Consider the following 72,089-nt stretch of genomic DNA (forward strand, 5'->3'; position numbering starts at 1 on the left):
ATGAGGGGCTCCTCCTGTCGTTCATTAAGGCTTGCTGTCTTCCATGTTTTTCTCAGTGGGACATTCACAGTTCTCAATTTCTTCTTTCCCCCATGCATGCTCTCTAAAACTGTGCAAAGAGGGCAACTGGCTCCACCATCTGTAAAATCGCCATTATCATCAGAGCATTTGACTTGCTGATGCTTTGCCATCCACCTGCACTTTAGCCTATGCCACCATGATAATTTGGGTAATGTAAAGCCACTGCCTTTTACATTCGGGTACAAGAAATGTCATTCTCATTCATTTACTTAAATCAATTTAAATCTGCTCACTGAGTCCCCCACCGTGACCGATGTTTGGTAAGGAAGGCAAATTTCAGCCATCACTGAGGCTCTCTCCTACACTACGAAACCATGGAAGGGCCTGGACTCCACAATGGTGACACTGTTGCCTCTGTTCTTCCTACTGCTCAATGTGGCTATCTGAGGTACTCACAAAGTCACACAGAGAGGTCCTCACCTCTGCTTTCAAAGCCAGAAAGCTGGTTTCCAGACCTGAAGGTCAATGCTCCCCAACTTTTCTCATTGTTTCAACGTCAGATAAATCGAAGGGTGTTCAGGGACATCTATATAAGCTTTGTGGGAAATTGCATTACTTGTTTCTATTACACAATATTATAAAATTAAAATACAATCTTTTATGGGAAACACTAATACTGAATTTCTATAAATCTTCCAAATACAATGTTTCTAAATTCATAGTGAGAAACTGGAGCTTGCTTCTGTAGGCATCTTTATTTCAAAACAAGTTTTATGCTCAAAATAGATACAAGCAATTTCTGACCAAGACTTTCTAACATGATCTACCTCTTCAAATTCTTGGCTGCCACCATCAATGAGAAACTTTGTTTACACAAGTAAGTGGTAGCAAATGACAGAGTGTTCATTACATTTCTCCTCATTAACAGAATCTTTCTTGCAACTACTCTGAATAGTTTGGTACTATCATCCAAGGGTGTGATCATCCTTTAAATCTACACTTCTCTTTCCTTTTATTGACAAATATAATGTTATACTTTTCTGTCATTGCAGCCACACCATCAGTTCACAGGACCCCACAGAGCTTCAATATTTTATTAGTTTCAAAACATTGAGTTGCCACTTTCAATATTTTATGCCCAAGAGTTTTATTTAGTACTTCTTTGCATAATACATAACGTGCTTCCAAGCATCTCTTTTCAGTAATTCTATTTTTTTTTTTTTTTTTTTTTTTTTTTTTTTTTTGTCTTTTTGTCTTTTTCGTGACCGGCACTCAGCCAGTGAGTGCACCGGCCAGTCCTACATAGGATCCGAACCCGCGGCGGGAGCGTCACCGCACTCTCCTGAGTGCGCCACAGGCTCGGCCCTCTTTTCAGTAATTCTAATCAGTGTAGAAATTCCTCAAAAACTAAAAATAGAAATACTGTATGATCCATCAATTTCGCTGCTGGGTGTTTACATCCAAAGGAAAGGAAATTTGCATGCTGAACAGATATCTGCACCCCCATGTGTATTGCAGCACTATTCACACTAACCAAGGTATGGAATCAGCCTAAGTGTTTATCAACAGATGAGCAAAGAAAGAAAATGTGGGGCCTATATACAATGGAATATTATTCAGCCATAAAAAAAGAATTAAATCCTGTAATGTGCAGCAACATGATGAGCCTGGAGGACATTATGTGAAGTGAAATAAGCCAGGCACAAAAAGATGAATACTGCATGTTCTCACTCATGTGTGGAAGCTGAAAAAGGTAAGCTCATAGAAGTAGAGAGAATTGTGGTACTAGAGGCTGGGAAGCAGGGGGGACGTAGAAAGGTTGGTTAGTGGGTACAAAAATAAAATTAGACAGAAGTAATAAGTTCTAGTGATTGAGAGCACAGTAGGGTGACTATAAATGTATGAGGTGATAGATATCCCAGTTTCTCTGACTTGATCATTATACATTGTATACAGGTATCAAATCATCACATATACCCATAAATATGTACCATTATTATATATCAATAAAAAATAATTCTAATCAGTGTTATCAACTAAGTGCAATACTAATATCTGCTGATTCATAAATTCATAATGGACACTTTTTTTACTCAGTCTTTGGGATTCTGTTGTTTCTATAAAATCTCTCATGATGGCTTCAGGTCTACCAATAGCACTGTTGCAAAATGGAACTTTTTCTTGTTCTTTTACTTCATCGATCCCAAACATGGTCCTGGAAACCTCCATACAGGCTGGTAAAGGAGCAATTCTGCCATCGTGCCTTTAGCTATTAATGGTGGCACTCTGCAACCAATATCTTGAGCTCAGTCTCATAAAAGAATTACATTTCTGATTTTGTACCTGCAAGAATTTTTTATAATTACAATCTTTTATTCATACTTTAAAAATTAAAATGGAGTATTATAGCCCATAGAATGAAATAAATAACCTATGAGTTCATACTGATATAAATAAATAATCCAATAAATAAATAGGGGGAGAAATAACAGCTCTTCCTTACAGAAGAACTGCAATTAATAAATGAAGAAGGAATGAGGGAAATACAAATTTACCATTAAGCAAACACATGCCTGTAATAATCATTGCAGGCAAGAATCATCAACAAATGCTAAACTCAGCAGACAAAAGTCTGGGGAGACACAGGATACTAACAGAGTCCCAAAGTATCTCTCTCACGGTATTCGTAAATTACAAAGGGAAATAAAATAACTTTATAGTGAAGAAACCCAGTAGACACCACCTTAACCAAGTGATCAGGTACATTAGTCTATTTCTGTTGCCTATAACAATACTGAAACTGGGTAATTTATAAAGAAATAAAATTTTATTTCTTACCATTTTGGAGGTTGGGAAGTCCAAGGTCCAGGGAATACACCTGTTGAGGGTCTTCTCTAGCAATGCAGGGTGTCACATGGTGAGAATGGGCTAATCAAAGGTGAGCTAAACTCCTCACTTGCTCTCCTTATAAAGCCAGCAGAACCATGCCCATTACTCCATGAATGGATCCATCTGTTCAGAGGCCACAGTCCTCACTATCTAATCACATTTTAAAGGCCCCACCTTTCAATCAGATTTCTTGCCTTCTCAACACAGTGGGGATTACGTTTCCAACACATGAACTTTTGGGGGACATACTTGACCCATAGCATCAAGGATAACATCACCAGTGACAGGACTTAATGACATCCTGTCAGCCTGATATGATGCACTACTGTGCCGTTCTTGCCAAAAATGTAATTAGAGAAAACATTAGGCAAACCCATTTTGAGAGACATTCTGTACAATAACTAACCAGTACTTTCAAAAGTGCCAATGCTTTCAAAAGTATCATAAAAGATAAAGACAAACCGAGCAACTATCACAGATGAGAGGAGACTAAGGAAATACAACAACTGAATGCACAGGTGGGACAGTGGGATCCTGGATTGGATTTTGGAACAGACAAAGGGCATTAGAAGAAAAAACTGGTGAAATTCTAATAAAGTCTGTAGTTTAATTAATAGCATCTTACCAATATTAATTTCCTGGATTTGATCATTACACTGTGGTTAAGTATTTAACATTAGAGGAAGCTGGGTAAATGCCATATGTGAACTCTACTATTTATTTATAATTGAAACATGATTGATTATATATATGTATGGAGTACAGCATTGAATATCAATACCTATGTGCAATACATGATCCTCAGACCAGGGCAATTACTATATTCATCATTGCACAATGTAATCATTTTTTGTGGCCCTTTACTAATTTCTTTCTCCCCACGTTCCATCTCTGGTGGCCTCAGTGAACTCTACTATTTTTTAAACTTTTTCAGTAACTATTTCTTCAAAATAAAAAGTTTTTTAAAAAAGAAAATATAATTAAAGTATTATGGTAAACTGATAGTTTGGCACTATTGATTCTTTGGATAATGTTTCCATGCCAATAAAATATTTATGCTATCAAAGAGAAAAATTATTGGGGTCGGCAAATCCAAATTTAGATGTTTTTTAATATATTGTCTAAATGGTGATTTAAATTTTCAGCTTTTCCTTGTTTTTCTCCAAGCAAAACAAACAATGGTAGTCTTATGAATCTGAGATATCAAATTTAATCAAAAGTTATCGATTTTAATGTCCAGAAAATAAATATACATAAAACAGCAATTTCTTTTTCACATATAAGGTATATTAAGGCCTTTATGGCTTCAGAGATTTAGTTCTTAAAGATTTAGGTTATCTTCATCCTTAAGGATGTTTAAAAACAAATCACATAAAATACTTGTATTTGATAAATTAAACATTGGGTCAAAAATGTATTTGAAAATAGAATTTCCAAAATATTCACAAGATATCAATATAACATTTTGGACAACATTTTGGAAAAATAAATAATATTCTGAAGCACTAACGCTAATAGTCTCCCATCAATAAATTGATTTAATTAAATTATGTCTGTCTACTTACTCTTCCTTTTCAAAGTTGACTTAGCTATTTGCAGATCTTAAGAATAAGTTTATTGAGGTTTTTTTTTTTTTTAAGAATCCAACCGGAATTTTTCTTGGGATTACATTGAATTTATAAGTTAATTTGGGAGAAATTTGACTGCTTGATAATATTGTCATCTCATTCAAGAAATGATAACATCTCTCCTTTGCTCACATTCTCCTCTATATACTTTATTAGATTTTTTAATTTCTTCATACAGGTCTTGTGTATTATTGGTTGTTAATTTCTAGATATTTTCAATATTTATTGCTATTATGAATGATATTTTTGGATCATATATTCTAGTTGGTTGTTGCTGACAAAGAGAAATGTTGGTTTTTCTAAGTTATCTTTTATCTAGCAACCTTGCTGAACGCTCTTCTTAGTTCTGGTAGTTTTTTATGGATCTTTCTTTGTTATGAGGTCACCAGAAAACAATGACTTTATATATTTCTTTCCAATGTTTATGTCTCTCAATTCTTCTTATCCCAAAGTATTGTGCAGAAACTCCACTATAACATTCAGTAGTAATGAGCACTTTTGTTACTCATTTTTAAGAGAATAAATTTTATTAGGTTTTGTGATGTAGATTTATGATAAATTTCACAGTTTAAAGAAATACTCTCCTGCTATCCCTAATTTTTTAAGAATTTTTTAAAGTTATAAATACACGTTCACTGAATGACTTTAACATGGAGAAATCTAAGTAAGCAAAGTATAGCATGTTCACAATCATTTCCATGCTTCAGAATGTTGCTATTGCTACTGAGTTAACCTCCCCAAATCATGTCACTTCTTCTCCACGACTGACAGCTCTCAGGCTTCCAGTGAACTCATCCTACTAGTTAGTCATATATGATGTTTACAAAGGCGTGAACCTCGAGCTAGATTCAAATTAGGAGCCCCAACAATACCCATAGTTTAGAGTTGGATAAATAAGAGTACAAGTTTCAGTGCCTTGCTCAAGAGCTCAGAGATGGTGTCTCCAGGTAAAATCTTAACTATTGTCCCACTAGGCCACATAGAATGAAGGAGGGGAGAGAGAGTGTAACAGATCAAGAAAACAATGAAATAACAAAGTAAGGTAGACTACAGATAACATGCACTGATCACAATGTAACGAGATCAGAGATTAATAAGCAAATCAGAAAATGGAAAGGTCTTTTCAATAGGAAATTAAAACATTTTCTCTTAGACAACTTTTAGGTCAACGAGGTTATATACAAACAAAATTACAGAATTTCTAGGAAACAAACATAATGAAAGGTTACATGCTAGAAGGTACAGGTTATAGCTAAAGCCATGTCTCAGCAAAATTCAGAGTCTGAAATACTTGATGAAAAAGAAGAAAAGAAAACAAATATCAAGTCTCTGATTAGAAACATTAGAAAAGGGCAGAATAAACCAAAGAAGAAAAGCACAAAATGGGAAGAAGGAAATAAGAAATTGAAAGAATCATAAAACATTGCTTTGTTCATCTCTGCAAAACCTGAATGAAATGAATGACTTTCTATGAAAATGTGTTTATGAAAATAGCCCAGAAGATATGTCGTTTAAAATCCATGTGCCCAATTTCCCAAGAAGCGATAGATAAAGCAAGCAATGAGCTTCCCCCAGAAAATACAGGCCCAAGAAGAACACAGGAATACTACCAAAATGCAAGAATGTAATTTCAGTGCTATTTAATTGTTCTACAGCGTAAGAAAAGAAGGAAAATTCCCAAATTCTTATTATGAAGTGAGTATAAAAATACACTAAAAACTGACAAAGACTGCACATAGAAAGAAAACAAAAACACATCTCACTTTAAAAAAAATACATTATGTCCCAAGTGAGATTTATTTCATAAATGCATAAATTGTCCAGTATTAAGATATCTAGAACTATAATTTATCACATCAATATAAGGGCTTCTCACTGTCACGCCAGTCTTTCCACTTTTTCTAGTCCCTGACTCTCTCCCCCAACCCAAGAAATGTCCTGAGCACAGGATATTGGAGCAGATGGCCCACCGAGAGCCTGAATGACAAGCTTCTAACAGGCCTCTGCATGTTTGAAGAATTGGAAGGAGCAGAAAGCTGGACCAGGGATTTTATTCACACAACCACCCTCAGATCTACCCCTGGCTGATTTGATTGACTTCCAAACTACTCAAAAGGGAATAGCCTTGTGACAGACAGTAAAAGTTAATGTGAAACCATGATCACAGATGTGAATTTCACTTCAACTTAATATTCATGTAACAGTACCTCACTTAAAATCATGTCAGTTTTTTCCATCGTTCACACATAATTCCACCGGAATGATCTAATACATCACTATTCAAGGCATGGTCTATGAGTCAGAAATGCAGAATCTGGGGCCCCACCCCAGGCCTACTGAATCAGAACCTGCATGCAAGGCCCTAGGTGATTTGCATATGGAGGTTTGAGAAGCACCGCTCTAGAGTACATCTCAGTCCATTAGTCATTGTGAAAGGACGCGTACTCCAGTGGCCAGATACGCTGTGTGCAGAGGGCAAGGCTGCCCTTGCCAGGTGAGTCAGCTGGAGATATCTTAGTGGAGGAAGACACGCTCAAGGATGGGAACCGAGGTTTACCTTCAGCCCAACACCTCGTTCCATATCCCTGCTGCTAATCACTGCAATACCTCCCCACATCCTAACTTCAAGAAACAAGAATAGAAAGGCTAGAGATGAGAGGCTCATTGGTTCTGGTACTAAATGTCCATGAAGCCCTCTGGAAGCCACTTTACTTTTCTGTATCTTGGTGTATTTACCTGTCACTGAGGAAACTGGAGTTTCTCATCGCTGTAATAACTTAGAGCCCCAGCTGTCAATGATTTTAGACAGCCAGGATTCAACTCTCGATGACTTTCAACTCTCCATGGCTGCTGCTTTGGTTTTAGTCTTTATCCACAGAGATGAAGGGTTGCAAAATAAGTGCCCATCACCACATTTGGCCATTCTATGCTGTCACTGGTCCACTGTATTTAGCCCCTGGTATCACTTAAGTTCCTACTGCAATCATGCTACATAGCAATTGAACCCACATCTTAGGGACTTACAAATGTTTATTTCATTCTCAGGTCAGTAGGTCTGCTGCAGTTCAGCTGATCTCATCTGGTCTCAGCTGCCCTCCAGGCTCTGAGTCAAGTTCATTATTCTCATATTTGCATTGCAGAACTTGGGTTGAAGGTACAATCTGGAGCATGTTCTTCTCATGGCCAAAGACAGGAGTTCCAAGGAGGCTGGCATAAACTTGCTATGCTTCCTAATGCCTTAGCTCAGAACAGGTTCATTGTCACTTTTACCCACATTCCATTGGCCACATGACCAAGCCCAAAGTTAAAGGGACCAGGAACTACATCCCATCCATAGAGAAGGGAAGCCATGGCAAGAGCGAGGAGAAAAGAAGCCTCATAAGCAAATAATACAATCTACCCTACACTTCTTCACACACACACACACACACACACACACACACACACACGGGACATAGAAATGAATTACATTAGCATTCACTAGGACCCACCTAATATCCTGTGGGCTTGAGTGATTTATGCAGATACAAAATGGGGATGTAGCTGGGGATCCTGGCTAAGTCAATCCTGAGAGTCATATATTTCTGGACATCCAGTTGTCTTCGGATTCACTAGAAGCCTACTCCAGGAGGAAATGAGGAGCCTCACAAGAGGGAAGTCACTCTTAGGGGAGACAAAACAAGGTAAGCTTAACCCACTGACAGCATCTTAGCTGTTAAGTGGAAGGAGGAATTTTGAGTTTAATACAATGTCTGTGACTGGGATCTGTCCCCTGGAGCAGCTCCCACTGGACTCCCATCTGAGCACACTTCTGTGCTCACGTTACTGAGAATTCACATTACTGTGAATGTGAGTACAATGTATATCTGCCTGCATACTGACCACTATCCCTGGGGTTAGACCCAGATGACATGTGTGGGACAATGGCATTGACATTCTTGGAAGACATGGGCAAAGGATGAATGTAGACTACTGGCTTGGAAGCCACCAATGGATTGTGGTCAGCCAGAAGAACCCTACGGGCTGCTTCAGAGCCCTTGGAAGAATGTGCTCGAGGTACAGCAACTCACTCTTACACTCAACAAACATTTTCTGAGTGATCCACAAGCTGGATTTAATGTCGGGAACTGAGCCTTAGTCGAGCTTTCTGGGGATGTTGATTTCCCTATGTGTCTAGGGAATTTGGAAATAAGAATACCTGGAACATGCCCTTTAATCCTCTACCTCAGATGCCACATTTCTAAAGGGATTAAAAAGACAGTCAGTCAGCATCAGAATGGCCCTGGGCATGCTACCTACGAGGTAGCTGAGAGAGTGGAATAGGCAGTGGGAGACCCTAATAAACCCAGTATGAAAAGCATTCAGATCCATGCAGGATTTGTCAGTTCAACTAGGATTGCAGGCAAGAGAGTGAGCAAGAACATCACTAGGCAAAGCAAGGAACAGGAAGAGGTAACTACCCAGAGGTAACCTCTCTTGTTTCAGCTTGCCTTGGGATGATGGTAAAACCAGAGGGGGTAGAGTCAACAAGGTTCAGCCACACAGTAGCCATGAGAAATTGGGGACGTTGCTTAGCCTCACTGAGGCTTTGTCTTAACTTAGACCCTGGACATAGTCCACAAGCTTCGTGGGAGTCAGCCAGATCCACGTTTGTTGGGCATCAGATTCTCCCACCCAATATTCATCCCAGTCTGCATGTCTCAAATATCATGCAAGTCTTTGTTTCCCCTAAAACCAGAGACAGTAGTGGCAGCCCCACCTCCTTCACTGCAATGATGTGCAAACAACATGCAGATGTTACACACGTGGAAGCATTGTGACAGTAGAGTGTTCAACACCAGGGCTGAGCTCTCCATCCCACCCACCATGCTCCATCTCCAGAAGGTCTCCAGACTCCATCATATCCAAACCAAATTCAGTATTGTGAGTGGTCCCCAGGTTTGACATCATGTAGACAGGTTGGCCTCCACTGGAAGGGACCGCAATGAGCCAGCAGGGGAAGGCCACAGACTCAAAGGAAGGGGTCCTGCCCACCTCCGCAGTTTTCCGTGCTCAGCAAACTCTACCCCTCCTTCAGGAAGGCACTTCCCACACTCAAAATTCAGGCCCAGGCTCTGTCAGCCTCCATCTCCACACCCCTGGAGCGGTGCTGAAGCACCTCATAAGGGACTGGAGCACCTGCAGAGCTCTGCAGGGAACGGACACCCAGCATTGCCTCAACACACCCACTGACCCACCAGACCAAGGGGTCAAGGGAAGCATTAGGGCCTTGGAATCAGGCCTCTGGATTTCAGCTCTGGTTCTGATTCTTACTAGCCCTGTGACCTTGGGAAGGTAACTAAAGCTCCCTGAGTTCCAATTTTCTCATCTGTAAAAGGGATGGGGGGTATGCCTATCTCAATGAATTACTGCAGAGGCAACTTTGTAGCACACGGAAAATGGCAGCTAGGTCCTGAGCCCATGGTAGGGGCTCAGGGTGTTTCTTCCCCCAACAAAGGGTGCTGGTGAGGGGCCTTCCTTCCAACTGCCTTCTAGGGAGGAGTCAAGCCCCTGCTCACCTGACAGCTTGTATTTCTTAGGCTTCTTGGCAACTATGTAGACAGGAGGGAAACAGTTATAAGACTGAGGCCACAGACAAGGTCTCCTGCCTCTGGGACTCAAGTGGAAGGAGATCAGGACAGGGATGTTCCAAGGCCAACCCCCCAGAATGCCTTTCTCCTCCCTGGAAACCATTCCAACTTCCCCCACAGAACCCAGCACCTGGTGACTGTCCCCAAACTTCAGGGATCCCAGGTCAGGTTGAAAAATGTCCCCTCTACTGGGAATTCTGCCATCAGCATCATCCATGCTCTCTGGATGGCTATGCTTAGAACCATGTTCTCAAACCTCTGGGCCCAATGCACTCTGACAACCTTTGCACACCTATCACATGCCAAGTACTGTTCTAGATGCTAGAAATACTGCACAAAAAGAAACATCCCTTTCAGAGATTACATGGGTGTGGATGGAAAGTAGACAAAAAATTAAATTAAATTAAAACCAGAAAGCAACTAATGTACTTTTTTTTAAGGTAACAAGTGCTTTGAGGAGAAAGAAGTGGAGAGAGAAAAGAATGATGGGGATCAAATACATACTTTCAGATTTCAAAAAGGTGGTATGGGGAGGCTTCTCTAGAAGGTGATACTTAAGCAAAGACTACAAAGAGAAGAAGGAGAGAAATCATGTGAACACTTGCAGAGGAGCGTTTTTCGGCAGAGGAAACCACAACTGTGCAAAGGCCCCAAGGTGGGGACTGGCAGAAGCACCCACTGCCCAGAGCCCTTTCAGGGCTGGGCAGTGGGTGCTTCTGCCAGTCCCCACCTTGGGGTCTTTGCACATTGCTGTTTCCTCTTGGCACCACTGACATTGTGAGCTGAATAATTCATTGTTATGGGGATTGTCCTGGGCATTAGCAGCATCTCTGTTCTCTACCCACTACATGCCAGTAGCAGCACCCTTCCTCCCCCCACCAGTTGAAACAACCAAAATATCTGCAGACATTGCCAAATGTCCTTGAGGAGCAATATCAATCTTGGTTGAGAAGCAACCCCTTAGAGGATAGACAGTGAGGCAAAATCAGAAAGGAGACCAAAAAGAGTATTTAGAAGAGGAGGAAAACCAGGACAGGGTGGATTGTAGAGCCAAGTAGGAAAGGTTCCAAGGAAGGGACAGTGGCCAATTGTGTCTCAGGGTGAATGTCTGCAGAGAGAGTGGCTGTCCTCCTGCCTGTCCCAAGACAGTCCCAGTTTACACTTCGTGTCCCGGTATAAATGATAATACACTTCCTTTCATTTCTTACAAGTGTTCCAGTTGGGATTGTTGGTCACATGACTCACAAGCCACATAAGCTAAGGGCAGGAAACTGGGCCTTGGATGCGGTAATGTGGAGGTTAGTGACGGCCTCAGTGAGAGCAGTGCAGGCACAGTAGTGGAGAACAAAGCCTCTCTGGAGGGGATTTGGGGAGTGAGTTCAAAAGAGACTAGGAGAAATTACAGAGAATGGGCACCCACAGCACTGAGAGTCCTGCTATCATTAGGTACAGAGCACGTGGAAGACAGGTGGAGTCAGAGAGGGTGTTAGAGGAGGGAGGAACGCCTGCATACCTCGTGCTGTGGGACTGGCCACTGCAGAGGAAGCTGCGAGGATGCAGGAACCAAGGGCACTTGCTGGAGACATGTCCTGAGGAGGTGAGAAGGGACAGGATGGGTGCATGCACGAGAGGGAGGGACATGAGAAGGAGGGACATAGATGGGAGCAGTCATCTCACCCCGAGCAACAGCAGGAAGGGCTGTGTTGGGTACCATGATGGCAGGTGGCCAGACATGGCAGCAGTGTGTGGGATCCATGTGCTGGCTGTTTCTGTGTTCTAAGTGACATAGGAAAGAAGGTCGTAAGCTGAAAGTGAGGCAGAGGCATTGGAGGTCAGAGGAGAGAAGGGATGAAATGGAACACTGAAGGAATTAAGGAAAACACATAATGAGTTGCCAGGCAACATGGAGGGGCACTCGAAGCTAGAGGTCACACATCATGCCCTGTGTGTGTGTGCACGTGTGTGCATGTGTGTACACGTGTGAGGGGGCACATGTGTGTGTGTGTAGTATGTGTTTACAACCTCTCTCACCCATGCAGTTGCTGGCACAGAGCGGGCAGAGGGCTGGACTTCACCAGAGCTGTGCTTTTGCCACCTAAGGACAATGATGTAGAAGAGGGAGCAGTGTTGAGAACAGATGCAAGGGAGTGATTCCAGTGTTGGGCCTTTAAGCTGAGTAGGAAAGAGACTGAGAACGTGAGTGGGGTAAGGAATGGTCAGAAGGTAGAAGATTTAACAGATTTCGGGTCTCGTAGGTCAAAGGACCTCTCGGTTCAGGGATAAGAGTGAAGAGCTGGAATGTGAGGTCACGGAGTGGGATATCAGAAACTGAGACGAGGGAGGGGCTGCAGTTACCGGTGCTGATTTGGCAGTAAGTGGCTGCGGTGAGGGCTGGGCTTCTTTAGTAGATGGAATGTCTATGTGTATATTGAAATCATCAGGATTAGGACAGGGTTTTGTTGGAGCGAGTAAGTGACAGGAAATGTCCAGAAAATAAAAGGGAGAAACTGGAAGGTGGTAGATGACCGCAACAAGAGGGAATGTGATAGGGTGGCAGGAGCTGGAGCAGCGAATAGGGAGAAGGGAGGGAGAATGATCTGGAAGAGGCAAGGGGGACGTTCCTCCAGGAAAGACAGATGGCCACTACTAGAGAGGGCTGCAGGCAAAGTACAACCTCAGGAGGAGCCAGGTTTCAGTAGAGCAGGAGAGTGAAGGGAAGATGCAGAAAAGAGGTGCAGGAATATGAGGAGGATGAATTGAGCTTTCCAGAGGCACCTGGAAGGGCCCCCGGAAGTGGAGAGGGGTGTGCTGGGATTGGAACACAAGATGCAAACAGCCATATCAAGATTACATTGTGAGAGATGAAGATGGCTTGGGGGATTGGTGCAGAGATAAAGAAAACAATAAACTTCGCCCATTTGTTCCATGGAAGATACCGGTGGCAAGGTTATAAGTCTGAGGAAGACTATGCCCCCTCCTCCTACAACACGGTGCACACTTACAAAAACAATACACAAACTCTTGGCCAATAGGCTTCAAAACTGTGAATATTTGGTGGTGTCATATTTTCTTGATTTTATTCATATTTCTAGTATCTTTTTGTTGATGTCTAGTCATCTTGTACAGCAGTTGCTTTTTCTTTTACTCTGGAGTGGCTTTTGAGGAGACAGACTCCCTCCTGTAGATTTGCTATATATTGCCCACTGGGTGGGGTGTTTTAGTTTTGGTTGTGGGTAGACTCAGTAGTTCTGGGGGGTGCCATGTGTGGCCGGGTTCATGCAGGCAGCTGGACAGCTGGGCCCACACATGTGGGTGGGGCCACATGGGTAGCTGTGGTGGCTGGGACTGCATGGGTTGATGGATGTCTGGAGCTGCCCAGGCAGCCAGATGGCTGGTCCTATGTGGGTAGGTACAGTTGCATGGGTGGCCAGGTGGGTGAAGCGGTGTGGACAGCTACACAGCTGGGCCCACATGGACACATGAAACTATGCATGTGTCTGGACAGCTGGATCCAGGTGTCCTGATGGGGCTACATGGGTGGCCAGGCAGTTGAAGTCATATGGGTAGCCCAGGCAACATGGGTGACTGGAAGGTTGGAGCCATGCAGCAACTGGCGCTGTACAGGTGGCTGGGCAGGGACACATGGGCAGCATGGGTCATGTGGTGGAGTGTTCCATGCAGGATGAACCCCTGTGCAGGGAGAAGGACCATGACTCTGGGACTAGAAAATGTCACAGGGCCTTGGTAGTGGTGGGGGCAGGATAGAGCAAGAGCAAGAGGAGAGTTACCACTGGGAAGTGTTCACATCTGAGCTGATTCTTTACACCTCAATGGAGAATTCCATCTGGCTGATCCTGGTGTTGGAGATGTGGTGACTACTGACACCACACGCCTCTTTCTCTACAGCACCCTGCATGGTTTTTGTGCTCCACAAGGTCCTCACCAGGCTCCCCCTGCCCTCCCACACTCTCCCACTGATGCTGTCCCTCCTACCTAGCTGTCAATTCCTCCCCTTTCAATGGGAGGATCACATGGTGGGCACCTCTAGTCCACCATCTTGCCCTGCCTTCTATTCCTCTTGGAATTTTTTAACACTCCCCTGGTGATTCTGAGACAGGGACATGGTGATCCAGGGTTCTGCCAGGTGTGGGAAATTGTTAGAGCAGAGGCAAACCTGGCTGTATGTGAGAATCATCTAAGGTGCTTTAATGGTACAGATCCCAGGGCTCTGCCTCAGACAGCTGAATCAGACTCTCCAAGATGGGGCTGGAACAGGCAGCCACACTCCCCAGATAATTCTGATGTGCAGTCTGCGGGGGGAGCCACCAGAGAGTTATCTTCCAATGACTGGTTGATAAACTCACCGCTTAAGCCTCTGCATTTCACACTACCTGATTTTCTTGCCCCTGTCCTTAGATGGGTCACTTGCTCCCTTCATCCCTGTCCAAAAGCACAGCCAGTGGAAGCACTAATTCAGGCCTCTGCTTGCTTGGGGGTGTCACACAGAAAGGTGGTACTAGGTGTGGGGCATTGCCTGCCATCTACCCACAGATCTGAAAAGCCCAAGGACAACCAGAGCCTAGAAACAAACAAAAAAAAAATAGCAAAGCTTTGGTCCAGTAATGGTATTTTAGGGATCTGGCCAGAGTATTAAGAAGCTTTTAGAAAAATATCTAGAGCAGTTATGTAAAGTGCTTAATTATTAGTAAGAGCTAACATTTGTTGTGTGCTTCCTGTGGGCCAGCACCAGGCTAATTATGTCTCCAGGTATGAGATTATAGCTCCATGTCACAGTCTTATGAGGAGCCACTTATTAGCTCCATGTTACAAATTAAGAAGAGGTTATAAATAAGAAACAATGATACTAGGATTCATATCTAGAGCCCATGTTCTTAAACACTATGCTATGATTTGTGGACTCAAATAAAATTGGTAGCAAAAGCAAGAGTTACATTGGCTTCTGACCATTTGCAGCCAAGATACAGCACGAGAATCAGATATGCCCTCGCACATTAAACAACGTAGAAGTCAGAGAAAATATATAAAACAATGGTTGTCACACATTGAATAACAGGCAGCACAGACAGAGATGCCTGGGAAAAGGGGGAAATGAGGTGAACCCTACAATTGCCCAGCTTACTATGTGGGGCATAGTAAGGGTGTAGCTGCAGCATCAGGAAGGGGAACCCAAGCAGACTGGCCGTTTGCCTGATTTGAGGAAAAGGAGTTGAAATTTTGGGAATACTAAGACAGCTAGATACGTAGGCAAGAATACCAGAGAAGAGAGAGCTGAAGTGAAAAAGAGAGTTTTACGGAGAGCTCCAGGGATCCCCCTCAAGTCATTAGCTGAGGACTGACCAGTGCATGCATGTGGGGAAACTATTCAACATGTGGAAAAAACAGAATGAATGGTGACCGAAGGCCAGGAATAGTTACGTTTTCACCAGCCACAGTGGAACGACCTCATGGTGACTATCAGGTACCGTATTGAGAAGGTCCTTTCCTCAGTAATGGGGTCAAATTGACCTACACTAAAGGCTGGGCCTGCCTAACAAAGCTTTAAAGGAAGCCTCAAAAGGATGAAACTGAGTCCAATTAACTTAACTGTGTCCCAGAGCAAAGCTCAAAAATATTTAAAAAATAAAAATACACCAAATCCAATAAGGCTAAATTCACAATGTTTGACATCCATAAAAAAAATTACAAAGGAAACTACTCAAAGCTGGACAAAAAGCCACCCAAAAGAATTAAAGGGAACGGTGCTCACACAGGGCTAGGAATAGTGCATGTTCTCACCAGTCAGATTAGGAAACCTCATAATTCATGGGGCATATCGGTAGAGCACTCAGGAAGTTCTTGCCTCAGTAGTGGGGAATAAATGCTGTTCTGTTCTCACCTAACTCATCTTAAATAAAAACCCAAAAGGGTAAACTGTATCCAAGTAATTTAATCACATCCTAGAACAAAGCTAAAGACTATTCATAGGAATACAAAAATATCCAGCACCCAATAAGGTAAATTTTGCAATGTCTGGCATCAAATCAAAAAATTTTAGACAGGCAAAGAAGTATAAAATACAACCAATAATGAAGAGATAAATCAACCATTCAAAACTGACCCAAACTAACAAAGATGTTAGAATTAGCAGGAAAGAACATTAACACAGGTGCATTAAGGACATTAAAACAGAGTATTCCATATGTTCAAAAAGCTAGAGGAAAGATTGAACATACAAAGTAAAGATGTGAAGGATATAAAAAGACCCAAAATGAACTTCTAGAGATAAAATACAATATTTGAGATTAAAAAAAATGCACTGGGTGGGATTAATGGTAGATTACAGATTGCAGAAGAAAAAAAAATAGTAGTCTTGACTACATCACAATAGAAGGTATCTAAAACAAAACACAGAGAAAAAAATACTTTTAGAAAATAGAGGATAAGTAAGCCAGTCCCTAAAGATTGGGGGGGTACAGAAGAAATATATGAAGAAATCATGTTTTTTTTTTAATTCCAAATTTGACACCCATTCTAAACTCACAGATCCAAGAAGGTCAAAGAACTCAAGTATGAGAAACATGAAGAAACTACACCAAGGAACATCATAATCAAATTGTTCAAAACGAGTGATAAAGAGAAAATCTTAAAAGCAACCAGAGAAAAAAGACATATTTTCTGCAAAGTAACAAAGAAAAGTGTGAGAGCAGATTTCTTTTCAGAAACAATGCAAGTAGAGCAACATCTTTGAAGTACTAAAGGAAAAAAAATAACTATCAACATAGAATTCTATACCCAATAAATATTTCTTTGAAAACATAGGTGAAATAAACACTTTTTTCAGTAATGCAGAAAGTTAAAACATTTAGCACCAGCAGACCCACATTGCAAGAAGTGTTAAAGTCCTTTAGGCAGAAAGAAAATATACCAGGTGAACATTTGGATCCACATAAAGGAATGAAAACCTCTAAAAATGGTAACCTAATGGGTAAATATATCATTTTCCTTGAGAGGTGAATGGATAAACAAAATGGTATATCCATACAATAGATACTGCTTAGCAATAAAAGGAATGAACTCGTAATACACATAATAACCAGGATGAACTTAAAAACTATTAAGCTGAGTAAAACACACCTGACCAAAAAAAAAAAAAAAAGAGTACATACTGTATGATTCTATTTATATAAAACTGTAGAAAATTCATGCTACTCTATAGTGATAAAAAGCAGATCAATGGTTGCCCAAGGATGAAGAGATATGAGAGGGAGAGATTATAAACGGAAATAAGAAATCTTTAGGGGGTGACGGATATGCCCATTAGCCAGATTATGCCCATTGTTATACATATCTGTATATATTCACAATGGTTCTATAGATGTGTGTATATATAGAAACATATAAAATAAAATAAAATAAAAAATTTAAAAAAGAAACATATATATACACACATGCACAGATATATGTATAAAATTTATCAAATTATATATTTTAAACATTTGCAAATTATTGTTCATCAATTATATGTCAGTAAAGCTATTTAAATTCAATTTTATTTCTATATACTAGCAACACGCATTTAGAAATTGAAATGAAATGCCATTTACAATAACATCAAAAATACGAAATATATTGGGGCAAATGATATACAAGACTTGTGCACTGAAAACAACAAAACATCATTGAGAGAAGTTGAAGAAGATATAAATAAATGGAAAGCTATACCTGGTTTATAGGTCTGAAGACTCAATTTCAATCAAAATTCATCAGGCACTTTTTTCTTTCTCTTTTTCTTTGGTTTTTTTTTTTTTTTTTTTTTTTTTGATTTTGAAATAATTATAGATTCACAAGGAGTTACAAAAATAGTAGACGGGCACCTATACCCTTCACTCAGTTTATCCAAATGGTAACGTTTTACCCAACTACAGCAAATATCAAAAGCAGGAAATTGGGGGCTGGTTAGCTCACTTGGTTAGAATGTGGTGCTGATAACACCAAGGACAAGGGTTTGGATCCCCATACTAGCCAGCAGCCAAAACCAAAAAAAATAAACAAACAAAAAACCATTGGTACAATTCACAGGCCTTTACTCAGATTTTACCAGCTTTACACACACTCAACTGAGTGTGTGTGTGTAACATAGTTCTTTGCAATTTTATCATATGTGTAGGTTTGCGTAACCACAACCGCCATCAAATCGTCACAAAGATCCTTCATGTTATCTCTTTGTAATCACACCCCTCCCTCTTCATCCCTAACCCCTGGCAGCCACTACTATCTTCTTCATCTCATTAATTTTGTAATTTTGAGAATGTTATATAACGGAATAAGGGTATATAAGCTTTTTTATTTCACTCAGTGTAATTCCCTTGATATTCATTCAAATTGTTGTATGTATCAATAGTTTAACCCTTTTTACTGCTGAGCAGTATTCCATTTCCCCATTTACCCACTGCAGAACATTTGAGTTGTTTCTAGTTTTTGCCTATTACAAATAAAGCTGCTATAAACATTCACGCACACATTTTTGTGTGGACATGAATTTTTACTTCTCTTTTTTCTCTCTCTCTCTTCATTACACAATGGAAACATTTTTTGCGGCCCTTTACCAATTTCACCTCGCCCCCTGCCTCTCCCCGCTTCCCACCTCTGGTGGTCTCAGTTCTGTTCTCTCCTTTTGAAAGTTTAAAGAATTGTTGTGATTGTTGTATCTTTCTTTCTTTTTCCTTCTTTTTTCAGCTCCCACTTATGAGTGAGGACATGTGGTATTTCTCTTTCTGTGCCTGGCTTATTTCATTTAGCATAATTTTCTCTAAGTTCATCCATGTTGCTGTGAATGGCAAAATCTCATTCCTTTTTATGGCAGAGTAGTATTTTATTATGTATATATACTACATTTTCATTATCCAGTCATCTGTCAATGGACATTTAGGTTGGTTCCAACTCTTAGCTATTATAAACAGAGCTGCAATAAACATGGGAGTGCAGGTGTCCCTTCTACATGATGATTTCCATTCTTTGGGGTATACCCAGCAGCAGGATTGCTGGATTGTATGGCAGTTCTGTCTGTAGTTGTTTGAAGAACCTCCAAACTGTTTTCCATAATGGCTGCACTAATTTACAGTCCCACCAACAGTGTAGGAGGGTCACCCTTTCTCCACATCCCTGCAAGTATCTGTTATTCTGTCTTTTTGATAAGGCCAGTCTAACTGGAGTGAGATGATATCTCAGTACGGTTTTGATTTGCATTTCTCTGATGCTTAGTGATGCTGAGCATTGGCCCAGCATTGGCCCTGGCCCAACTTGTAGGGGAAGTGACAGGGGATACAAGTCAAGGCAAAGCAGAACATTTTGATGCATTGGCGTTTTTGACACACACCATTTTGTGGCCTGAAAAAAAACACAACATTAACTTTATGGCTTTTTAAAGTTAGCTACCATGTAATATGTGCACTGACATGCTTATCATATTGCTCGGCTTCCTCTTCCAATACCTGACGGACCTTGGAGGCTCAGGCTCACTGTTCATCGCCTGGATTCCTGCTGCTGTCTGCTAATGGTTGCTTGCCTCAAATCCTCGCTGTTTTGTCCTGCTCACTTCAGTCACACAGATCATTCCAGAATATACATCTTCTCTCAATGTCGCCCTGTCTAAAACTATTCAATGACCTCCTTGGGGTCACTGCCTGGAGAATAAAGTTCAAACTCTGTAGCATGAGTCAGGTCCTGGCTGGGGACAGAGAATACACTCAAAAGGGGCACACTGGAGATAATGTAAGGGAGGGAGTATTTATAAAAGGGCACACAGGTGCAGAGGAAGCAACAGGAGATGTGAAGCACAGGGGACTCCTGACAGGTGAAATCCACTACCCCCTCCAGAGGAGCAGGAGCAAAGGGATAGGGAGGCGACTGCTATACTGAGAGAGCTGGAGCTGTCTGAGAGCCACCTGACCTTCTATAGTGGAAGGCAGACACTGTCCAATCTGAAGGGGGCAGGTATCCTCTAACCAAACTCTCCTCTCTCTCTCTAACCTCCCACTGCCTGAGCCCATCTAGGGGACAGAGTACAGGAGATCATAGAAGCAGCCCACAAGGTCAGTCTGGCAAGTACAAAGCAGGTGGAGACACGTGGCATGCCCACCTGAGGCTCCAGGACACCATTTATCACCTGGATTCCTGGCCCAGCCCATAACTGCCCACCTGCCTCAAGCTGCACCCAGTTCCAGGATGACCAACTCACTCTGGTCAAGAAATTCTCCTAAAACACAGATCAGATCACACCACTCCTCTGAGTAAAACCCTTCAGTGGCCCTGCACCATCTACACAGCAAGTTTAAGCTCTGTAGTGAGACCCCAAGACCTTTTATGACCTAACTCTGCTCACCTGCTCACTCACAGAAGCTTTAAGAATGCAAACATGGTTCATCACAAACTCCTTAAAGAACCATCTTCAGCCACTGCCCCCTCCTGGGTCCTCCTACACAGAGGGACTGGCTGCCAGGGAGTCGAGTCAGCCCTTTGGTCACATGTAGAACACCATCAGAGCTTCTAGCTGTACCCTAGCTACCAGGACCAGCAGAGGGTGCTGTGACATCGAATGGCCACACTGGAAGCCACACTCTGGGCATGTGGCTGCTGGAGCTCTGAGCTCAGCCTGGCACCTGGAGAAAAAGACCTGTGTCATAAACATAGAACCATGCTTGTCAACCTTTTTTTACTGAAACTCACTGTTTAAAATATGTTTTACATTGCAAGCCAGCTCATACGTATTATCAATTTTTAATATTAGTCTACCAAACTCTAATTATAGATGGAATTTTATAATAAAATTTTCTAAAAATAAAAAATAGTTTAACAAAATTAAATTTAGCTAATTAATTAAAGTGGACTTTTAGTGTTTGTACCTTCAGCAAACTGGTTTTTAAAATCATTTTGTGTTTATATTACTGAAGCATTTGTTTTGTGAAACATTCATATTTTTAGTTATTGAATGCACAAAATTTAGTATTTCAAAACTTGTTTTTCTTACTGTGTGATTACTTTTGAATTTTTCTTTTTTTAATTATTTATTTTTTGGTTTTGGCTATGATACAAGTCTTAATGTATTTAAAAAGACTAACATCATAGAAAATATGTTCTCTGACCACAATAACAGAAGGAAATGTAGAGAATTCACAAATGTGTGGTAATTAAATAACACTCTCCTAAATAAACAATGGGTAAAAAGAAATATCACAGGGATATTAGAAAGTACTTTGAGAAAAAAATTAAAATGCAACATATCAAAATTTATACATGCAGGCTCATCATGCAAGTGTGTAGAGGAAAATTTATACTTGTAAATACCTATATTAAACTTCTACATTCTTTTTTAAGCTATTAATCTCTTTGTAAATTTCCTCCTTTGTATCCTGGATTTTTTTTTTTCCTCTCTCTCATTTCATTGTGTTTTCTGAGTCTTCTCCTATCTCAGTGAATTTCCTTAAGATTGTTTCTCAGAATTCCTTTTCAGTTATCTCAAGGTTTTCTGCTCTATTGACTCTGGTATTTGAGAATTGCTGTATTCTTTTAATGGTGTCATATTTTCTTGGGTTTTCATATTTCTAGTATCTCTAAGTTGATATCTGATCACCTGGTAGAGCAGTTGCTTCTTCTTTTACTCTGGAGTGGGCTTTGAGGAGAGAGACATCCTCTTCTTTTTCCAGTCTCCACTGGTGACTTTCCTTGTTTCAGTGTAGTTGAGTGTCTGGCGGGCCACCTGCGTGGTAGTTGTGACTATTCCCACGGCATCCACTGCTTTTGCAGCAGCCGTGGCTGTGATGGTGACTGTAGTGGGCCACCAACATGGAAGTGGTGTTTACAGTGTGCTCCTGGGAATGTTATACTCAGCTCCTGCCTTAGGACCCCAGGCATGCTCTGTTTCTCAATTTTTCGAATTTTTCAATAACACTTATTTTGAAACAATCTTTAAAATGTAGATAACATAAGACTCTTTGAAAATGTTTTGATTTTGTAAAGTCACAAAGGCCCACAGTCTCCTTAAATGAAATAAATTTAATTTTTAACCATTTTATTAAATAAATTAATAAATAATTTCATTTACTTTATTTCATGGACAAAAAATGGGTAACATTTTAATTAAAACTAGGAAGTTAACAGATTCACAAGTCATACACAGTTGTAAACAAACAAACAAACAAACAAAAAACCCAAAACTTTGTCGTCAACCCTGCAACATAATAATAATCTCATATTTGGATTCACGCTCCAGATAATTCACTTTCTTAGTTTAAATGTCTTGTTTGAATGAAAAATATATCACAGGAGAAAAGGCCCAAAACAAAAGAATGGAAACTCCTGTAAGTGTCTACGAGTGCAAAATAAGAAACAATGTATGTTATGAGCTTGGCTACACAGTGTCAAATGGAGCTCAAGGAGCTGGTCATAAGAGGGTGCAATTAACTATTAAAGGCAAAACACACCATCCAGTGGCAGAATCATTCCCTTTACCAGCCTGTGTGGAAACTGCACTGTGTGAAGCAAAAAGATTCCACGTACAAATAGTAACTACTAATGATTATTTGGTTAAGGTTTTCATTGCACATTGATAAAAATATGTAAGTAACTGTGCACAGTTAATAGCAATAGTTAGGATCCTTGAAAAAAAATACTACAAAACAAGCTATAATGGGTGAAATATTCAATGAGTATATCGATGCTTTAAAACAAATAAGATATTCCAGAAGCACTGCAGAAGTTTATGTCCTGATGATGGGGCTGCTGTAATAAAAAGGTGATGGCTTCGTGTGAAGTTTTCTGAAAACATTCAGATTCAGGTACTTTTGGTATGTTACATTGAAATGTGTGGCCTAAAGCTGCTTCATACATATTTTAAATTTGGCCTAAAGGTTTCCCCATACACAGTAAAATGTAACCCATCTTAATGTGTAAACAGACTGTAACCTAACCTGGAAGTATGCTCTCGTAACATGTAGCCAAGTCTTGGCCAATCAGCAACTGAACCTCCAGCCAATCAGAGGTTGAATGCTGCCAAAATATGACCATATAAGGCAATCGGGTTGTTTCTGTATGTCCCTTACTTTTCTGTGGCTATAAATGTGATCTGTACTTGTGGTAGACTTGAGCGTTCTGGACTGCTGTCCAATTTTAGAATCACAATTAAATCATAATTAATCATAATTAAAGCCAATGAAGATCTACAAAACTAGATTTGTTGTGATTTTGTTTTTTAACAGGTAATTATTGAAGTCACAGATCTGGGGTATAAAATCTTGCCTGGACATCTAGATTCCACACCAAATAATATTAAAACATTGGTGTGTCCCATAAAACCCAACTGCTTCTAATACATTTTCACCTCCTTGTTAAGACGTGGAAGTAGAATACCCCTACTGAGCGGTGAAAGGAGAGTTTTACCAAGAGTTTGTGAGCGAAAGGCAGAATTTACATTCATAATACAATACTCACTCTTAGTATGTTTAATGGATTCTGATCTTTTATGTTCTATTTCTTTTTGTTTTTCAATCGATGGATTCAACCTCCTAAGGGTCTCACCCTACAGTTGGTAAAGAGCTGTCCAAGAATTCAAGCTGGGAGAAATCAGAAAATTGGCAGTTGGCTCTAGCAGACACAAAGTCCCTCTCCCCTCCTGCAGGTGTTGAACCCATGGAGAGAGCTGAGCTTGAGGACTAGGAGAAAAGAGTCCTTCTGATCCACCCTGGCCCTAACCAAGCTTGGACTACACCAGTGTTTCTTTGGTTACATGGAGGAGCAACTCCTGCCTTTTTTACCTCCATTGTTCTTATAAGGGTCTGATGAATTAAAGTGTAAAGACTAGAGAGAAATGCCCTGCTCTGCATAAGTACATCATCACAGTCACTCAGAAAGGACAGCTGTGTGCTATGTCCTGCTCCTTGCATACCTCCGTGCCTCATGGCCCTGTACATCCAGGCCCAGAGTTATGGCTGCTCACTGGGCACAATCAAAAAGCATACACAGTCCCAGAATTAAGAACACTGTGTCCCACAGGTCTGTTTCTGAGTTCATTGTTCAGAGCCACACTTGCGTAAGCCATGCTGTGGCTTAGCTGGCACAGTACCTAGAGTTAGCGTACCACAGAGTGCCAGCCAAATGTATCACACCATGGAATAGTGCCATTCTATAAGGACCCTTCAACACCCTAACCAGCGGGGGATGGAAGCCGCCTCCCCACAACCTACCTGTGAACAGGTATGTGCAGAAGCACCTGTCATCACTCTTTACCCCACAGGAGGCATCACCCAGACCGACCACTGTTGTCACACTGTGCCTTTCTCCCCTTGTGGACTGTCACCTATTCTACCTACAGGTTGGGACAGCTCTGCTAAGTAGTCACAAGGATATTTTGATCTGGGAAGGTAAAATTGCTCAGTGGAACGGAGCCTTTTCAGAACAGAAGAAACCAAGAATCAAAGTGGCTGGAATTCTATGGGGTCAGCACTCTGTTGGGGGCTTATCTTGTGTTTCCAGTAAAACAACCACTGACTGGCCCTTAGCCTCCACTGCCAACATCTACATACATGGGAGACACTTATGAAGTTGACTGGTCGAATCCACAGCAATGGCAGGAGAGACCAAGGGTTAGAGACACAGCCGTTGAAAGTCATTCCGGAACAGCACTCTGTGCTGGGCCCTGTCTGGGCAGTGCAGATGGGAAGGAAGTGGCACGCCGGCCCGCACACAATCTCTCGCAAAGGCCAGAGTTGCTTCTTTCAACATGATATCACCACCGGCTAGGAAAATGAAATATTAATAACCCCCCCAAAAACTTTCAAATTTCTGTTACCAAACAACTTTTTAAAGTTTTCAGATATATTAAGTCTTACCCTGTGACTACTCTAATCTAGAACTTCCTTTTCTAAGGTTATATTCTAAAGAAGTGTTCACCCCACTGCTGAGTTTCGAGGGTAGACCTCAGTGTCCAACAATATGAAATTGCTTCAATGCCTTGTGGAATGTCCATAGACCACCCCTGTGGAAGCTCTTCTCTTTGCTCCTCTTTGAGCATCTCAGGCCAAAACAGGGTCCATTTGGACCTGGATATTAGCAATACAGAAGATACTGGAGACTTGCCGGAGACGAGGAGAAGGTTTACAGTGTAGCCCCACAGAAAACAACATAATCACCCCATCATCCACTCGTCCCTTCTTTCCATGCCCCACTCTAGTCACAAAGCCACTAGGTGTCCCCTCCCCTGCCCTGCCCACCCACTCCTCTCCCCACCCCTCCCACCCTTGCTCTTCTCCGTCCTCTCATCTCTTCCTCCATCCCCCACTCCTTTCCTCCAACCAAAACTTCCCTGGCTCCAGTGTGGTCCTTCCTTATTGAAAACCATCTTGCTCAACCCTCCTCCCCCACTCCTGCCAAATTCCTCGTCTATTTCAGAGTTCACCAAAACAAAGGCCAGGACGGACTCTCCTTCGAATGCTGTTTAATGACCATGTTTTGTTATTTGGGTATGATTTGAGGGGTCTCATCCCACAGGGAAGTACTAACAAAGAATTCTCCCTACAAAGATGGATGTCTCCTTACTGAAAACTCCTATAATGGCTGAAAAGGGAATGAGGTTCTCTACATATCTATATACATTCAATAAAACATCATGCAAATCTCTCTTGACACATAGAAAGACATTCAAGACACAATGTTAGTGACGAAATATAGGTATAAATCAATTTTTCATGTATAGTTCTATATTTGTAAATGAAAATAAATATATACATGAAAAATAAAATACTGGAAGGATAGACATTCCACATTCATAGTGATTAAGTAGCACAGTAGAATAGTTGGCCTTGGAGATATAAAGACTAAGCAATAGCCCCTCTCCCACATGATCTTGAGCAATGTACTTAGGCTCAAAGCCCCTGTTCCTTCATCTCTATGCTAGGACTGTTTTAAGATTTAAGTACAACAAGACAGAAAATGTGCTTAACGTGTATTACATGCTCAGTAAATGTCACCATAATACTCACTGTTATGCTATGTTTATGGATTTTTCTCTGAATTGACCACTTGCTTTTGGCCTTGTGAAACATATTCATGCCAAAAAAAATTTAAACAAAATCATTAAGGAATATTTACAAGGAAAAATAAACAAATGAAATAAAAAGTCAAATAGCCAATGGGCTATAGAGAGAAGTAAGTCCTTGGGGGGTCTTGGTCTAGGCAAGTCTCCTGAAGGTGCTTCACGTTTTAAAGAAGAGGATGCAGGAAGGTGGAGGGAGATGCTGATTGAGTCTAAATGAGCACCTGGAAGAGGAGATGGGAGAGGCTGCCTCTGCCTGGACTCCCTAGATTGTAAAGAAAAATAAAATGAGAGCAGAAGTCTTCCCTGAACCCAGTCTTGCTCCGTGATTTAATTCCCTTTGCTCTTTTCCTTTCACTCATGGCTACTTTCTGCAGTCACCATGTTGTAGAAGTAGATGTGCAGCTACCTTGTATTTTTTTTTTTTTTTTTACCTCCATCATCATATTTTGGATGATTTCATGCAGTGGAAGATGGTTACAATAAAAGATTACAGAAAGACAAATATTTCTGTTTTCTACTCCTGCCCTACTAACCATCCCCAAACAGTAGCATAAAACAACACTCATTTATTTTGTTCAGGAATCTGCAACTTAGACAAGGCTCAGCAAGGACAGCTTGTCTCTGTTCCATGCAGTGTCAAGGAACTGAACTGAGACTGGAGGATTCTTATCCAAGATGACTCACTCAGATGGTCATAAGTGGGTGCTTACTACTGACCAGGAGCTCAGGCAGAGCTATTGGCCAACAGCCCCAATTCATCTCCACATGACTTCTCCTCAAGGATGTGTGGGTTTCTTTATAGAACAGCAGCTGGATTCTAAGAGCAAGAATCACAACCTCCAAAAGAGGGGAAAAATAATGGACAAGTAGTAGACGAATCCCATGGGAGAGGCTGGCTTAGTAGGGGAATCCCGGATCCATGTGGATCCAAGTGCTCCCCACTGTAGGATCACCAATCGCACCCATCAGAAAGAACTTAAAGGAAAGCCTTTTTATTTTGGAAGACGTCAACAAGGAGACAAAAGGTAAAATCCCAACTATCTCCTCTATCAACTGAGGGTTGGGGGTTATATAGGTAAATGTATCCGGGAGACAGGATGTCTTCAAGCATGATGGACAGCTGCTTCCTGCTTTGAGAGATGTATGGGGCGAGACAGGACATCTGCTTTCAATACAATCTTAGTTAATCATTAAGCGCTAGCTGTAAAGGGAAATCAAAGTCCTACAGTGTATAAATGAGTGTGGGAGGTTTTAAGAGAAGTTGCCCATCTCCTAAAACCTGGGCCCAGAAATTGGCAAAAGCTTCAGTTGTGTCATATTCTACTGATCAGTCACAGAACCTACACTGATTAAACAGGAGGACACCCAGATGGCACCTCACAATGGGAGAGGTGTCATGGAATCTGCATCTACTTTTAGTCTATCACAGTCTGTGATATTATTTATATTCCTCTCTTATGCAAAATATACTCACCCCCTCCCAAGGCCCCAAAAGTCTCATCCAATTATGGCAGGTGTGTCATTTATACATAATTACATGTATTAATTAAGTCTTCTTTTTATTTTTTTACTTCTCTGTCCCTTTCAGTCCAAGCTACTACAATTGTGAAAAATGTTTTGCATTGTTGATTCATAATCAATTCCTTTAGACAAAAAACACACCTCTGTTTCTTTTCAAGACTGCCTTTCTCTGCCTTGGGTCATCTGTGTTTTCTGTAAAACAAGCCCTTAAAGTTTCTTAAAGGACCTATTCCACATGTCCTTAAATCTTTCTGAGGTCTTACAACTTCCCACATTACTTTAGGCAACGATTTTGTTAATCTTCCCACCACTACATAACGTGCATCATTTTTTTCTCTAGCTTTCCATAGTATTTTCCTGTGTCCTTCAACCCTCACTAACAGTTTACCCAGAGGCCTGCCAACTTCCACCTGCCACCCAGACACAAGGCCAATGTGACATCCTTCAACCTTGAGTTACTATAGCACCTCACTCCAATACCAAATTCTGCTCCAGTTATCTGGAACAAACAAGCCCAAAACTTACTGGCTTATTTAGCTCATAGTTCTACAATTTGGGCAGGGCTCAGCTGAGATGGTTTACTCTGTTCCATATTGCTCAACTGGGGCTGGAGGTTGCAGTTCCCCAGCCCATACTTTGACCCCAAGGAGCTAGCAGGCATGGGAGATGGCATTGGTTTGGCAAACTTACAGTGACCATCAGACCCCCCTCCTATTGAGCATCCAGTAGTGATTCCATTAGGAACTGCTTGAGGTCTTCTTGCTCCTCCAGTCCCAGCTCCCAGGCCTCCCTTCCTTCTCACTTCTCTCAGCTTCTCCCTATTCTCAGGTCCTCTGCCTTGTCCTGGCTGCTGCTTCTTTACTAGGCAGATCAATCTAGTCCTCTCTGTCTCCGAGCACATCCCAATCCCACTCTAAGAGCTTTTATCCCGCACCTAAATGCACCATCAAACAGATTTACTAGTCCCAAGGCATACTCTGCCCAAGGAATGCTGCCTGCCACTTCTAAACCAGAGGTTCCCAAACTTTCTCAGTTCACAGTGCCCTTGGTCTCTCAGGAATTTCTTCACAGAGTACTTAAAGCCAAAAGAAATGCCTGACAGTGCCGATGATTATGCAGTTGGGTTGAAACAACTTAATGGCAATGGTTTACATTGGTCTGACAGATGTCACTGTGTTTCCTTCAAAATATTTAAGTTCCTGTGCGTGTGCTACGCTTTGGGAAGCATAGCTCTAAACTAATAATTGGTACAAATGTGACTTCCAAATGTCCCAGCAACATAATAAAACCCTGCGCTGATGATTGCATCTGATGCAGATGGGAAATGAATTTGATGGGAAAGGAAAGGATTTCAGGGCAGTGCTGTCTCACCACCAACTTCAACTGGAATCTGGCACAAACAGGTTGACACTCTACTCTCTGCAGTAGCCAAGAGAGTCATTTTCTAGATTCATCTCCCAATGGGATTTCCAAAAGGTTCTGGGGCTAGGAGAGTATTAGAAAGAAAATAAGGACAGGAAAGTAGTTTGTCTCTTAGTAAAAACTTGTAAATATGACTCATCTAATATCAGAAAATCTAGGAAGGGAACTTTATTATCAGAATGCCAGGTGATCTGATGGTGCAAACTGTTTCCAGTTAGAAGCCCACCCTGAAGCACAACGATTCTCAGCCCTGGCTCCACATTAAAATCACTTGGAGAGTTTTCCAAAAATACCAATACCTTGGCCTCACCCCAGACTAATTGAATCAGTCTCTAGAGATGGGACCCAGAGATCTATTCTTTTTAAAGCTCCCCAGATAATTCCAAGATACAGCCAGGGTTAAGTCCATCTGCATTACCTAGGAGCTTGTGAGAAATGCAGCGTTGGTCCCCCTTCCGGGCATACTGAATCAGACTCTGCATTTTAACCAGAGCCCTAGGTAAATTCATATGCACTTTAAAGTTTGGGAAGCTTCTCCAGCCCCCATGGAATCATCAAATGCTGGTGATTTCTGAGATACCATCAAACCACTCCTGTGTCTTTGGGGGCCCAGGGAGCTTACATAACTTAGCTGTGTCACCCTGCATGTTGGTGGCAGGGCTGAGATGAGCATTCACGTCTGATGACCTCCAGCTTGGTGCTCTCTCCAGCAGGGATTGATGCAGGATGGGAAGAGCATCAAGAGTCTGGATCTGAAGTCTAGGGGCTCTGCTACTTGTTTCTAGCTCTATTCCCTTGGGGCCGTTTCTCAACTTCAATTTCTTCGTCTGTAAAAAAGGAATAAAAATACTCATCCCGTGTCCTTCACAGTCTCATGGTGAGGATTTGCTGACTCATGTATACAAAAGGGCTTTTACACTGTAAAATGCTGTGCAGATCAAAAAGAGAATTGAGATCATGGTCTCTCCTTCCCACAGTAGAGGCAGGATTGTGAGCCTACTCTGCTCTGGGGCACTGGAAGTTGAGCATCTTAGAGCCTTGCTATTCAGTGTAGTCTGTGATCCAGCAGCACCAGCAGCACCTGTGAACTTCTTAGAAATGTAGAAGCTCAGGACCCAGCAGACCTACTGAACCTGCATGTCAGAAAGATCCCCAGATGATTCCTGGGGAATCAGTTCACATGGAAAAAAAAAATATGGGAAGTGACCAAAAATAAATTGTCATTTGATAGGCAAACTGTTACTGAACCCAAGTCCCACTGCCCACCGCACAACAGAAACAAATGACTCGAAAGTCAAATGTTGGTGGAATAGCAAGTCGGCTTTATTCAGGAATGCTCATGATCCCAGGGAGATGTGAGGCTAACCCATCTCCCAGGTAAGCCTGAAGGAGATGGCCAGACTAAAACCATCTAATTAGGAATTAAATCACCCACTAGCCCAATGAGGCAGGGTCCTCAAAGCAGTTCTGGACAAAAGCACCAATGGAAATGGTCCTTGTTCTCTGCCACTTCCCCTGCCCCCGCCTGTGTAAAGCCCCTCTCCCAATGGGACTTGCGCCACTCACTCCCTCCCGGGGAAACAGCCTGAAGGGCCAGCAGCTGGTGGGCAGCAGTGAGGACAGGTGATGGCCAAAGGATTGTCTGAGCTGAAAACAATTTCTCTGGAAGGGTTGGAAGGAAGAAGCAGCAAGAGAATATAGGGAGAGATGAATTACAAATGTACTTGGCTCCTGGACCAATACGGGGATGAGAGCTTCAGCACTTTAAGGAAGAGGGTTCTTGAACCTGAAACTTGAACAGAAAAAAAAGAGATTGTTTTTCTACTCTAGGGCTGACCCAGTTTTCTGACTTTTTCCAGAGACCTTTTATGTGTCAACTTCACACTCAACCAGAGCTAGTACCACAAAAAAAAAAAAAAAAAAAAAAAATCATATTTTTTTTGGCCATCTCTGAAGGGGAACTCTGTCTCTGCTGTGCTGGAGTCAAAGAACCAAAGCATTGCTCATTACAATTAGCTGGTAAAGGCCCACAAAAAAAAAAGATTACAATGTGTAAAGTTGAATATACTAATTATCCTGATTTGAGCATCATATATTACACACAGTTATTAATATTCAATGCTGTACCCCACAGATATGTACAATCAATTATGTTTCAATTTTTAAAAATAATAAAATAAACAAATAAATAAAATCAAGGTAAGAAATCTGGGAAAGAAATTTTCCCTGTCCTTCCAATCCAGAGAAGTGGGAAACCTTAATGCTGAGGCTGAAAACCTAAACTTTAGCAAAGACTACTCTGATCTCTCCTTCTTTCCTTTACTAAGTAGACTGGCTACCTAATAAATTCTCTTTTGTATTTTAGAAAAAGAGCATCAAAGAACTGAGTTCACTGAACAAGGAGGAGTGTCTGCCCTTCACCTTCCTCCAGGAAAACATTGGCTCCTACTTCACACCACAGTCGGCTGCAAGTCACAGATGATTCATCTGCACCTCCAGCGTACCCGGCAGCCTGTGGGAGTGACAAAAGAGCTAGGCAAAGGAACAAAACACTCATTTTCAATTTGAAATGTGAATGTGACTCTCAGTGAGGTAAGAGACTAAATGCACAAATGGGCAACGGCCAGACATGTGTGGCGATAGACTCGGACCTACAGCCCCCACGGCAATTGGCCCAGACAGTCAGGACATGGTCTTCATTTATTTCCATAGAGAATAGCATGTAAGGAAATATCTTCTCCCTGTAACATGTTGCCTTCAACCAGCAAACCCATGGATTTTGTTTCCAGTGTCATCTGTCCCTTTAAAGTGTATGCAGTTTGGGCTGTAGAAAGCAGGGTTCATTACAAAGTTCTAGGCTGAAACACATTTCTGGGGAGCAGTGATCTCAGTGCCTATGGGTTTGCTGCTTTCCTAAACACGTCCAACCTCACCTGTGTGCTTATGTATCTCAAGATGTAGCAAGGCCGTAATGGTGATCTCTTCCAGGAGGCCAGCAGGGTAATGCTAGGCTCTAAAATTAGGGATGCTTGCATGTGGAAGCTGGATGCATTCTAGGGAAGCTGATCTGGCTGCATGTGCAGACAGAAGAGGCTCAGTGAGGTCTGGTGTTCAAGAGGTGTGGCAAGGTACTGTCTCAGTGAGTTCATGGTGGGGAATGTAGGGTGACAGGTGTTAACAGGCTAGAGGAGCAGGTGGTAGGCAGAGCTGGCTTCTGGAAGGCCTGAAAGCAGGCAACAGGACACTTGTCACTCATCTGAGTTTAGGTCAAAAGCAGGACAAGGCCCAGATCCTAGAGCAGGATCCAGTGCCAGGCGGGCAATCAGAACAGAGACTCAGGACTCAGGAACACGGTGGAGGAGGGGAAGGTTGGAAACATTTGCGGGTTTGGTTTCTGGGGTTGCATGGAACAGACCTAATGCTTAAAGTCTAGAGTGATCCCTCACGCACTCAGAAATTGTCATCCTCAACTGGAAAGGCCTGGTGAAGATTTGCGGGTCTGGAGAATGGCACCTCCTTTTGTTCGGTTGCTGATCTTTCCCTCTGTACCCTTTAGAGAGACAAACGCTGTCTGTGTCACCTTAAAACTAAAAGCCAACTATTTACCATAATTTTAATTATGCCTTTCCTTTATAATAAGCTATACAATTACTTTCTAACTGAAAATATTGATACTTACGAAATTAACTTAATTACTCATTTGATTTATCTGCTGATACAGAGTTCAAAATACCATGACTACTATCAATACTAAAAATAAAACGACCTGATGAAGAGCAAGAGTTAACATTTCAGTTGCGCTTTTTTTGCTACACTTCAGTGAGAATGTATGGTCTAATACTTTGTCTTTGCAATGTTTTTAACAATTCTCCATTCTAAAAAACTACGTAAGTATTTATCTAATAATTAATTTCCTCTGTTGGCATTTGTTTTCATTTTGGGAGTTCTAGCAACTGACAGTTCCTGCTTCACAGTGGCATTTAGCTACTGATCCAGGTTGTGAGATACCGCTTAATGATGCTGCCATGAGATAATTCAGAATAAGCTCAGATCAGAAGATCATAAATATCCCCAGTCATAACACCAGTACAGGGGTGGTGGGCAGGGGGTGGTTGAGCCAAACAGTTCATCAGATGGTGGGAAAAAACTAGATGTCAGTTCCTATTTTATTTATACCTTATAAATTTTCTAGTTTTGTGAGAATTTCATAATGTATCAATGTCCACATTTCAAGACGTATCTTCAACTTTATTTTATTGATTAGGACAAATGGGATCAAAAAATGTTTGGAGTCCACAGTTCCGAAGGCTGTTCGTTATGCTCTGTGATGGATAGCTCATTCCCAAGCAGAGTGCAGGGTGGATAAAGATCTTCTCTTTCTGCTCCCAAGACAGCCTTCCTCTTGCCTGCCTCACCCTACCCCAGGACCTTGGATGGGGTCAGAGGAAGGACCAGCTGTGAAAGGAACCTCTGGTTGGGGTGATTCCTGTAGGAGTTTCTGCAGCAGATTAAATGCCCTGACATCACCTTTTGACCAGTTGTAATTTGGGGTATTATGAGTTGAATTGTGTCTCCCCAAAAAGATATGTTGAAGTCTTAACCCCTAGTACCTATAAATGTTACCTTACTTGGAAATAGGGTCATTATAGATATAATCAATTTAAGATGACGTGGCTCTTCTTGCTATATTCTCAAAACACAGATCCTTAAAGTTTGAATAAAAAAAGAAACCCATAGACAAAGAGGTTAGTGAGCAGGTTATGTTTTTCTGCGATGGATATGATTTAGGAAAGCAGAGGGAGGCGTTCGATGGGGCAGTTGCCTATTCACTGACCTCACTGGGGCTCACTGCCGCTTTGCAAACTTTCCGAAATACAAACTCAGTGTGTTTCCTTTTACCAACATTATCTGTCACTCCAACAGGTTCACCAGCCTCACAGGAGGTGCAGATGAACCATCCGGGGTGAGCAGCCGATTCCAGTGTGTTCAGGGAGCCCACCTTAGACCTATAAAAGATGAAGCGCTGGAGTGCTGGCTCCTTCTGGACAGTCAGGTTGGTAAGTTTCTTCTTCTACAAGGTAAAAAGAGATTGATTAGATAGCACAGGCTTTGAGAGGGAGAAAAACCCAGCACATGTGCTCTGCTCCAGGCCTTTGCATAGGAGTGGAGGAAAAGATGGAGGGCAGGGTGTTCCTTGGGGAAGTTGGGGTGTAAATCTTGATACTGGTATTCTAAGAGGTGATAATTAATCATGCCTTCTCTTCCATGCACCTCTTTCCCCCAGAATTAAAAATAAATTGAGAGAAAAATGCAGGAGTCAGATGGACACCAAAATATCAGCTCTATAGTTTTAAAAGTTAGATTAAAGAATACAGCTTAGATCTGCAGCCAGAATTAGGCTTCCTAAGATTCCTCCCCTCAAGTGAAAGGATAACCCATCTAAGACTAAGTTTGCAGAGCAGACACACTGCCTTCTGACTGCTGCCTCACAGCCTCCAACCCTTCAGTGGCACACAGGATCCCACCCAGATGCACTATGGGCCACATGGAGGGCCAGAGCAGGAGAGCACAGCACGCCCAGGGCAGGTGATCCTGGAGAGGAGGGAGGGCTGCTTGCACCTGCTTGGCTCCTCCTCCTGTCTCCCCATCATGCAGAGTCCCTCCTCCTCCTCCAGAAGGGGCACAGAGCCAGAGGAGGGTAGGAAACTTCTGTCTGGTGCTTCCAGAACAGTGGATGCTCCTGTTATACTGGCCAACGTAAGAATTTGCAGGGAGAGCGAGAGGCTCTGAGGACCCTGGTCTTCCACATAGGGGTGGCTGAAGTCGCAGGAAATTGGGCTGGAATGCTTACCTTCAGCTGAAGGGATGGCTGACTTTTTCCTTTTTCCTTGTCACAGCAGAGACATAACTCTCCTTTAGAAACTGCCAGGTGAATTGGACTTCCTTTCTCCTGGTGGGCTGAGCGTACGTGCAAGGCTAATACAAAGAAGGTCTCTGGAAAAGGACCATCAGAGAATGGGTCAGTTCTCAGAGCAAGGAAAATCCCTCCTGTCTGCTGGGGTTTCAGGCTGACTCTCTGGTCAAAATCCTCCTCCCCTTCTGTCATGCTGGTACGAGCCTCTCTTCTTCCACAGTCTGCACATCTGGCTCCTCTTTCTACCAGCCCTTTCAGAAAGACTCCCCTCAGATGTGGTCATTGTCACAGATCCTGGTATGTTCCTAAGGGTCCCTGGGGCTTCTCCTCCCCACTGCCACCATTTGCTGGAGCTGGGGGTGTGGTCTAGCAGAGAGCCGAGCCTACTTAGAGGGATGCCTTACCCTGACTGGGAGGGGACAGAAAACACAGCCAAGGAGAGAGTCACCTGGGAGTATATATTTTTTATCTGGAACTGCCTTGAGGCTCTCACCATCCAGAACGAACACTTTGTTGTCCTGGTCACGAATGCTGAACTTCTCTGGCTCCTTGATGTTCACTTTTGGACCTAGATCAATATAACCAGATGTCAACACTTCACATTGAGAATGAAAGACTCAGCCCTTTGCACCCCACATCTGAAGGGCCCAGCCCCAGCTCTCCACCCTGTCTGTGGGATGGGACTTCAGAGCTGCTGAATATTTCTTCCATTCCAGACTATCTGCCTTGCAGGGAAAAGCAATTTAGCTATGTCTGTAAGCATGTGGGCTCCCGATTTTGACAAATTGATTCAAATCCAAACTCTGTCACTGCTGCTTTAGGACCTAGGACCAGTTACTGAATCTCTTTGAACATTAATGTCCTCATCTGTGAAATGAGGGTAATAACAGCGCCTACCTGAGAGGAGAGTTGTGAGGATTAAAATGCTTACTTGAAAGAGTGGCACTTCTCCCCAGCTAAGAAAGTGTCTGAGAAAGAAGTCAGTAAGTATTAATCATTGTCCTTCTTAACCCTCTTTCCTGCACCCTCTGACTGGGGGCATCACGCCACCAGCAGTGCGTGGGAAGGGGCAGATCCCTGCACTGGCTGGTCCAAGGGAGGAACAGTGGAAAGGGCGGGGTGGGAAACAGAGGCAGGAAATACCAGGAGCCCAGTGTGGTGCAAGACTGACCTTGCACTGCAGAGGCTCTTTCGAAAAGCCACAGCCCTGGGAACATCTTCAAGCAGACAGGACCAGCCACAACAGTAGCCAGGGCATTCCTCACGCTGTGGGCTCTTAAACTCATGCCAACCAGTCCTGCCTTGACTGAGTCCTACACAGGGAACCTCCCCTATGGGCCTCTGATTGGGCAGGTGACCCGTCCCTCAGCAAGGAGCTCAGGCACCTGTTTGAGGAGGCCAGGAGTCTCCATGCTGGGCCAGTGACTGTCAGGGATGGGTGGCTGTGAAATGTGAAATATGGTGATATGATAACACAGTAACCACCACGCTGTGTGATGCTACAATACAGGTATCTGTGATAGGCCATTATAACGTAGAGAATAATTCTAAGCTCTCATTCTCCTCTCATGACATAGGCACACAGCCTCTGGCTGGTGTCTTGGAGGAACGTCCTCCTGCCCAGAGAATGGGGGGAATCCTCCTGCACCACCGGCTCTCCTGCCCTCCTGCCCTCCTCCCTGCACCTGCTCAGGCCCTCTGCGTGGGATGGCTTCCTCCCGGCTGCCGCAGCACTTCACGCTTATCACTCCCCTGCACGCAGGTATTGGCATCCTTGTCTCATCGCCCTGTGGCACTGTAAGCTCCCGGGAGCAGCTCCCCTGTCTGACTTGCCTGTGATCCTCCATGGCCCCCGCCTAGGGCATCATGGACACTTGTGTTTATGAAATGGACGACTGGCCCCAGGCAAGATCCTAAGAACCCTGCAATGACGTGGCGTCAGATAAGATCCGTGGTTCTCAGCCATGGCTTATATCAGAATCTCCTGGGGAGCTTTTCTGGGCCCCACCCCCAGACATCTGAGTTCATGAGGCAGGTGCAGGTCAATTGAGAGCCATCGGACTAGATTAACTCTAAGCCTTTCAATTTCTCTCACTTTGGTGTGCAATGAATCACCTGCAGATTGTGGTTCAGTAGGTCTGGGTGGTGTGAAGGCTCTGCCTTTCTAATCAGCTCCAGGAGCTGTCGATGCCACTGATCTGAGGACAAGGCTTTGAGTGGCATGGCCTAAGGCAGTGGTCTGCAGCTTGGCCGTGTGCTGGGAATCACCTGGTGGGTGACATTTCAAGACCATGGATGCCTGGGCCCCACACCCCTGAGATTCTGATGCAATTGGTCTGGGTGAGACAGGACATGGTGTTATTCAGAAGTTGCATTCTAGCACCAGCATTGTACTTTCCTGCCGGTGTTATTCAGAAGTTGCATTCTAGCACCAGCATTGTACTTTCCTGCCCCTTAAATATCAAATGTTTCTTCAATCGGCTCCCTCTTTCGCTTCTGTTTTCCTCCTCTCATGCCTGACTTGGGCCCTCATCTCCCACTCTGGCTTGTGCAGTATCCTGTTAACTTTGTTCCTGCTCATCACTCCTGACCCTTAATCTATTCTTCAAACTTCTTTCTCAAGGCCACTGCAGAGGTACAAGTGGTTTTAAGGCACTGGTAGTTATTTTCTGAAGGGCAGTGGTTCTCAAACTTTCATGTACAACACAATATCCTGGAAGGCTGGTTAAAACCCTGACCCCTGAGCCTCAACCCCCAAAGTTTCTGATACAGGAAGTCTGTGGAGGGGCCTGAGAGTTTGCATTCCTAAAAAATTTCCAGGAGCTGTTGCTGCTGCTGGTCTGAGGACCATACTTGGAGAACCAATGCTCTCAGATTTGAGGGAGATCCCAGCCCTGACAAGGAGATGTTAGAATGGGCCCAACAGACAGGCTCATGTGGTTGGTGCCACCCAGGTGGTGCACAGTGCAGATCAGGAACCAGCAACCTTGTAACTACAAGACCAAAAACAGCAAAAGCAACAGCAGCAGCAACAGCAGCAGCAGTGGCAGCAGTGAAAACAGCCTCCCTCGTGGGACGGGGGACTTGCCAGGCTCCCTCATGCACCCCATCTCACTTGGTCATAACTACCATTTTAACAGTGAGGAAAGTGAGGCTTGGTGTTCACACATTGACCTGAGGTGCAGTTGGGAGGTCCGCTGACTCTGTCCTGTGCAGAGAGAGGTGGTGGGTCACCCTCCTCTAACACTGAGTTGGGCAGACAGATGTTATGTTACTTTTAAATTTCAGCATCTGTCACTTACTGCCTGCGTCACCTGGGGAAGGTGACCTCCCCTCTCTGCCTCAGTTTCCACACCTGAACAGTGGTGATATTAGCAATTTCCTCCTAGGGTTGTTAGGAGGTGCGCACAACAGCCTACAAGGAAGATTCTGGCTCTGCAGAACCACCATGAGCACTCAGTGGTGCGGGTGTCCCTGCGCTGTTATTCATCAGTGTTGAGAGGTCAGGGTCGCCAGACTTCCTGATGGTGGTCAGACATGGTTGGAAGGTTCCCAGGCACAAAACCTGAGTGTGCTGCTCACCAGGTATGTGTTTTTACCTGCCCCTCTGGAGAGGCAGAGGCCAACCTGGGCTCATCTTTCTTATACACTCTCCTGATAGGATTTGCTTCCACAAAGGAAAAGTCTCAGACCATCCAGCACCCTTAGGTGTCCCCATTCTGTGATTCTCCACCCCCTCAGAGGGCCCAGCAACACCATTCCCCATCCCCTCCTCGCCCCTATCCATCCTATCACCTCGTGCAGGGGCCTTACCTGAATGGGCAGAGCTCACAGAGGGGAGCCTGGGGCCTGGCTCCAGGGGGCTTCCGGCTGGGTCTGCAGTCAGAGAGTGAGGTTAGCACATGCAACTGCAGTTTTTCAGGGACTTAGGGGTACCAGGGACTACTTGATTCTTTGCTTTCTTTGTGTGAGTGCTGAGAAATACTAGAGCAGAGAGACAGTAAAGATATTAAAAATAACTTCCCTGGTCAGAATGTTGGAAAATAGAGATGAAATGGTCAGGGGTCAGCCTCTGGCATGTTACAGGCCTCTGCCTTCACATTCCATGCATAAGATGGTCAGGTGGCTCAAAAGCCTCCTCCCACTGTCCCCCTTGAGCCAACATCCGAGTGCCTTCTTCCATGGGGCAGCTCAGAAGCCCTGCACCTGGGTCATGTCTCCAACCCAGCCTCAGAGCATCCCTTCCCATCTGAGACTTCTTGTCTGCCTGGGCAGGTGGGGACAGAGGAGCTACATCTGGAGGATACAAAACCATCCAGTTGGTGGGTCAGGACTTTAAAACCCTGAACCTCTAGGTGGGGTGATCCATTTTTCTACCACCTGCTGTGCCTGGGCACCTGTGGCAAGACTTCCTTTCCCCTTCTAGAATTTCTCTTGTCTATTTCACTCGCCAGGGAAGTTCTTAATCTCGCTTACCATGCAAGGTCAGCAGGGAGGAACTGGGTCTATGCACAGCACCTAGCAAGGTCCTGCTTTAGGCATTACACTTGGGCCCTGACCTGGATTTTTACAAGAATCTCACCTTCTGAGCAGCCCTGGGCTTCCTCCTTTCCCCCATCTTCAGAGTCCATGTTCACTCTTGAGTTCTCCTCTAAAAGGGACATTTTCAACGTTGATGTAATAACTCAACAGGAGATGGGATGAGTGCAGGACCTGAGCAGACAGGAAGAAGATCAATTACGGCACCTTCTGATCCCAGGACACCTTGCTGGATGTTTCTCATGCTAGACAGGCTGACGGCGTGCTCTCTGCTAGGCGTGCTCTCTGCTAGGAAATACTCACTGCATCCAGGAAGGCCCCATGGGGCCGAATCATGCATTTCTGTCTATCGCTCTTCCAAGGCACTGTTTTCCAAACTGTGGGGTCACAGTGCTAACATACGGGTCACGACATCCTTTTAGTGGATCTTGACAACACTTTATAAAAATGAAGCAGAATAAAAAGGTTCAAAGTGCATTGCTCTAGTCCTATGGCTGGCAAACTATGGCCCAGGGGCCAAATCTGGCACACTGCCTGGTTTTTGTTTATGTAGATTTTTATTAGAACACAGCTGTGCTCTTGTTTACATATTATCTATGGCTGCTTTCAGGCTACAATAGCAGAGTTCAGTAGTTCAGAGACCATTTGGCTAGCAAAACCTGAAATACTTACTATCAGAGCCTTTCTATAAAAAGTTTGCTGACTCTCTGCAGTAGCTGATCTTTGCCTATAAAAGGCAATTTCTTTGCAATCTCTTGTCATAGAAAACTGAGCCTCCAAAAGTCCCAGGAGACAACTACTACCTTGGGCTGACACACAATTTAATTCATTGACAGGGAGTGAAGGAGAGAGATTTATAGATACCCTCCAATTTTTATGCCCTATCCCAGTTGACAAAGAACATTCCTCAACACTAGTCCAGGTAAACACATTGAAGGAAGTGGGGCAAGTCCCATTTCACAGATGAAATATTTGAAACTAAGTGACTTTTCCAGGGTTCTGCCACTTTTAAGGTTGCAGAGATGGGCATTTTGTGTGGAAAACCAGTCTCTGAGAATGGCTTAAGAGTGGGACAAAGGGAACTAAATTGTTTTCCAAAAAATATAAGTGACAAGGAAAGGCTCTAGAGCTCAGCAGCAAGGAGAGGGAGCAGAAGAGGAAGGAGACCACCGGGCAGTTCTGGGGCTTGGGTAGAGCTGCTGGATCTTTAAAGGTAGGGATATCTACTACATGATGTTAAGTTGTTTTGTTGTTTGGCTGAATCCACAAAGCACAACTGCCTTTGAAGTTTTGGGGTAAATCAAGGAACACAGAGAATCGGTGGCACTTTATAAGACAGAGATTTTAGCAGTCACTGAACATCAGAACAAGAAATGTCTGGCAGAGATGTAGGTATCCAAAGACATGAAGATACTGGTGGTGCTGCTGGAGGACAGAGTTATGCCTACAGGCTGGAGGACCTGGGGATAGGTGATCTATATCTATTTATCTATATCAAGATAAATTCAGATAGCTTCCACAGAGCTCCCTAAAGAGGCAGTGCATCCGGACATCTGAGACCCATCTCTTTCTACCTAAAAGTGCCCGAAGTATTGGGTTCCAAAATTTCTTCCGCAAGAACAGTACTGTCTAAACTCTGAAATCAGTCTCCTCAGCCTTCAGAGAAGGTGCAAGAATCACCAGTCAGGGTTTTCAGATTCACTAAGCCAGTGTCTGCCTGGTCCTCCAGCAATGCCCTGCTTATTGGTGGGCATAGCCCTCCCGGGAGACAGCAGACTGCTCTTGGGGCTGAGAGGAAGGTGGTCTGGGCAGGTCTCAGAAACGACATTTAGAAATTCAGGAAATCCATAGAGGGACATGATCTTACTGGGGAAAAAAGCAAGTCGGGCAGCTGGACACTACTCTACCCCCCCCCACCCACGTCAGTTGGCCTCTAAAACCGGGGGTGAGGACCACCTACCTGGGCCAGGGATCCCCGTGGTCTGTGGCTCCGTCTTGGATTCCTGGACCTCTGTCTGTCTCCTGCTCTTAGAATCTCTCATATGTGGGAGCCAGGTCTGGACCTCATTTGGAATAATCAGTCTGGGAATGAATATGCAAATGACATGGCAGCCCTGCCCTATCTAGTAACAAATGGCACCCTGGGTCATCAGTCATCACTCATGGCCTGTTGTTTTCCAAGCCAAGGAAAACTTGCTGTGTCAGTCTGCCAAGGGCTGTGCCATGTCCATTCAGCACATTTCAAGGCACTTGAGATAGACTGTGTGGCTGCCGGTCCAGTATGACAGCAAAGGTGTAGGGAACAGGTGTGAGTGAAGGAAAGAGCAGACTCAGGGTCTAGGTCAGCCAGTGAGCCCGGGAGGTTCAGGGAAGTCCTTTTTCTCATGTTGGTTCTGTGCCCTGATCCCAGAGTTCAGGCAGGTGGAGTCCCCATGTCCCATGGAAAAATGTCCTCCTTGATTGCTGCAAGGTATTTCATTGCCTGTCTAAAGACCTGAGAAAATGTTATTCCCTTGATGGCCAGAATAAAAATCCCTAATTTTCCTGTTAAATTTCTAAGAAGGAAAGACTTATCTTTGGAGAACTTCTTGATAAATCTCTTGGGATAAAGATGACATTGTGAAGGAAAAGATGAAGTAAAAACAGAATAGAGTCAAAACAGCCACTAACTTGCCTCCTAAGGAAGGAGGCAGGTGGGGTAGCTGCAGGCACTTCTGTAGTTCTGACTTCTGGATGAATGAGGATGCGCCAGTGTGGGGGGCAGCCCAGAACTGATCGTGGGATGGGAAGGAGATTCGTCGGGAGGTGCTGTGCTGGAGCAGGTACAGACTTGTAGAGGTCATGCCCAAGTGGTTCCAAAAAGGAAGGGAAATGAGAGAGAAGAATGTCTACAACAGAGGGTGCTGTATAGTATAGTGTGGATGCCTCAATATAAACTCTCACCTGTGTGCCCCATCAAAACCTCAGTAAGTTTGATTATCTGTACCAATACTGATGCAGAAGGGATGCTATTTGTTTGTTTGTGGATGAAGAGAAGAAAAAACAACTAACTTGTGGGTCACATGTAAATGGATCATAATTTAACTAATCCCTAATTTTGAACATTTGAGTTTTACTTTTACACTATTATGTTTGTGGGCATGTGTGTGTATGTTTGTGTGTGTATGTGTTTGTGGTATGTGTGTTTGGGAGGGTCCAAGTACATATGTGTGTATGGTTTTTTGTGGGTATGCTTTGTGTATCTTGTGTGTTTCTGCTGCTGTGCTTGAGAACCACTTCTCTATAGAAAATAAATTTCAGCACCTTAAAACCAGTTGCACCCCAAGGGTGGCCTTGAGAAGGACTTGGTGTCAAGAATGATGAGTGAGAACACCTCCTAGGAGCATATGGCACTAGCCTGAGTGGGAAATGGTGACGGCCTGTGTCAGGCTATGGTAGGAGGGAAGCAGAAATAAAAGGAGGGAACAGATTTCAGAAATAATTAGGAGGTAAAAAAATAAAATGTTAGTTATAGGAATGCAACTTCTTAAAAATAGCATTTTCTAGTCTCACCCAGATCAATTGCATCAGAATCTCAGGTGTGTGGGGCCCAGCCATCCATAGCCCTGAAATGTCACCCACCAGGTGATTCCCAGCACACGGCCAAGCTGCAGACCACTGCCTTAGGCCATGCCACTCAAAGCCTTGTCCTCAGATCAGCAGCATCGACAGCTCCTGGAGCTGATTAGAAAGGCAGAGCCTTCGCACCACCCAGACCTACTGAACCACAATCTGCAGGTGATTCATTGCACACCAAAGTGAGAGAAATTGAAAGGCTTAGAGTTAATCTAGTCCGATGGCTCTCAATTGACCTGCACCTGCCTCATGAACTCAGATGTCTGGGGGTGGGGCCCAGAAAAGCTCTCCAGGAGATTCTGATATAAGCCATGGCTGAGAACCATGGATCTTATCTGACACCACGTCATTGCAGGGTTCTTAGGATCTTGCCTGGGGCCAGTCGTCCATTTCATAAACACAAGTGTCCATGATGCCCTAGGCGGGGGCCATGGAGGATCACAGGCAAGTCAGACAGGGGAGCTGCTCCCGGGAGCTTACAGTGCCACAGGGCGATGAGACAAGGATGCCAATACCTGCGTGCAGGGGAGTGATAAGTGTGAAGTGCTGCGGCAGCCGGGGAGGAAGCCATCCCACGCAGAGGGCCTGAGCAGGTGCAGGGAGGAGGGCAGGAGGGCAGGAGAGCCGGTGGTGCAGGAGGATTCCCCCCATTCTCTGGGCAGGAGGACGTTCCTCCAAGACACCAGCCAGAGGCTGTGTGCCTATGTCATGAGAGGAGAATGAGAGCTTAGAATTATTCTCTACGTTATAATGGCCTATCACAGATACCTGTATTGTAGCATCACACAGCGTGGTGGTTACGGTGTTATCATATCACCATATTTCGCATTTCACAGCCACCCATCCCTGACAGTCACTGGCCCAGCATGGAGACTCCTGGCCTCCTCAAACAGGTGCCTGAGCTCCTTGCTGAGGGACGGGTCACCTGCCCAATCAGAGGCCCATAGGGGAGGTTCCCTGTGTAGGACCCAGTCAAGGCAGGACTGGTTGGCATGAGTTTAAGAGCCCACGGCGTGAGGAATGCCCTGGCTACTGTTGTGGCTGGTCCTGTCTGCTTGAAGAGGTTCCTTCGGGGCTGTGGCTTTTCGAAAGAGCCTCTGCAGTACAAGGTCAGTCTTGCACCACACTGGGCTCCTGGTATTTCCTGCCTCTGTTTCCCACCCCACCTTTTCCACTGTTCCTCCTTTGGCCCACCTAGTGCAGGGACCTGCCTCTCCCCAGGCACTGCTGGTGGCATGATGTCCTCAGTCAGAGGGTGCAGGAAAGAGGGTTAATGAAAATAACAACATCAATGATTTTTTTTTTAAATTACTTTCTCAATGGTTCAGGCATCTTGTAAATACTGTTTATTGAGTATCTATTTTAATTCCAGGAAGAACCCTATTCAGTGGGCCCTATTCCAATCCTTATTTCATGTGTGAGAAGCCTGAGGTTTGGAAGGATTTAGGAAGTTGCTTCAGGTACCATAGCTGAATAATATTAAGTGAGAGAGCTCAGATTTGAACCATCTGCCTAATTCCAGAGCCCAAGTTCTGATGCTCTTGGCAGTCTCAACTGTGACAACAATGAAGGACAAACCCAGCCCTCACTAGGGCTGATGGAGAAAGGTCCAGGAAGTATATTTTTCTGGTAAATGTTCTAGCTGAATGTCTCTCACACTTAACCGAGAGTGGAAGGTGGTTTCCCCAGGGGTCTGCTGACACTTCTCTGTCTTAATGCAAAGGGAAGAGAAAACTGTCCTTTTCCTTCCCCCATGTTGCTTCCTTGGCCCAGAAGATAGGAAGGTCTGCCATTTGGCACCTACTGGGGAGAATATCGTCAGTGTGTATTGCTTGACCCCTTCCTCTGTGACTGTGAGGTCGAGCATCCTGGAGGACGGGTACATCTCCTCCTGCTGCTGATCTCCTCCTGGAATTACCCTATATCAACCCAAGATCATGCTTTCTGGAGGTCTCTGAACAGTCTGGGCCAGGAATTCTCACAATGACTCTGTGCTTTGCCGACTGAAACTCTCTCTTGGGCAGCTAATCCCAAATTCTGGCCTCAATGGAGTGATATGAAACCCAACTGAGTATAGATCCAAGACACATTCTGTAGTCCAACAGTCAAAGAAATGGAGCACTATTTTAATAATCAATTTGATTCCTGCCTCCTGTATCCTGCGTTACCATAAGATGCTGTCATTTTTATCATTTTCCAGGCATGTATAGCAGTAGGGACAGCAAGGCTAATGCTGTGCTCTAGGACTAGCCATGCTCAAGGGGCTGGAGAGTGCTGGGGGAATGGATCCAGCTTCAGATGTCTAATGAAGATATTATGTCTGGTGTCCAGAGCACAGTGTCCAAGGGAGTATGGCAATGCATTGTCTCAGTATTTGGTGGGTGAGGATGGGAGGGGTCCCATTTAGGTAACAGTAAAACTCAATAGGTGGGAGGAGCACAACAAGGAATATGGGTCAGGTGGTAGCCACTGGGTGCTCCAGATAAGCATCCAATCAGCATCTGCAAGGCCCATGAACAAGTATCAAGGACCCCATCACAGGGATAAAGTTCAAAAGACTAGCAATTTTTAAGGGGCCAGGGTATTAGACAGTGAGCAGGACAGAGGCAGAATAAGACATAGAGTAGAAAAGTGGAAAAAAACATGTGATTTCATGTTTACTGTAGGAAGCTTTTGGAAGTCAGTAAAGAGATGGTTGCAATTGCTGTCATTAGTGCTGCTATTAACATCCTCTGAATGCCAGTCTACTCATTTCAATATCACATTTTTCACCAATGCCTGTATGCAAATGTTTGGCATGTATTCAACAATTGTTGGGTATGGTATTTTGTATATGTCCATGAGGTCAGATGTATTAACCCTATTGATCAAATGCTCTCTGTCCTCACTGTTTGTTTTGTTGTTGTTGTTGTTGTCTTAGTCTATCAATTATGTAAGAGCTATACAAAAATCTCCCACAATGATATAGATTTATTGTTTTGATCTCAATTTTGGCTTCATATACTTGAAGATATGTTATTAGGTGCATATAAGTTTAGAATTGTTATATCTCCCTGGTGAATTGAAGCTTTTATCTATACGGACAGATCTTCTTTATCTCTAGCAATGCTTATCACCTTAAAGTCTACTTTGTCAGATATGGATGCCTTCTATAGATTAGTTTTTGTGTGGTATATCTTTTTCCATTATTTTCCATCCTTATGTTTTAGATGTGTCTCTTACAAACAGCATATAGTTGGGTTCATTTTTGCTTTTCTTATTCAGACTTATTTAAAAAGTTTACATCAACTGTAAAACACCATGGATTGTATGGCACAGCAATATTTTATGTATGAATAAGAAAGGGAAACACTACCAGTTATGCCATGACACAACACCAAATGATTCCTGTGATATGCACAAATCAGTCACACCAGCCTCATTGTGCTTCAAAATTTCTTTCATCAATTCTAAGGTATTTGGTAATTTCTCCTGTTTTAAATTGTACATACCTCAGAAACAAAGTGTAGCACTTCTTCATCTACTTCTGGGTAGCTTCTTTTTTAGGACTCATAAAGCTCTTGGTATATGCAAGAAAATATGGAATTGGTTTACTAATATTAAATTTTCACCCTACTGCTCAGTTTCTCTGCCAAAACAAAAGGCATCTTTTTTAAGACATTTTAAACAGCAATTAAACTTAATACATATAATAGCAACAATACACAAAACTCAACTGGACAATTGAACATGTCTGACCAAGTTAACACAAGCAACCAATGGAGCTTGTGTTACACCACAGCCTGGTAAATGCCTCCCAATTTCATAGGTGTAAAAATAAGTTTGTGTCTTAAAAATCAACAAAATGGGGCATTTTTAATTTAAAATCTACCATTATTATGGTGCTTTCTATTCATTATTCCCATCTGTATCTTCTCCCCCCTCTTTCTTTCTTTTGGTTTGAAGATTTTTTATTACTACTACTATTCCATTTCTTTTTACATTATTATTACTGTATTTAATCATTATACAATACAATCATTTTTTGTGGCCCTCTACCAATTTCTTGCTAATCCCACTTCTCCCTCCCCACTTCCTACCTCTGGTGGCCTCAGTTCTGTTCTCTCCTTTTGAAAGTTTAATGGATTATTGTGATTGTTGTCTATTTCTTTCTTTGTTTGTTTCTTTCTTTCTTTCTTTCTTTCTTTCTCTCTCTTTCTCTCTCTCTTTCTTTCTTTAGTTGTTTTTTTTCAGCTCCCACATATGAGTGAATATATGTGGTATTTTTCTTTCTGTGCCTAGCTCATTTCACTTAACATGATTTTCTCTAAGTTCATCCATGGCAGTATTTCATTCCTTTTTATGGCAGAGTAGTATTCCATTGTGCATATATATCACATTTTCCTTATCCAGTTGTCCACTGATGAACATTTAGGTTGGTTCCAACTCTTAGCTATTATAAATAGAGCTGTGATATACATGGGAGTACAGGTATCCCTCTGTCATGGGGATACCCTTTGTGTATATACCTAGCAGTGCAATTGCTGGATAACATGGCAATTCTATCTGTAGTTATTTGAGGAATCTTCACACTGTTTTCCATAACGGCTGCACTAATCGGCCCCATCAACAGTGTAGGAGGATTCTGTATACCCCACATCTTTGCCAGCATTTGTTATTCTCTTTTTTATAATGGCCAGTCTAATTTGTGTAAACTGACATCTCAGTGTGGTTTCAATTTGCATTTCCCTGATGCTGAGAGATGTCAATCATTTTTTATATGTCTGTTGGTTGGCCATTTGTATATATTCCTTTGAGAAATGCCTACTCCACTCCTTTGCCCACGTTTCAATTTGGTTACTCATTTTTTAACTGTTAAGTTGTTTGAGATCCTTATATATTCTGGATATTAAACCTTTGTCAGATGCATAGCTTGCAAATATTTCCTCCCATTCTGTAGGTTGCACTTTTCACTCTGTTGAGAAGCTTTTTAGTTTGATATAATCCCATTTGTTTATTTTTCCTTTTGTTGCCTGTGCTTTTGTGGTCTTATTCATAAAGTCTTTACCCAGTCTTACTTCCTGAAGTGTTTCCACTATGTTTTCTTTGGGGTCTTATATATGTCTTCAATCCATTTTGAGTTGATTTTGGTATATGGTGAGAAGTATAGGTCTAGTTTCATTCCTCTACATGTGGACGTCCAGTTTTCCTAGCACCATTTACTGAAGAGTCATTCCCTTTCCAAATGTATGCTCCTGTTGCCCTTGTCCAATATCAGTTGGCAATAAGCATGTAGGTTGATTTCTGGGTTCTCTATTCTGTTCCATTGACCCAAGTGTCTGTTTTTATGCCAGTACCATGCTCTTTTGGTTATTACAGCACTACAGCTTTGTAGTATAATTTGAAATCAGGAAGTGTAATGTGTCTGGGGTTTTTTTGTTTGTTTGTTTGTTTGCTTGCTTGCTTGCTTGCTTGCTCAGGATTGCTTTGGTTATTTGGTATCTTTTGTTGTTCCATATGAATGTTAGGATTGTTTTTTGTATTTCTGTGAAGATGGTCATTGGCATTTTGATGGGGATTGTATTGAATCTGTAGATTGCTTTGGGTAGTATGGACATTTTCACAATGTTAATTCTTCTAGTCCAAGAGCATGGAATGTCTTTCCATGTTTCTGTGTGCTCTTTGATTTCTTCTAGAAGGGAATTATAGTTCTCATTGTAGAGACCTTTCGCCTCCTTGGTTAAATTGATTCCTAGGTATTTTAATTTTTTTGGTGACTATTGTAAATGGGCTAGCTTTCTTGATTTCTTTTTCTTCTAGTTCATTGTTGCAGTATAAAAACACTACGGATTATTGCATGTTGATTTTGTAATATCCTCCATCTTTACTGAAATAATTTATCAGCTCTAAGAGTTTTAGGTAGAGTCTTTAGGCTGTCCTATATATAGGATCATGTCATCTGCAAACAGGGACATTTGACATCTTCTTTTCCAATCTGGATGTCTTTTATTTCTTTCTCTTGCCTGATTGATCTGGCTAGCACTTCCAATACTATGTTAAAAGGAGTGGTGAGAGTTGGCATCCTTATCTTGTTCCTATTCAAGATGACATTGGCTGTGAGTTTGTTGTATAGGCCTTTACTGTGTTTAGATACTTTCCTTCTATACCTAATTTGTCAAGAGTCTATCATGAAGGATGTTGAATTTTATCAAATGCTTTTTCTGCATCCATTGAGATAATCACATGGTTTTTGCCATTGATTGTGTGGACATAGAGTATCACATTTATTGACCTGTGTATGTTGAATGATCCTTGCATCACTGGGATGAATCCCACTTGATCATGGTGTATAATTTTTTTGATGTGTTTCTGTGTTGACTGCTAATATATTTTTGAAAATTTTAGCATCCATGTTCATCAGAGATATTAGCCTGTAGTGTTTTGTTGTATCGTTGTCTGATTCTGGTATCAGGGTGTTGCTGGCCTCATAGGATAAGTTTGGGAGAATGGCCTCCGATCCAATTTTTTGGAATAGTTTGAAGAGAATTGGTATTAATTCCTCTTTAAAGGTTTAGTAGAATTCAGCAATAAAGTCATCTGATCCTGGGCTTTTCTTTATTGCGAGACTGCTGATTTACTGCTTCAAATTGTTGCTTGTTATTGGCATGTTCAAGTTTTCTGTGCCTTCTTGGTTCAGTCTTGGTAGTTTGTATGTGTCAGAAAATGTATTCATTTCCTCCAGGTTTTCAAATTTGCTGGTGTATAGTTGTTTATAACAGTCTCTAATAATTCTTTGTATTTCTGTGGTATTGGTTATAATGTGTCCTTTTTCATTTATGACTTTGTTATTTGGATCTTCTCTATTCTTTTTTTAGTTAACCTAGCAAACAGCTTGTCTATTTTGTCTATCTTCTTTAAAAAGAACCTACTTTTTGTTTCATTTATCTTTTGCTTTATTTGGGGGTTCTCTATTTCATTTATTTCTGTTGTGATCTTAATTATTTCTTCCCACCCACTAATTTTGGGATGGATTCTTCTTGTTTTTCTAGCTCTTTGAGGTGTAGCATTAGGCTGTTTATTTGAAATCTTTCTATGCTTTTTATGTAAGCATTTATTGCAATAAACTTCCCTTTTACTAATGCTTTTGCAGCATCCCACAGTTTTTGATATTATGTGTCTTTATTTTCATTAGTTTCAAGAAATTTTTTGATTTCCTGTTTAATTTCTTCTTGGACTCATAGGTCATTCAGGAGCATGTTGTTTAATTTCCATGTATTTCTATAGTTTCTAGAGTTTTCTTGTTATTAATTTCTAGTTTAAATCTGTTGTGATCTGAAAATATACTTGAAATAATTTCAATTTTTTAAAAATTAGTTGAGACTTGATTAGTGACCTATCATATGGTCTATCCTGGAGAATGTTACATGTGCTGATGAGAACAATGCATATTCTCTAGTTCTTGGATGAAATGTTCTGCAGATATCTTCCAGGTCCATTTGATCAAAAGTGTAGTTTAAATCCTGTGTGTTCCTCTGTTGATTTGTTACCTAGATGATCTTTCCAGTACTGAGAGAAGGGTTTTCAGGTCCCCTACTACTATTGTAGTGACATCTATCTCTTTCCTTATGTCTAATAGCATTCGCTTTATATATCTGGATGCTCCTATGTTGGGTGCATATATGTTTATGATTGTTATGTCTTCTTGCTGGATAGATCCCTTTATCACTATACAGTGGCCTTCTTTATCTCTTTTTATGGTTTTTGGTTTAAAGTCTATTTTATCCAATATAAGAATAGCTGCTCCTGCTCTTTCTTAGTTTCCATTTGTGTGGTACATCTTTTTTCATCCCTTCACCCTTAGTCTGTGTGTGTCTTTACAAGTGAGGTGAGTCTCTTGAAGACAGTATATATTTGTGTTTAGCTTTTTAATCCAATCAGTCAGTCTTTGTCTTTTGAGTGGGGAGTTTAATCTGTTTACATTTAGGGTTTTTATTGAAAGATATTGTCTTACTCCTGGCATTTTATCAATTTTTGTTTGGATGTTTTAAATATCTTTCGTTCCCTTCTTCCCATTTGTTTGTCTTTGATGTTTGTTGATTTTTATAAGGTGGTAAGATTTAGTTTTTTTCTCTTTCTCATTTGCATTCTTGTTCTACCAGTGGGTTTTGTTCTTTCTAGTGTATTCACGGTAGTGATTATCATTTTGGATTCCAGATGCAGGACTCCCTTGAGAACTTATTGCAGGGCTGGTTGTGTTGTGGTGAACTCCCACAGTTTTTGTTTGTCTGGGAAATACACTACTTCTTCTTCCTTTCTGAAAGATAGCCTTACTGCTTATATTATTCTTGGCTAGCAGTTTTTTTCTTTTAGTATTTTGAATGTATCATCCCATTTTCTTCTGTCCTGTGGTGTTTCTGTTAAGAAATATGCTGTTAATCTGACAGGGGCTCCTTTATAGGTGACTTGATGCTTTTCTCTTGCTGCTTTTTGGATTCTCTCTTTTTCTTTGGGCTTTGCCAGTTTGAGTATAACATGTCTCAGAGAGGATATTTTGGATTGAATCTGTTTGGGGATCTTTGGGCCTCCTGGATCTGAAGGTCTGTGTCTCTACCTATACCTGGGAAGTGTTTCATTATTATTTCATTGAATAGATCATCTATGCCTTTTCCTTTCTACACCCCCTTCTGGAACACCCATGACTCAGATATTTGTGCACTTAAGGCTGTCTGCTAGCTCTTTTACATTTTCTCCATTTTTTAAAATTATTTTTTCTTCCCCTCCCCTCCCCCGCCCCCAGTCTGCCTGGATTATTTTTAAAAGAATAACTTCAAGAGCAGAAATTCTTTCCTCTGCTTGCTCTAACCTGCTGCTTAGGCTCTCAATTGTGTTTTTTATTTTGTTGAATGAATCCTTCAGTTCCAGGAGTTCTGCTACATTCTTTTTTAAGGTATTAATCTCTTTATAAATTTCCTCTTTCATATCCTGGATATTTTATCTTGTTTCATTATGTTGTCTAACTCAGTCTTCTGCCTCTCATTGAGTTTCCTTAAGATTGTTGCTCAGAATTCCTTTTCAGTCATTTCAAGGGTTTCCTGCTCTGTGGATTCTAGTACTTGAGAATTACTGTATTCCTTTGGTGTTGTCTTATTGTCTTGTTTTTTTTTATATTTATAGTATTTCTATGTTGATATCTGGCCATCTGGAAGAGCAGTTGCTTCTTCTATTACTCTGGAGTGGGCTTTAAGGAGAGAGACTTCCTCTTTTTTTCCAGTCTCCACTGTTGACTGTCCTTGTGTTAATGTGGCTGAGTGGATGGTGGCCTGCCTGTGTGGTATCTGTGGCTGCTACTGTGGTGGTGAGCTGCCCTACTGGTGGTACTGGCTGTGGTGGTGCTGTGGTGAACCACCCACACAGAAGTGTTGTTTTCAGCATGTTCTTGCCTAGGATCCTGGGCATGGTCCTTCCTTCTTCCAGGTGGGGGGGTGCTGCCTGCAGCTCCTTCCTAGAACCCTGGTCATGCTCCTTCCTTCTGCTGGGCAGTCAGTGCTGCCTGTGACTCCTTATTATTCCATTTCTCTCTCTACTAGTTTAAAACTTATCCACTTATTTTATACTCTTTTAGTACTCATCCTAGAAGTACTTTATAGATCTTTAACTTATTTAAAAAACTAAGGCTATTGAATAACTTTATTTTCCTCACAGACAATTCAAGGAACACAAAATGCCTCCATCTAACTCAACCTTCTCCCAACTTAAATGCTTCCAATGTCATATATTTTAATTCCATATGCTTTCAAAACCTTAAATGATATTACTATTATTATTATTTCATAGCATGAGTGTTCATTTACATTTGCTCCCATGTTTAGCACTTTCTTTGTTCTATTTCTTCTTGTATCTACTGCCTTCCATCTGGGATCAATTTCCTTTTACCTGAAGTACATACTTCAGAACTGCACTGTTCAATACAGTAGCCACTGGTCACACATGGCTATTTAAATTTAAATTAAGTAAAACTGAATTTAAAATTCAGTTTCTCAGTCTCACTAGCCAGATTTCAAGTGCTCAGCAGCCACTTGTGGCTAATGACTACTGTACAGCCAATATATGAACATTTCCAACACTGCTGAAAGTTCCATTGATAGTACCTATTCAGAGTTTCCTTTCCTGTAGATATTATGGTAGTGAACACCTTATATTTTTGTTTGGTTGGAAATATCCTTATTTTGGCAGGGGCTGTGGGACACTCCACCCATGCCCTCAACCAGGCAAGCAACAGAGCATACCCAGTGTCCTCAGGCAAGGGCCGTGGGCCACCACCCCTACCCACAAGAATACCTGAGAATGCAATTATTAGCCATGTGTGTTTCTTTGGGTTGTGTGACTTGTCTCATGTCCTTCACCAAATTTCTGTTAAGATTTTTCTAATTCATTTTTAAGAATTCTTTGTGCATTAAGGATGTTAGGCTTTGTGTGTTGTTCCTTATCAATTGAATTTAAATTCAATTTGTTATGTTTTCCTTCATTTGTATGTTGAGAAAATAATTTTGTATGTAAACATTAAATTTAAAAAAATAAGAAAATAAAAATCATTCTACCCAAGTAACATGAAAAAAAATAAAATACCCTATTTCATCTACATTCTTAAATTGAGAAGTTCAGTTACCTGAAGATAGCTCCTGTTTCAGCTTGGGACTCTGCCTGTCCCAAGTTACTTCTACAGGTCCACCACAAGGAAAATTCAGTCTCTCTCAAAAGACAGTCTCAGAAGCTCACGTGGAATTTGGATTTTTTCTAAAGAAATAGCCTTGTCAATAGGGTTGGAGAAAAATAAATGCTAATATTGCAGCTGAGAGTTAAAAAGAACTGAGTGGGTTTTTGTGGGGAAGCCAATCGTCACACATTACATTATTTCTGTTGGAAAATGCATCTTAAGTTCCAAACTCAATCACAGATGAACTTTTGGAAGCTAAATGAAGGCTGTGGACTTTGTCCTCTAAGAGAGACCCACACACACAACTTATTAGGAAAGAAAAGCATGTATACAACTTTAAAGTAAGCCAACATTAAAAGTGTATGCTCAAAAATTTTACTGTTTAGGTGACCATGATTAAAAACTGTATGTCTTTTTATGTTTGGGATCATATGATTGCTTCAATTACTTAAATTATTTAAATTTATTTTATTTATTTTACTTTATCTTTAAAATCTTAGGATGGAATGTGGACTGTGGCAAAAGAATCTAACCATATTAAAAATGTATGAGATTCCCTCTCTGAAAGGAGTGAGGGAGAAAGGTGCTAACTTGAAGTAACTTTGAAAATAAGTGGAGTCTGCACGACTAAAGGCAAAAGGAACTGTGTGGTAAAGTTGCTTCCCATAGATACAGCTTTACAGTTTCAAAACATTATACATGTTTACTGGAATTGAACAATTGAGCAAATAGATGGTAGACAGTGGGAGCCAGGTTTCTCACTGTTAGAGTGAGAGTTTACAGACAAGCACAGGGGGAAAAGCTAGAATGTTCCATGTGGTAATGGATTAGAGCTGGAGAAATCAGTATGAACTCATGTTATCTTAATACAGGTATGGATGGCTACATATAGAAATATTTATAGACATTGATATACTAGTAAAATTAGGTAGATTATAGATATAGATATGTACACATATACATATACATGGGTTAGTATTAAACATATAGATGGTTGGTATAACACATATACTTTGATCAGTCAACTGAGAGAGCCTAGAAGCAATAATAACCCAGTAACAACAAGCATACCTCGGGTCCAGATTTGGTTTCTAATACCATCCTCCAATAAAAGGAACAGGGGTCCTTAGAAAAATGGCTGATTCTAGGGTTGGGGGAAGAAATATACAAGATGCACCTAAAGCATCTTATAGCACCAGACAGTAAGGAAGTGCCAAAAAAAAAAAAATTCAATGATGGGAGCGTGAACATCTCAAAGAAACACATGAGTCAGAAGAAAGAGCTACCAATGGCCAAATCTGAAAGTTGAGTAACAAAAAAAAAAAGTGTATAATTAGATTGTAACCCAAATTATAAAATAAATATCCATGAACCCATACTGCCATAAATAAATGTTTAGAGAGAGCAATAGAAAGAAATCACCCTGCAGAAGAATTCCAAGGTAATAACAACGAATACAAATTTTCAGGACCTTATGCCTTGAGATTCTGATTCAGCACGTCCAGGATTAATCTTAGAAATCTGCATTTTTATGAAGCTTTATTTTAAAATGCAATAAAGTACATGATACAGCTGAGAACCATTTGGGTGATTTGGCCCCAGCAATCTGCATTAACAGTGCTTACTCTAACCTCAAATACAGACCATGATGAGAATCCTACTACAATAAAAAAAGAAAAAAACATGACTTGACCCTGAGCAGGGAGAACAACAGCAACAGGGAATAATCTAACACTGAAAAAAGGAAAAAGAAAAAGCCCTGGGTTGCTTTTACAGCACTGCTAACTCAGTCATTCACTCATTCATTCATCTCATTTCATTCCATTTCATTCTTAAGGACTTATGAGGCACTGTACTAGATGCTGGGAATAAAACGGTGAGCAAAAGCAGACACCACCCCTACCCATGAGGGAATTGTAGGCTCGTGGGAGATACAGATGTCAATCAAAGTTTCACACAAGCAAAATGTAAAACAACCCCTAAGGCAAGTGCTATGAAGGAGATGCCCAGCACACCAGGGCTTGTAATAGGGGATGGAGTGACTCTTGAACCGAGATCTAAAGAGGACATTGGAGGTAACTAACTCAAAAGGAGAAAGAGTAACCTTTTCCCCTTTTGGGGGGTCAAAATTAGTTTCTGTTATTAATGTCACAAGAAGCAAAAACAGAGAAAAGGCTGAGCAATAAGGACCCCATCAGTCCCAATGAAGACAGCTGCATCTCTGTATCCGGCAGGTTAATTTGTCTTACAGACCTCATCTAATCTTCATGCCCTCTTCATTTAATCTTTATGTCCTCCTGATACATGAGAGGAAAAGGGTCACTGCCCCAGAGGCACAGAGGGCCCATGACATGCATCTTTCTTCCTCCCCTGCCCCATCCTTTGGCATACATAAAGCCAGTTTCCTGACATAAATGAAACAAATTGTTCATGAAGCAGTCCTTAAGCTCTTTGTTCTCAGGACCACTTATACTCTTAAAAATTGAGTACCAATGAAATTTGTTTTAAAACAATTTTTTAAAGCACAAAAACATACATACACACCTTTCATTAGCCATCAGAGCTGTAACATCATCACATGTTATATAGTTTCTAGAAAACACCACTGGACATTCATAAAACTATGAGAGGAAAAAAGGCTAATAATGTCTTTGTCTTATAATGTTATGAAAATAGTTTTGATTTCATGGACCTCCTGATTCTGCCTTAGACTAAGTTTTCCATGCCACAGTGTTGCCCTCTGTACCCCTCCTCCCCCAACACTGCATGCACACACACACACACACACACACACACACACACTCACACACACACACACATACACACACACACATACAGTCAGCCTCCCTCCCTGGCCTCTCTGCCACACCTAAAGAAGAAATCACACCATTGGCTTTCAGGCAATACAAGACAATCAAATCCCACATAGCCTGATGCTAAACGGTCATTAGTAAGGGGCCAGGCTGAGGGTTGCTTCACCTCTTGATGTTTAAAACAAAACATGAACATCTTGTAAAATAAGTGAATAGATTAAGTAAGACTGCAAGATCTACATGGCCAAATGAACTGTTTTTATGCACCCTGAGGTTCTTTGGAAACAGACAAGATGCTGAGAAAAATAATTGCTTGAGCCATCACACATCACCTTCATGACTGGCAATGACAAAGCACACTCGGCTGACCCAGCTGAGTATCAATGGTCACAAACTGGCCACCCTTGGTAAAGATTAGTCCTACATACAAGTTCATTTGGCCCACACAGTGTTATTTTTAAAATATAAATTAATTCCCAACATTAAAATTTAGGAAATTTCACATAAAAAAATCTTGATATCTGACTTTTTGAAAAAGAAGAAAACCTAGCAATACTAAGGCTGTTTCCTCATGGCATGGAGCACAGTGGTGAGTACTGCCTTCAGTCAGGGCTCAGGTTTCCTTTCTTACCCCAACTCACTCTTCTTAATTATATTACATTTGGTGCTACATATTTGGGGAGCTAAACTTACCACTTTTGTTTAAGAAGTTCACTGATCTTAAGCGCCTCTCCTTTTCTTTGAGCCATATTAGTAAAGTTAGACTCATTCCATTTATTTAAAAGTCAGGCTTACTACAACCTCTACCACCCAGAATCTGAGCAATCTGAAAAGCCAAGAAGAAGGTCTCTAAGAAGCCGAAAGAGTAGGCACAAAGTCCATGCAATTTCTTCTCGGTAAAGGCATGACACTTGGCTAATTTCCTTCTATTTTACACACAATTCCAAAAATTTTTTATCAGATTTTCCAGCCAGAGAGGCAAATAATTAGACACAGAAGAAAACTCCAACTTGCAAACATAGGAAGGAATCTTCCACTTCACCCCACCCCACCCCCCAAAAAAAACAACAACATGGTGCATGGAATTTGAAAAATCAAGATTAATGGTGAAAGGCCAAATGCTTTCCCTCTAAGATAAGGAGTGGGCAAAGATGTCTGCTCTCATCACCGCTATTCAATACAGTACTGGAAGTTCTAGCCACCGCAATAAGGCAAGAAAAATCAATAAAAGACATACAGATTGGAAAGGAAGAAATAAAACTGTTTCTATTTGCAGACAACATGATCATCTATGTAGAAAATCTCAAGGAATCTACAAAAAAAAACTAGAACTAATGAGTTTAGTAAGGTTGCAGGATACAAAAACAAAAATCAACACACAAAAATTTATTGCATTTTATTTACTGAACACAAACCAGTTGAATAAAAAACACAATATAATTTACAATTATTTCAAAGATAATGAAATACTTAAGCACAACTCCAAGGGAACATATACAGAATCTTTATGATGAAATTTTAAAACATTGATGACAGAAATCAAAGAAGGCCTAAATACTTGGAGAGAATCTATGAATCTATAGATCTATGAATCTATAGAATGAATCTATGTTCACAGATTAGAAAAGTCAACCTACTAAAGACATAACTTTTCCATGAATTGATATATAGGCATAATACAATTTCTATCAAAATCTCCATAGGTTTTTTGTAGACATACACAAGCTAATTCTAAAATTTATGTGGAAAGGCCCTAGAATACCGAGAACAATTTTGAAAAAGAAGAAAATAGAAAGAAACACTCTTCCTAATGTTAAGGCTTACTCTATAGCTACAATAATGAAGACAACATGGCATTGGTGGAGGAATCAATGCATAGAAAAATGGAACAGAAGAGAGAACCCAGAAGGAGACCTCCACAAATATGCTCAATTATTTTCCAACAAAGGGGCAAAAGCAATTCAATGGAGAAAATAAATGGCACTGGAGCAATTGAACACACATAGGCAAAAAACATAACCTCAACTCAAACCTCAAGACATGTACAAAAATTAACTCAAAAGGGACAGGGGAATTAAACATAAAACATGAAATTCTAAAACTTCTAGAAAAAAAAATAGAGAAAATCTTCGGTACCTAGGAAGAGTTCTTAGACATAAGAGTTCTTAGACATAACACTAAGAACAAAGAGTTCTTAGACATAACACTAAAACTGTGATCCTTTAAAAGGAAAAATTGATAATTTGAACCTCATCAAAATTTAAATATTTTCTGCAAAAGACGCTGTCAAGAGGATGAAAAAATAAACTACAAACTGAAAAAAATATTGGCAAATCATATATCTGACAATTGACTTGTATCTAGAGTATATAAAGAACTTTCAAAACTGAGCACTTAAAAACCAAACCATCCAATTAGAAAATGCACAGACATTTTACCAAAAGGGATATACAGATGGCAAATAAACACATGAAAAGATGTTCAGTATCATTAGCCATTAGAAAAATGCAAATTAAAACTACAATAAGAGGGCCAGCCCGTGGCTCACTCGGGAGAGAGCAGTGCTGATAACACCAAGGCCACGGGTTCGGATCCTATATAGGGATGGCCGGTTCACTCACTGGCTGAGCGTGGTGCTGACAACACCAAGACAAGGGTTAAGATCCCCTTACCGGTCATCTTTTAGAAAAAAAAAAAAAACTACAATGAGGTCCCAGTACACACATATGAGAATGGCTAAAATGAAAAAATAGTAACAACACTAAATCCTAGCAAAGACATGGAAACGCTCAGACATTGCTGGTGGGAATGTAAAATGGCACAGCCACTCTGGAAAATCATTTGGCAGTTCCTTTTAAAAGTACAAATAAATCTACCATACAACCAAGCAATGCATTCTTGGGCATATATCCTAAAGAAATTAATATTTATGTCCACACAAAAACCTGTACACAAATGTTTTGTGGTCTCTTTATTCATAATAGCCAAAAACCGGAAACTATCCAAATGTCCTTCAATGGGTGAATAAACAAACTGTGGTACATCCACGCCATGGAATTCTACTCAGCAATAATAAGGAAGGAGCTACTGCCAAACACAAGCTGGATGAAATGAGAGGAAATTGTGCTAGGAAAAAAGCCAATCTTAAAAGGATACATACTTTGTAGTTCCATTTGTATAACATTCATTAAATGACATAATTAAAGAGATGGAGAAGAGACTAGTGGTTGGCGGAGGTTAGAGATGGGGGCGGGGGACGATGGGGATGAGGTGGGTGTGGCTGTAGATCATAGCTACAAGGAGTCTTGTGATGGGACAGTTTAGTGTTTTGATTGTGGTGGTTACACAAAGCTACGTGTGTAATAAAATTGGGCAGAGCTACTTACCCACACAAATGAGTGTGAGCATAACTGGTGAGTCTGACTAAGCTCTGTGGAGGTGCCAGTGTCGCCTTCCTGGTTTTGATCATGTGCTACAATAATGAAAGGTATTAACACTGGCAGAGGCTGGGTGAAGGGGGCTCAGGGCCTCCCTGTACATTTCTCTGAACCTTCCTGTGAATCTATAATTATTTCAAAATTTAAAAAATTGTTTAAAGCCTATATCATTTCAATTTTAACAGGCCCCTTTTACTGCTGGAACTCACACCTCTAGATGATCAGCATGAATGGTCCCTGGCCTCCAGGAACTCACAATTGCCACTGATGTGTTTTGTAACCCTGGCCAAGTCATTCCTCTTCTCTGGCCCTCAATTTCCCATCTTCAAAATGAAGACTGACTGTGAAAATCTCTTGCAGTTCTTGAGATGAAGGGCATCAGACAGACTGCAGAGGATATCATGTAATATAAACAGGGGTTTTTTACACAGTCAACCACCCGAGACAGAGAGCAAACACCAAGACATGACAACCAAGGAAGCAATATATGTAAACGAGGACCATTAGACACATGCTCTGGGCCTTGCAGCCCAACTGGTGTGGCCAGATGGTGGAGTATGAGGAAAATGGGGGCTTCTAGAAAACATGTGAGCGGAGATAAGGAGCGAGGAAGGAGGAAGATATGGGGGCAGTGCCAGTGCCAGCCTGAACCAGCCACACTTCATGCAGGTATGTAGGACTGTCAGCCTGCAGGCTAATTCCACCCTGCCCTCTCCAGTCTCCACCAGCTGGGCGGATTTAGTCATGGTCTTGCTGCCCTCAGCTGGTGCCCAGTTGCCAGCATACTTAGGGCATCTCATCCAGCCCCATGGCTTCAAATACTATCTGCTAGCCAACGCCTTCTGTATTTACCTCTTTAGCCCTCACTTCTACCATGGAATCTAGACTTGTTCATCTAACCGCCAATTTGACGTTGACACTTGGCATCTCTTCTGCAAATGGCCAAAACTGAACTTTTGTCTTCCTGTGGCTCAAACCTGCTTCCTCCCCAATCTTCCTCCTCGGGAATTAGCCATCCCTCTACAGTGTACTAATGAGTCCTGTTGGCCCCACCTCCAAGACAGATTCCAAAGCTGTCCTCTTCCCTCCTAGCCCACTGCTACCACCCAGCTCCAAGCCACCAGGATCATAGTCCCCTGCTTGAATCCTGCCCTGAATAAGATGACCCTTCTACAAAGTACATTAGATCCTGTCATTCCCCAGCATAAAACCCTCCAGTGGTTCCCCATCTCAGTAAAAATACAATTCAAGTTTCCCACACTGGCTGACAAGGCCCCATCTACCCTTCTGACTTCACAGCCTCCCCCCTCACCTTACACTCACTCTGCTGCACACATGGCTCCACTTAGGCTCCCCGGGTTCCTCAGACACCTCAGGGCCTTTGCACTCGCTGCTGCCCCTGCCCATAGGGGAGGGTCCTCACCAGACACGTTCACACCTGGCTAGTCATCCACTGTGTTTCCCTCACTATGTAAATATGATTGCCTTGCTTTCCTGAGGACTATTGCTCTCCCGCTGTGACCGCTGTCCTGAATCCTGATTTACTGGCCTGGAATCCTAACCCCCAAGCTCACTCTTAGTCTCCTCCTCTTGGAGGCTGAATCCTAGTTCCTAAACCTCTGGCAAATGGCTGAGACCTAGCTTCCACCCAGGCAGACTCATGCTGAGACCTTAGCACCACACTGCCGGGGTCTAGAGAGCCCCGCTGAGGAGCTCCCACCCCTCGTTAGCTCAGCCTTCACATCCCAGCTTAAATGTCAGCTCTCCGAGGAAGGCTGTCCTCATTCTGCCCCTCAGCACCCACCACACCAGCCTTTCCTCCTTCCTCCCCATCTCCCCCACCTGCAGAGGAGGAAAAGTTGCTAATCTGCTGCGCTGACATGCACTGGGGTGCCTCGGGCTGGTGAGCAGGGTGACAAAGTGCTAAGGGCCCGTGGCTGTGCCCACGACCATGCTCACTCCCTGTGCCCAGGCAGAGAGGGCTCCCTTGCCTTGTTGCAGCAGTCTGAGGAAGAGCACGCTTTTTAGCACAGGTTCTGGTCAAACTCTCTCATGAGAAAAGGCGCAGCCATCCTCCCATCCTCTTTTTCCCTCCTGCTCCCAGGTAGTAAATGCACCTGGTCAGAGCCTTCTGGAAGGAAACCTAGCCATCCCTCACACTCTCCCAAGTCCAGCTGCCATCCACGTGGCTGGAAGTGTGAGTAAACACAGACTTTTCTCCACACACCGAACCATCTAGCTTCAGAGGGAGGAAACTTGAGTGATGCCCTTCTCCAGCCTTGGGCCCACCCATGGGCCCCACCCAGCCCAGATACCAGAGAAGCCCTATATCAGGGTGCCACTGGGTGCTTGTCCAGTCACTTACAAAGTTAGTCCTTGTTTCCATGTTGGGCTATTATAATTTGCACATATAGCTTCCTCCACAGGAAACTCAAGATGGAAGAAGAGATGTGCAGTAGGATTCAACCATCAAATCCTATCCTGAGCGCCTCACACTAAGTACAGTAGGTAGCACGTGTAAGTACTCAGTAAATACTCATCAACTGTGTACAAGTGGAGAGTACAACACAACCTAAGATCCCAGAGGTAGGAAACTGCAGGCTTGGTTAGGGACATCCTGAGAAGTGGGTTGTGTGACTGAGAAAGTCCCCGGCGGCACTCGAGTGATAACAGTAGAAAGTCACCGCAGGAAATCTAGAAGTTTCTAGAGGTTGCTGTTTCATCCCACCAGTGCAGGCCAGCCCTTCCTCCTCTATCTACCATCAGGAGGATCTTCCTTGGGTGAGAACTGCCTGCTGCAATCAGCCCTCAAGGGCTCGTTCTTGACCTCCACCCATGGTCAAGGCTGCTTGTCTGCTGACTCATCGTTGGCTTCACCTGGGCAACCTAACCCCATCTGGCCTCTTTCCAAGCACAGCCTTCTCGTTTCCCTAATCCCTTATGTGTTATCTCACCTCTGCACAGTAGCTGGCCACGAGGCCAAAATCCAAAGGGTGAATGAAAATGATTCTTTTGTCATTTTCAGTCTTGCTTTTAAATTATTATTTCACAATTCTCTTTAGGAAGAGCACCTAAATGAAGATACTTTTTATCTAAGAAATGTTAAAATTTAAAGACATGACCATGGTCTGGGGATTCCCATTAAAACAGCTAGGAGGAAGAAGTCTTACAACAGGCAAAAATATGTTAACAATGGTTGCTGCTAAAATGTGGGAGTAGTAATGATTTTCTTCCATTTTTCCATACTTTCCAATTCTCTACAAAGGCCTTATATTACTTTGATAACCAGGACCTCTGAGAGCCTGCCCCACCAAGTAGAGGGTGATCATTATCTAGGGAAGTCAGCTCAGACAGAGGTACTGGCAAGACACCAACCCCACTGCTAAAAGTGCAGGGCCCAGGCCTGGGCTCCATGGGAGTGGGAGGAGAGAAACTACAGGACACAAGAGATCCAGCAAGAGGGCTGGAGACTGCAGATCCAGAAAGCTAAATGAACACAATTGCCACTATGGTGCTGAGGTTCTGGGTCTCTTGACAACTGAGCAGAAAGCTGCAGAAAACCATCTCTAGACCCCACCTGCAGGAGGGGAGAGTGCTTTTGATCATTTACAGTGCAGGTCCCCTGGGTCTAGAGTGGGAAGTTTACAGTTCATTCATCCAAACAGGTGCTAGTCCAGGTGCTGGAGTCACAACAGGGCATTAGTCTACATAGCTCCTGCTCTCTAGGTGCTCACAGTCTAGAGAAAGCCAGGCAAAGGTGGGTGGATGAGGGCATTTTAGACAGAGAAGGTGCTGCCAGGAGCAAGGCAGAAGCCAGCCTGTTCTGAGCATGGCCAGTGGTTTCGTCCAGCTGGGTTGCCTTGCAGGGTTGGCCTGGAGGTGAGGATGAGGAGCTGGCACAGAGCATTCCGGACATGGAGCCATGTAGTTCCTCAAGAGCAGCGTCCTTCAGGCAGGGCAGTATTGCTTGGAGTTTTTCCTTTTATAATGCTCCTTTTCATGGCAAGGTGAAACATGGGTGTGAGGCAGGAAGCCATGGGAGGCTGAGCCATGAGCCAGGAAAATGAGGAACACCTGAACCCCAGGGCAGGCAGGGGCCTGGAGAGAAGCAGGTGGCTTCCTGAGGTTTTAAAGTGGGTAGAATCAAGACAGTTGATACAGATGGTTCCTTACATGTGGACTGGAATAAGCCCTCAGCCCCAAGACAAAAGAATAGGGGGAGAACAAACCAAGACACAGAGGAGCTTACAACAAACCCTGAGGAATGTGGAGTCAGGAATAGAGTGTGAGACACTGATGATAATCATAAAAAATGTCAAACAAACATTTACATAGCACTTGCTGTTGTGCTTACTTAGAAGTAATTAGCTGGCATCTCAAGTTCACTAGAGCCTAGTTTTTGATCTTATTGTTAAAGTGCAAAATAAGAACCAAATGAAGAAACTAACAGAAGAGCAGGTATGAACCCAAAACATCCCACCATGTGGACACACTAAAGTTTCCTAGGCCCCTCCTCTAGTGTAAGGTGTGTGGAACATCTTCAGAGATTCTGTGCTGTAAATACAGGCATAAGCCCAGCTGGGCTTAACACATCCTGAAGGCTTCGTTGACCCTTACTCCTAGTCATCTTTCTGAAGATTTGTAAACCGATCCAAATACTTAAAAGGCCAACACTCACAAACATGCAAATCAGGGCAGAAAAGGAACTCTAAAAAAGGCCCAGAAATTATACTTGAGAAAAAACAATGGGAATTTGAGGGTGGTGGAAATTTTTTCTCTCTGTGTTTCTAAGTTTCCAAATTTTCTCAATGAGCTTTAAACTGCTTTTAAAATAAGGGAATGAGCAAACATTACATTTAAGAGAAATCAATTTCACGAAGAAAAGGAGGAGGTCTCCCTGGAATTTTGCCAAATGTTTTGCTTCCATGAACTCGTGTTAACAGAAAATGCAGCAAAACATACAATTGTTGCAAAATCAAAGAAATCCACTTTACAACATCACTTAGTTTCCCAGGCAACTGTCACAACCGAAAATACACGTTGTGGTTAATTGCGTGTCACAAATTAGAATGACATGGCAAAAAAAGACAAAAAAAACCACCTCTGATTAACTAATAGCAACCAACACAGATGACCTAAGTGGCTCCACAGTGCTGCTTTATAAAAGGCAGAAGCAGCAGACAGTTTCTGCCACCACAATAGGAAGGGCCTTATGCCCTTAATGAATACATTGAAATTAAGCTTCCCCATTTGCAGAGCATTTTCCCACTCATGATCATATCTGACCAGTCCTATGAGCAGGTAAGACAGGTGTTATTATATCTGACCAAGGACTTTTATACAAAATAGATAAAAAAAATAAAAAATAATTATGGGACTCTCCCAACACAGTTGTAAGACAAACCACCAAATTTTAAAAATGGGCAAAAGATCTGAACAGATATTTCACAAAGATATATAAATGGTCAATAGGCACATGAAAAGACGCTCAACATCATTAGTCATCAAGAAAAAGAAAACTGGAACCACAATGAGATACGTCCTTTATATGCCCACTTAAATGTCTAAAATTAAATAATATAAAAAGTTTTGGCAAAGATGTGGAGCAACTAGAAATCTCATACATTGCTGGTGGGAATACAAACTGGCATAACCATCACAGAGAACTGTTCAGCACTTTCTTACTTAGTTGAACATACATTTATAAATATGACAATCCCATTCCTAGCTTCTTAACTGAGAAATGAAAACAGAAGTCCACACGAAGACTCGTATATGAATGTTCACAGAAGCTCTATTCATAATTCCCCAAAACTGGATCAAATCAAATGTCCATCAGCAACTGAATGGATATACAAATCGTGGTACATCTATACAGTGGAAAACTATTTCTGCACTAGAAAGAAATTAACCACTGACAAACACAAAAACAAGGACAAATCTCAGAAACATTATGCTGAGAATAAGAAGCCAGACACAAAAGACAGTACAGTGCATGATTCCATTTCTATGAAATTATGGAAAGCGTCAATTGAAGCTGCAGTGACAAAAACTAGATCAGTGGTTGCCTAGGGATGGGTGGGTGTGAGGTTGGCTGCAAAGAGGCATAAGGGAATTTGAGAGGGCAGGTGGAAATTTTCTATGACACAATCGGAGTATTATTTTTACAAGTTGTACATTTGTCAAAACTTATCAAGCTGTACACTTAAATGGGTGTTTTACTGTATGTAAATTATACCTCAATAAAGATGATTTTTAAAGAAAATAATATGGCTAAGTGTGACCCTATTTAGGCAAAAAAAATAGTGTATGTCTGTACATATAAACATGCAAAGGAAAGGATTTAACCTAGAAGGATGATAACCAACTAAGAGCATGGTTATCTTGGGACTAGAGAGTGCATTTGGGGTTGAGGGGAGCCATAAAGGGGGACACAGACGTTTTTTTCTACAAGGTCTGTGTTGTTTGGATTTTGTAAATAAACAACTTAGAAGGAGGAGGAGAAAGAAAAGAAGATGGAATTTAAGAGATTTGCCTGGGAGCAAAGGGGAAGACAGGCTTCAAGCCCAGACTTTCTAATTGCATGAGTGGAAGTGTCCCACATCCCAAGAGGAAGCTTGAAAGGAAGATGTTCTCCGTCATCTGTTGCTCATTCTGACAGCATGCAAAACCATATTCAAATGCAACTCAGAAAACTCCCAACTGTAGAAAACATTGACGAATTTCAGTGGAAACACAATGCTGTGGTTTCCAATTTCAATAGTTGAGTATATGTTCATATTTTCACCATGAACTTTTCAAGAATACAAAGAGAGAGCTTTCTTTCCCCTTCCTCCCCTCAGCTGTGGCTTTGGCACAGACAGGCACTCACAGACTCACCTGTCTTAACAATATCCACAAAGTACACCTGAGCTGAGGCTGCAATTCAGCTCTTCCTGGTCCCACCAGGCTTGGTTCTTTGAGCATTCTAGAATTCTAGGCCAAAATATATATACTGTATTATACGCTACAAAATATGAATCATTGCAAATTTCATAACAGCCATCTTTTAATACTCGCCAACTGGGTGCATCTAAAAATGTATTTTCAGTCTTAAAATAGTGCTTTGGGACATACAGGCAGGAGCTGAAAAACAAATGCCAAATTTCTCTTACAACACCTTTTTGTTTTTTTCCTATTGCTTTATTCAGTTTAGTTTTGTTTTGCTAAAGCCTATCACAGACCCTAGTCTGGTAAGCTCAGCACGGAGAAGTTCCCTTGACCTGTGAGGATGCAGCCACTAGGTGGCAGGGGAGCGTCTCCTGCCTGGAGGGTGAACAGCCACTCTGCCCACCTGTCGGGTTAGGCTCCTGGCCCAGCTGCCTGCAGGATAGGCACTGGGCTCTCTGAGGCTCAGCTTTCTGGTAAACACAGGATCTGTTTGTTAAAACCTCCAGAACATGCCTGTCGAATGATGAAAAGACTATACTTCAGAAGAAAATCTTCATGGCAATCATTTTTAAAGATGTTTCCAACTTAAGGCTCTGAATGCACTTTCCAACAAAGCCATTGTTTATCAGACCCAGAAAACCAAGCTTTGCTTTGCTTACAAACTCAGTGTTCTTAAATCAGTCTAGAGCCAAGACATCAAGCTCATCTCTTAACCTCTACTGCAGTATGAAGGATTTGTCTCTTTTGTTGCTTTCTGTTGGCCCATCTCTCTGTGGGGAGCAAGAGTTGGTACAATGGCAATCAGTAGCCCAAATCTGGAACAGTGAGTGGGGAAGCATTGGTGGCAAGAGAAAATGTGAAAATTTAACTAAGGATTTCCCCTATACACACCCATTTATTTTCTTTTGCCCTTTCCCAACTACTCCCTCCTCCCCAAACTTCTCCACCTCCAGCCACAATACTGCTACAGGAAAAACTGACTTGCGGATTTAAGGAAAGCCAGGAGACAGTGTCAGTGTGACAGGTGACAAAAGTTCTCTACTCAACCAAACTTAAGTCAGGCCCCTGAACCTTCTCCTAGGCCCATCTGTGCACTTTCTTATAAAAACTGGTTTTAGCAAGAACCCTGCTCAGTCAATTTAACAAGAACCCCGCCTCCATCAATATCTGATCACACTTGATATCTGATCAGGTTCCTCATCCCCACCATACCCCAGGTGTTCTCTGATCAACCTGACTTGTCATCAGCAAGGATCTTTTTAGGTTGGTTTAGCCAGAATCCCCCTTACTCCTGATGTTTCCTCTTAGTAATTTCCCACCCCTACCCAACACCCCCCACCACCCGTTCCTTAGCTTTAAATTCCCACTTACCCATGCTGTATTCAGAGCTGAGCCCGGTTCCATACCGAGGTCTCTTTCCCCCTGTTGCAATAGTCCTGAATAAAATTTGTTTTTATGGCTTTGACTACTGTCCAGCTCTGGTTTTTCTTTGACAAAGGGTAATTTTTATTCTATGGGTAATTTTTTTCCAAGGGTAATTATTATTCCGTGTGATATTTGCCTTGCCTCAACTTACACCCCTCAGAGCTGCAACTCAATGCATAAGAGACAGACAGCCCTTTCCAACAGACAAGAGTAGGCTGCCCTGATGGGAGAACAGGGGCTCCAAGAGGAAGCAGAGAGCCTGAGGAGAGCCCTGGTACCTGCGACCACCTCCTCCTCTAGGCTTTCTGGGATGGGTGGATGACAAAACACCCAGATGTCTTTAGACATCTGAGGGTGGAAAGGACTCATGCCTTGCTCCCAGAGGGAGCCCGAGGAAGCTGCAAGCCTTCCAGAGACTAGAAATGGCAGAAACCATAGCTAGAAAGGTCTGGACAGAAGCTCATTTTGTGACGTAAAGGCCAAGGGAAGACATCCCCTTCAACCCCCTGAAGGTTCTCTGAAAAATCACCGGATAAACACAGATTAATATGAAGAAAAGGCATAACAAATTTTATGCGATCATAGTTTTACATAACATAGGAGCCTTCAGAATGAAGACCTAAATATATAGAGAAAACTGTCCACATTTATGCAGAGGTTCTGTGAAGCAGAGACAGCCACGTAGAAATGAGATCAGACGAGAAAAGTGTGGCACCACATAATGCTAATGCACTGAGTGGAGAAGCCAGCAAGGTCTGTCTGTTCTGATTCTTCTTGGCCTCACTGTGTAGCATTCATTCCTCCAGGGTACGGGGCAGGACTCTTCTGGAATGAGGGTCTTATGACCTGCAATCAGACAAGGTAGGTCAGAGAATTTCTTTATGGCCAGCTCCAAGACAGAGAGGCAGAGGGGAAGATTAGAGTATACCTATGACCCACCTTGGGGAAGAGACATTCTAGTTTCTATGGCTGGCCTCAGGGGAGAATGAGGCTGAGAGACAGGAGGGCAGGAAAAGGCAGAGGAAAACTGCTTTTGAGGCTGCTTCTCAGGCCTTCACTTTGGGGTGTCACTTTTTGAGACAAAACAATGAGCACAGACACATACGAAGTTTCCTGTGGCCCCAGGAAAATGCAGAACATCTAGAAGCTCCCCTTGTTGCATATCTCAGCAGTGAGAATGGCCCATGGCCCTGGAAGGTGGTTGTCAGGACAAGGACACAAACTGTCCTGCCATGGGAATCATGGGGATCGAGGTCAGTGACCAGAGACCAGATAGGCCAGACGGCTCAGCAGTTCCCAAAGGCCACCAAAGACCCATGGCACTTCCCCACCAATAACTGTATACTGTGTAGACCCCTCCCTATCATGGGTGCACCCAAAGTGGAAAGTGGGGAAGAGATGAGACCCTGACTTGGCTGAGTCTAAATGTAAAATGACTGCAAAATTATTGAACTGCCTGACCTTACATGAAAGAGATTAGATTACGTTTTCTGCTATGACAGGAAGTGAGGGCTTCAATCACTATTCAGGGTAATTATAGGAAAGGGAAAGTTACACTCATATTCCCCTGAGTGTGTAGCCTGTGAAATGTGTTCACTGCACGGGAAATGACCAGAACCCAAGTTCTTAGCTACAGGACTCAGGTTGACTCCTGTTTCTGCAGTTTGCACGAAGGGCAGGGAAATCATGTTTCAGGGCAGAGGATGCAAAGATTAAAAGGAAAGAGGTGACCCCTGCACACAAGCTCCATGATCACAGTAACATTTTACACGTTGACATCTCTGCAAGGCAGGTAGTATAATCCCCAGTTTGCAAAGGAGAAAACTGAGGACCAAAGCAGTTCAATGGCCTTTCCAAAGTTGCTTGGTGGTGGGGAACGGAGCTTGAACACGAATCCAGCAATTCCGTACCTAGAACTGGCTCTTTTCATTGTATCTCATTACTACATTGATGTTTGAAGTGTTTAACTTTCTTCAGTCAAAAAAAAAAAAAAAAAAAAAAACAGCCTTTCACCAGATGGCGCTGAAGGCAAAGGAGGAAGTTTCTGACCCTCCCAAAGCCTTCAGAGCAAAGGCTTTGAAGGCCAAGAAGGCAGGACAAAAAATCAGAAGATCCACACGTCACCCATTTCCCTGAGGCCCAAGATACTGAGGTTCCAGAGGAAGCCCAAAAATCCTGGGAAGAGCACCCCCAGGAGAAGCAAGCTTGACCACTATGCCACCATCAAGTCCCTCTGGCCACTGAGTCTGCCATGGAGAAGACAGAAGACAACTCCTTGTGCTCATTGTGACGTCAAGGCCAACAGCACCAGATCAAGCAGTCTATGAAGAAGCTCCATGATGCTGACACGGCCGAGGCCAACACCCTGATCAGGCCTGGCGCAGAGAAGAAGGCAGTGTTCAACTGGCTCCTGATTATGATGCTTTGGATGTTATCAACAAAATTGGGATCATCTAAACTGAGTCCAGCCGGCTAATTCTAAATATACACTTTTTCACCATAAAAAAAATAATAAAATAATAATTTAGGCTTAACAACTACGACTATCTCATCTCACTTCTTGCTTATATTTTCAGTACCCCATAACAGGGTTTAATTTCAATTCCTTAAGGGTTAGCCTCCGCATTGACACCCAACAATCATCCTTCCAGAAATATTTTTCCATTTTTCTTATTTGTAGACCTGCACTGTCCGATATGGCTGCTGCTCACCACATGTGGCTAATTGAGCACCTGACATGTGACTCATCAGAACTGAAATGTAAAGTGTAAAACACACACGTTTCACAGATGGGGCACACAGTAAAGAATGTAAAATGCCTCATTGACAATTTTCATACTGATTATGTGTTCAAATGATAACATTTTGGATATATTGAGTTAAATAAAATATATTAAAATTAATTTTACCTAGTTCTTTTTATGTTTTTAATGTGGACACTAGAAAATTTTAAATTACGTGAGGCTCACATTTGCAGTTTACAATTCAATTTCTATCAGCACTGCTCTACAAAATGATGTCTATTTTTATGTGACTCTTCATTGATTATTTTCCAAAGTCAATGACTCAACAGAAAGACAAAAGTTTCCTAATGCAAGATTGTGTTTTAGTTTATTTCTTGTTTGTAGGGTTTTTTCCTTATGCTTGTGTGTTGATGGGTTGCCGTGGCTGTTAGGAATGCCAAAAGTCAAATCATGAGAAGGCACGTGTTTACGTGGAAGTGTTGAAAAGATGTGAGACCCTGATTCAAATCCTCTCTACTACTTCTGGTTGACAGGAACCCAGGCAAGTTACTTAACTCCTCTAAGCCTGGTTTATACCCCTGCAAAGAGGGGAGGATTATCTATAATATCCAGTGCTTAATGATGTTGTAAGGATAAAATGAAATAATAATCACGAGGTGGCTGGTAGCTCAGTTCATGAAGATAAACTGAAGATGCTCAGTTCACAGTGGCTGCTGTAATGTGCAGCTTCACCTTAGAAGCAACGGTTTGGGGAGACTCTTGCCGTGCATGGTGTAGCATG

At 42.3% G+C, this 72,089-nt stretch overlaps 1 protein-coding gene across 2 annotated transcripts; it reads right to left on the bottom strand.

The window, feature by feature from the left end:
* Positions 1-33,435: 33,435 nt before the first annotated feature.
* On the bottom strand, positions 33,436-39,776 carry IL37 (interleukin 37). 2 transcript variants are annotated; one of them, XM_063078943.1, is made up of 4 exons: positions 39,695-39,776; positions 38,926-38,988; positions 35,050-35,192; positions 33,436-34,269 (listed from the first exon to the last, which is right to left on the bottom strand). In XM_063078943.1, the coding sequence occupies exons 1-4, from the start codon at positions 39,774-39,776 to the stop codon at positions 34,021-34,023; spliced, it is 537 nt and encodes a 178-aa protein (XP_062935013.1). In that variant the 3' UTR covers positions 33,436-34,020. The 2 variants fall into 2 exon arrangements, with proteins under 2 accessions (XP_062935013.1, XP_062935014.1); XM_063078944.1 differs by lacking the exon at positions 38,926-38,988.
* Positions 39,777-72,089: the final 32,313 nt, after the last annotated feature.

The sequence above is a fragment of the Cynocephalus volans genome, chromosome 14 (genome assembly GCF_027409185.1).
Source record: "Cynocephalus volans isolate mCynVol1 chromosome 14, mCynVol1.pri, whole genome shotgun sequence".
NCBI classification, from domain to species: Eukaryota; Metazoa; Chordata; class Mammalia; order Dermoptera; family Cynocephalidae; genus Cynocephalus; species Cynocephalus volans.

Bases quoted from the DNA above. Each gene is read 5' to 3' on its own strand.
- IL37 (XM_063078943.1), bottom strand. From the start codon at position 39,776: ATGTCCCTTTTAGAGGAGAACTCAAGAGTGAACATGGACTCTGAAGAT. The intron at 38,989-39,694 runs GTGAGATTCTTG...CTCTGACTGCAG, and splicing joins AGCCCAGGGCTGCTCAGAAG to ACCCAGCCGGAAGCCCCCTG. The intron at 35,193-38,925 runs GTAAGGCCCCTG...GTCCTTTTCCAG, and splicing joins TGTGAGCTCTGCCCATTCAG to AGACCTTCTTTGTATTAGCC.